This window comes from Manihot esculenta, chromosome 7 (assembly GCF_001659605.2).
Source record: "Manihot esculenta cultivar AM560-2 chromosome 7, M.esculenta_v8, whole genome shotgun sequence".
NCBI classification, from domain to species: domain Eukaryota; kingdom Viridiplantae; phylum Streptophyta; class Magnoliopsida; order Malpighiales; family Euphorbiaceae; genus Manihot; species Manihot esculenta.
In genome coordinates this window covers 5,706,945-5,779,033 of record NC_035167.2, presented here as the reverse complement: position 1 = coordinate 5,779,033, position 72,089 = coordinate 5,706,945, and the positions used below count along the sequence as shown (strand labels likewise).

General features: G+C 32.5%; 7 protein-coding genes and 3 non-coding genes across 12 annotated transcripts; 1 reads left to right on the top strand and 9 right to left on the bottom strand.

Annotated features, from left to right (window-relative positions):
* Positions 1–2,825: 2,825 nt before the first annotated feature.
* LOC110619605 (proline iminopeptidase) lies at positions 2,826–10,740 on the bottom strand. 2 transcript variants are annotated; one of them, XM_021763114.2, is made up of 11 exons: positions 10,586–10,740; positions 10,129–10,331; positions 9,212–9,310; positions 9,015–9,125; positions 8,869–8,931; positions 8,652–8,745; positions 8,066–8,163; positions 7,786–7,887; positions 4,783–4,896; positions 4,262–4,336; positions 2,826–3,229 (listed from the first exon to the last, which is right to left on the bottom strand). In XM_021763114.2, exons 2-11 carry the CDS (start codon positions 10,261–10,263, stop codon positions 3,128–3,130), a joined length of 993 nt encoding a protein of 330 aa, XP_021618806.1. In that variant the 5' UTR covers positions 10,264–10,331; positions 10,586–10,740; the 3' UTR covers positions 2,826–3,127. The 2 variants fall into 2 exon arrangements, with proteins under 2 accessions (XP_021618806.1, XP_021618805.1); XM_021763113.2 differs by having other exon boundaries at positions 10,423–10,595.
* An 11,894-nt stretch (positions 10,741–22,634) lies between these two features.
* On the bottom strand, positions 22,635–26,309 carry LOC110619797 (receptor-like protein kinase 7). Its single transcript, XM_021763352.2, has 2 exons — positions 23,575–26,309; positions 22,635–23,246 (listed from the first exon to the last, which is right to left on the bottom strand). Exons 1-2 carry the CDS (start codon positions 26,138–26,140, stop codon positions 22,840–22,842), a joined length of 2,973 nt encoding a protein of 990 aa, XP_021619044.1. The 5' UTR covers positions 26,141–26,309; the 3' UTR covers positions 22,635–22,839.
* A 9,229-nt stretch (positions 26,310–35,538) lies between these two features.
* On the top strand, positions 35,539–39,223 carry LOC110618870 (malate dehydrogenase, glyoxysomal). 2 transcript variants are annotated; one of them, XM_043958352.1, is made up of 10 exons: positions 35,539–35,607; positions 35,930–36,003; positions 36,396–36,611; positions 37,002–37,316; positions 37,478–37,567; positions 37,690–37,773; positions 38,482–38,517; positions 38,644–38,733; positions 38,819–38,913; positions 39,012–39,223. In XM_043958352.1, exons 2-10 carry the CDS (start codon positions 35,932–35,934, stop codon positions 39,082–39,084), a joined length of 1,071 nt encoding a protein of 356 aa, XP_043814287.1. In that variant the 5' UTR covers positions 35,539–35,607; positions 35,930–35,931; the 3' UTR covers positions 39,085–39,223. The 2 variants fall into 2 exon arrangements, with proteins under 2 accessions (XP_043814287.1, XP_021617834.1); XM_021762142.2 differs by having other exon boundaries at positions 35,562–36,003.
* A 219-nt stretch (positions 39,224–39,442) lies between these two features.
* On the bottom strand, positions 39,443–41,773 carry LOC110618869. The gene is made up of 3 exons (XM_021762141.2): positions 41,589–41,773; positions 41,156–41,512; positions 39,443–40,414 (listed from the first exon to the last, which is right to left on the bottom strand). The coding sequence occupies exons 1-3, from the start codon at positions 41,712–41,714 to the stop codon at positions 39,572–39,574; spliced, it is 1,326 nt and encodes a 441-aa protein (XP_021617833.1). The 5' UTR covers positions 41,715–41,773; the 3' UTR covers positions 39,443–39,571.
* Positions 41,774–42,063: 290 nt separating this feature from the next.
* Positions 42,064–42,137, bottom strand: TRNAV-AAC. The gene has a single exon. It is a non-coding gene; the product is annotated as a tRNA-Val (tRNA).
* A 1,810-nt stretch (positions 42,138–43,947) lies between these two features.
* Positions 43,948–45,267, bottom strand: LOC110618912 (putative F-box protein At2g33200). The gene is given in 3 exon segments (XM_021762184.2): positions 43,948–44,025; positions 44,027–44,286; positions 44,289–45,267. Coding segments are annotated over 3 exon segments (1,317 nt in total).
* A 1,453-nt stretch (positions 45,268–46,720) lies between these two features.
* Positions 46,721–46,794, bottom strand: TRNAV-AAC. Its single transcript has one exon. It is a non-coding gene; the product is annotated as a tRNA-Val (tRNA).
* Positions 46,795–48,308: 1,514 nt separating this feature from the next.
* Positions 48,309–49,628, bottom strand: LOC122723967 (putative F-box protein At4g17565). The gene has a single exon (XM_043958101.1). It carries the CDS (start codon positions 49,626–49,628, stop codon positions 48,309–48,311), a length of 1,320 nt encoding a protein of 439 aa, XP_043814036.1.
* A 2,892-nt stretch (positions 49,629–52,520) lies between these two features.
* TRNAV-AAC lies at positions 52,521–52,594 on the bottom strand. The gene has a single exon. It is a non-coding gene; the product is annotated as a tRNA-Val (tRNA).
* A 1,573-nt stretch (positions 52,595–54,167) lies between these two features.
* Positions 54,168–55,487, bottom strand: LOC110618910 (F-box protein SKIP23). Its single transcript, XM_021762183.2, has one exon. It carries the CDS (start codon positions 55,485–55,487, stop codon positions 54,168–54,170), a length of 1,320 nt encoding a protein of 439 aa, XP_021617875.2.
* Between the last annotated feature and the right edge of the window lie 16,602 nt (positions 55,488–72,089).

The window sequence follows — 72,089 nt, the reverse complement described above, 5'->3', positions numbered from 1 at the left end:
CTATAGAGTATTATCTATATATATGTTTAAAGTGAGTATTCGCTCGATTCGATTTTAAATAAATTAAAAATTAAAATTTTAGTATTTATAAAATTGAATTAAATTAGTTTTAAGTAAAATAGAATCGAATCAAACTGATTTGATTCAGTTAGATTTGATCGCTTAGATTTTTTATTTCTACACCTTATTTTTAATATTTTAAAGTTTAATTGAAATATTTTAATTTTAATTATATCTAATCTCTTTATATTATAAAAAATAATATATTATCATCGATTTGGTTTAATTTTTTTATTTTTTCTAATCTCAAACAGAATTAAAATAATTAAATTTTTTAAAATTAAAAATTAAATCGAATTGAAATCAATAAAAAATTGAACTAAAATTTTAAATTAATTCAGTTTAATTGATTTTTCGGTTTAAATCAAATATGATAAAGTGGTTTAGTTTGATTTTTTGATTTTTTAATATGAATTATATCGTTTTTATAAATAATATTAACAATTCCTTACATGCAATATATTAATTATAGTAAAATTTTAACTTATTTTATACGACAATTTTTTAGTGAAAATATTAATATAATTTATTAATTAATCAATATTAACTAACTTTTTTACATTAATTTTTAATAAATATAACTACAATTTAATTTCATAAAATAATAATATAGATTTATAGGAAACAAATTAAAAAATAAATAAATTCCTTGTTTCATATCTATATACGATATGAATGATTCATATCTGGTAAGAAAAAATATTCAAATGAATTTTTTAAAATTATTCATGATTTTAAAAAATTTTTAAAATTAAAATATTTTGAATTTTTTTATTTTAAATAAGAAGTTTGTAAGAAAAGAATTAAATTAAATTAAATTTTTATGAAATTTTTAATATAGAGGATTAATGAAAATTTTAAATTTATAAAAATTTTAAAATAATTTAACTAAATGTTTCTAATGATAAAATCCTATTCAATATTATGAATGAAATACATGTAGATTTTTTTTTTAAAAAAAATCTTTATAATTTCCCTGAGATGAAATTCTTAATGATATTGAAAATACTTTTTATGGAAAAAAAAATGTCAAGCTTTTAAATATAAATTGCAGTTCTTGGTTTAAAGAAAAGGGAGATTTTATCCTATTTTAAAATTGATACACTTTATATTAGATAAAATATATTTTAATCTTGAGATTTGTCTTAATCTTAATCGATGGATTAATTTTTATATTTTTAAAATTAAATATTTAAATTTTTTATAATTAAATGTAGGGAGAATATTTTCTTTAATTATCTAAAATATTCTGATAGATATTAAAATCACAGTTAATGTGTGAAATAGAAATATTCTCATAAATATTTAAATCATTGTCAATGAGTGAATCATTGTCAATGAGTGAAATATAAATATACTCACAAATATTTAAATAACTGTCGATGAGTAAAATATTTTATATTATATAAACTACACTTTAATTCTTAAGTTTTAATATAATTAATGGATTAATTTTTATATTTTTAAAATCGAAATCCTAAATCTCTTGATATGTAGTATTTTTAAAATTATAATTATTTTATCTATTATAAATATTAATTCAAAATTTATGGAAAAATACAATTTTCTTTCTAAATTATAACCTACTTAAAAGATACTTGCTATAACTTTTTTTTCTTTTTTAAAATGGATACTTGGTATAACTTAAAAGGCTATTATAAGTCTTTTTTAAAAATTTTAAAGTTATAGGTACTTAAAGTATTTTAATGTAGGAAACTGAATAACAGAAGTATATAATTTAAACAAAAATTAATAGAATTTAAGTGTTATTTCAAATAAAATATCAAAGTATTTAAATTTTTATCAATTACTGAAAATGGATGGAAATTTGATTTTTTAATATTTTTAATTTAAAAAGAATAATAAAATATTTTTATATTTTTAATAGTAAGAAATAACTAAAAAAATTGAAATTTAATAAAAAAAATTAAAATTTAAACGAACTAATTATAAAAAAATTTAACTGTTAAATTTAAAAAAAAAATTATTTAGTTAAATATTTTAAAAATTAAAATATAACTTATCCATTTAAAAAAATAATAAAAATATTTAAAGGTTTGTAATGACTAAAAATAAATGAAAAAACTGAAAGTTGAATGAATAATTATATATGGATTTAAATTTTTAATTTTAAAAATATAAAAATTGATTTGTTAATTTATTAAAACTTTAACACTTAGTATAACTTATTCATTTATAAAACTTTAATCATGATTGTGTTTGAAATCATAAATTTAGATTCTAAATTCAAATTTTTAAAAATTAGATTTAAAATTTAATATTCATAAATATCTCACTTTAGCTAATAGAAAGAATTTCAGATTCTAAATTAAACATAAAGTTGACTATTTAAAATGAAAATTGCTAAACTACTAACTGATAATTAATTTTAATTAATACATATTAGACGTTTGAATATAAATATTGTTTATCCTATTAGATAAATATTATGATTAATTTAATTATTTATTTATAATATTTTTTATATTTATTTAGTATGTTTTGTAATTTTAAATAACCTTTTGAATTAAAAGTTTAATTTAAAAGAAAATTTTTATAATTAATAAAATTTAAAAAAGGTAATATATTTTAAATAAAAAAAATTAAATTAAATCAGCTAGCATGAGAAGCGGTTCCAATTGTAGAGCTGAAAGGAAACGCAGCAAATAGACATACTATCAGTCTCATATAAACTAAATTTACCAAAAACTTAAAAAGTTTCATTTGTTTGATTGTGTATAGTTATCAGCTGAATCCAACACCCGTAAAATAAATGTGAATTTCAATTTCAAATCCTTTATTTAAGTGTTTATATTTATATTGAATTTGATTAAAATTCAAATTCACAAACTGATCCAAATGTAAAACCATAAATCCAAAACACAAAACTAAGGTTCGACATACTAGGAAAATCCATCCTTCCATTGAAGAAAACGGCTGCAGAGAGCACATGAATAACAGAGTTCCTCAATTCTTTTCAACATCTAATCTGTTTACCTTCTCTGTTGATAGCAATTCATGTTCCCAAGAATGTTGATCTTAGGGGTAGCTTGATGCACATCTTCTTTCAGGATCCCTTCTTTATAATGTTTTTGAGCTTCTCATTTGCAGCTACAAGTCCTGCAGCTATTCCTGGTTCATTAGCAGAATGTCCTGCATCTTGAACAACCTGTTCAATAGGGATCTCACTCAGTAATTTTATCCAATTATGAGCCCCCAAAAAATAATCAAAATAAAAATCCCATGTAGTCATATCTATTGTAAGCCAGAGAAATTGCTCCTGCAGAGAAAAGTGCAGCACTAAAACACATCATCTTAGAACCAAGATCATATGTTTTACTTGAGGAAAATTACTATTACTATTTAATTCCCGTAGTATAGAAAAACTCACTAATTAATCCATCCGTCAGTCTTTAAATGTCATAGAAAGGTCTAAAATATCTCAATACAAAAAGACTAATCAGTGAACATTTTTATAAAAATGAGTGACCAATTGATGAGTTTTTTCATAATATATAGATTAAATAGTAAAACATTTAACGGTTAAAACTAACAAAAAGAATAATTAATAGAATTTTTAATACCTTAGGAGGAACGCCTTAATATATTTTTCAAAATTAAGAGACCAACTAATGAGTTTCACTTTCACTTATTAATAAGGGATGATGTTGATTCCTTGATCAGACTTCAATCCAACACATCATAACCCTTTATGCTTCCCTATAGTTACATACACCAGAGTCCCAAGCTATGAATACCATCAACAGAAACAGCAAATGAATGACAAGCCTATGATTACAATTATCCGATGAATAGCATTGACAAGCCCATAACAAAAATTAGTATCGCAGTTAGATCAGCTACAAGAAATTATGAATATTTTGCAGGGGCAAATCCAGACTACAACATGGATAAAGAACTTAAACACGAAGACATCCTACAAGATAACAAAAAACTAATGAATTATCGAGTCTCTTACGCCCTTACATAGAACTGTCCAAAATAGTCGCATTATTGTTGAAATATGCAACAGAATAGGAGTATATGTAAGCATACACTTCCTTGGAAAACAAAAGTATATAAAGAACATAGGTGCTAACCAGACACCAGTTAAGCATCATCTCTAACTATCTCCCTCTCTCTCTCACACTTATATCATTTTGTTTGATTGAAGTATGACAGATTCCAGCAATTCTCATACCTTAAAATCTGCCTCTGGCCATGCCTTATGAAGATCCCATGCAGACATCATAGGACAACAAACATCATATCTTCCCTGCAAAAGAATTCAAGATATAGATTCATTTGGATGAGGCAAACTTCACCTGCCACATCCTCATGCTGCTAGAGAATACTGCCAACTGCAGTATCAACAGCTTTAACAGTACTATTACACATTGAAGGAGAAAAAAATAAATATATAAATAAAACAAAACTTTGACAAAATGGCCAAATTTCAAAAACTGATCATATTATAGGGTCAAAAAACTGGTGTTTATCAAGCAGCAATCTCCGTCAATTTCACAGTGCCCCCAAATAGCCAAAGAAAAAAGTCATGCTAACCGAATCAGATGAAATAGAAAGTATAAATACAAAAAGGCACACGGATCATTTTGAACCCTTCCTGAGGACCTAACTGTTTAATCACTAAATGCATCTGTCCAACAAGAGCACTTTTTTCCAAACTAAAAGAATTTAAATTGCAAGGAAGACAACCAGCACCTGTACAATTGTAGTCTTTATATGCCTTATTTTATCAACATTGTCTAGCAGGAAGGAATCTGAAGGAAAAAAGCCCTTGTTCACAAAGTAATGGTTTTCAATCCTTGCAAATGCCTGCAAGGGAAAACACAGAACATGTCAATTTAAGATTTGAATCATCCAATATTGTTTGTGGCAACATAAACATGTCAAGTTCAAAATTAACTAGTTCAATCTCCCGACCTTAAATTGTTTGTGGCAAAAAGATTATTGATGACAGATTTCCAACTCAAACTAGACATTTTCTACGCACTGTGTAGATTTTTTTTAGATCTTTAAATTATTATCGTACAAAATTCACTGTGAGATGTCATTTTTTATTTTTACAATGCATTTCTTAATGATTTACCCTTGTTGGTTCCAAGTTTAAAATTTTCATTTACAGTTGTAATTTATAAATACAGATGTGAATATATATATATATATATATATATATATTCCTCACTTAAACATTTGGCAATCATGTAATTCCATACAATTATAGTTATATTATGTAGTATTCATCACTAATAAATAAAAATGAGAATAAAATGTAAAGAAAGTTGGAAAAATATTTAAAAATATAGGAAAATATGTTAAATTTTAAAGTGTACCTTGAAAATATTTGTGGAAACTCTTGTTTCATCATATTTGAATATTTTATTTTTAGTATAACTTTCAAGATATGATGAGGATGATCTGTTTTTAGACTTATATGTGAGCTTTTCTCATTTCAGTTGTTGTAATTTCAACAAATTTATTTTTTAATAGTTATTTTGCTTGGAATTCAAGATACATACTTGTGAATGTGGATTCTATAAGCTACTTCCATGTCCATTAATTATTTTCCATTTTACTTTTAATTAGGCTGTAGGGTTATTTATCTTCCTATTTATCCATAACTGCACCATATGTTCATAGCTCAATTTTATGGTGTGACCTTGTTTCATAACTCAATTTCATAATATCTATATATAAATAAATATACATTTATATACTGCTACATGAAGCATTAGGAAACCGAATATTCACACTATTAGTGATTAAAGATAATGATGTGATCAACAAATTTTATTTAAAATGAACATATTAGTTGTTATCAATTAATGATAAAAATATAGAAATAATATGCATTAAAATTATGGACAATCATTTGTTATTTGCTTGTATTTTCAATTGTTCATACATCTTAATTTCAAAGTTAAGAATTTTTTGCAATTTTATATAGATGTATGATAGTAAAAGGAATTACTAAAAGATTAGTTTTATTTAAATTTTTATGTTAAGTAGCAGGAAACTTAAATTTTACATATTAATTAGGGGTGATAATAAGATTAATAGACTTTATAAAATATATCATACTAATTATTATTAACAAATTTTTATTGGCTCAAGAATTCTTATGGCCAAGGAAATAAATATGTGGCAACCCCTCATTACTTATTTTAGAGACCATGTATATGTATAGCATAACATCCGGACTTGGTAACAGGTATCCTATCTAGACATACCTAATATGCACTTATATAGATGTTAAGTACATTGCTCATAAAATTTATGAAAAATATATTGAAACTTATCTTCTTTCCAATTTTTTTTTTTTTAAAAAGTGTAGAAATATAATATTTTATTGTTGTATTTCATAATAAAGATTACAATCTATTTATATATAAAAGACGGTATCTAAACAGGAAGAAAAATCAAGTCTATGATTATACAATCCCTAAGATTAAGCAACTAACCCATCTATCAATATTTACTTTCTATATTAATATATTTACTTCCTATAATCTATAACACTCCCCCTCAAGTTGGAGCATAAATGTTAATCATGTCCAACTTGTTACATATATAATCAACTCGTCCCATACAACTTGGCAAACACCGAATTTGTAAACCCAACTTCTTCCAATAATTGACGTACCCACAAAACTTCACAAACGATTTTTGCCATGACTCGACATTCAGGTTCAGCACTAGAACGGGAGACCACATTTTCTTAGCTTGGTAAAACGCTTTACACACATCATAAATACGAGAAATATTCTATTTACCGGAATATAGAAATTACAAATACTTCATTAATTCTTTAACAAATTCAGAATGATTAATAAGACTAATCACCTTACTGTGAATAGAATTTCGAATCCGTGAACCGTAATTGTGACTCGTGAACAGTACCTGATGAACAGTACTCGTGAACAGTACCCGATGAAGGGCACCCCTAAGTCTCCAAATATTACCCTTTATGAATAACCAAATGAACAGAATCCTAAGTTTCCAAATGTTACCCTTTATGAGTAACCCAAATTAATAGAGCCCTAGGTCTCCAAATGTTACACTTTATGAGTAACCCAAATGAACAGAACCCTAAATATCCAAATGTTACCCTTTATGAGTAACCCAAATGAGAACAGAGCCCTAAGTCTCCAAATGTTACCTTGGGTAACCAAATGAACAGAGCCCTAAGTCTCCAAAAGTTACTCTTTAAGGGTAACCCAAATGAATAGTATCAAAAAAAAGCTTCCACCCAACACCCAAACGGCAAACGAATCGCAAATCTGACAAGGGAGCTGCAAGGCGACTTTGGCATCCTCTTTAGGTGAATGGTGAGAGACAAATATTATCCTAGATGGATAATACAAAAGAACAGGAGTCCTGAGTCTCCAAAAATTTAAGACTTGACGAGAGAGAAAAATAAATCTCTACGAATCTGGCTCTGATACCATGTAGAAATATAATATTTTATTGTTGTATTTATAATAAAGATTACAATCTATTTATATATAAAAAACGGTATCTAAACAGCAAGAAAAATCAAGTCTATGATTATATAATCCCTATGATTATACAATCCCTAAGATTAAGCAACTAATCCATCTATCAATATTTATTTCCTATATTAATATATTTACTTCCTATAATCTATATCAGAAAGAGAAAAAAGTGTAAACCTTAATACTTTTAGACCTTGAAGTTGCTTACCAAAGAAAAATCATCATCATCCCCTCTCTTGATGTTCTCTTCATTTGGAAGAAGATGAGCAGTCATCATTTCCCATTTGGTCCATGCTCTTGCAGCTGCATACTAAAATTATGAGGGTAATGTGTCCATTATTTTTACGGTAGGGACCTGGTTTAAATGTAATTTACAGACATGCATTGATTCACATCAAATTTCACACTCACATGTGCTGAGAATTAGTAATATGAATTTGCAAAAGAAGACAATTTTTGGAAGAAGATGACAAGCCCTACACTCTTACTTGTGTTTCCATGTCTTCAGAGTTCAATCTCTTGCTGTAAGCATCAACAAAGCATCCCCTTTCATTTTCCGGGATAAGATCTCTAAAAGGCTCCCAAGCTGGACAATGAGAACATAGACAAAAGCAACTTAAGAATACTCCACATTTAATCAGAATCAACAGAATAGAATAACATTTCCTCTCCAATGTTTTAAGGTTTGGTTATTTCACATTGGAAAGGAAGCTAGCTTCACTGATTATGATCTCCAAAACAAGGGCCACACAATAGTTTTACAGCCTTCAAATATCATATTTCAAATCACGTGTCATAACAACACTTTGGCATGGATAAGCAGCCACATTCTTATTTTGCACGTTCTATAAAATTATATCATCAGAAAGAAATTATAATAATTTTTTCAGATCTATAAAAAGTTAGTGAATGAGATTGAGCAGAATTTGCTAGTGATATATGTAATTCCAGTGCACAGAGAAGCAACCACCACTTAAGTTCATATCAGTTTCCACACAAACTACAATGCAAATTTTAGGAATTAAATTCTGGATGGCTAATATATCATCATTGTAACATCTAGATTTAGTATACCATCTGGGTAAATAGCAGCAGCACCACCCTCATAAAACCAATCAATCTCTTTCTTTCGCAGAAGAAATATCCCTCTGAGGACCATGCCAGTAACCTTGCAACAATATAAAAATACCAGGAGAAATTAATCAATTTTACATCACATGAATTCATCATTATACTTCAAGTCCTGGTTTTTATTATCTGGGAAATATATTATACTAGAGCAGTTATGCACCTTGTCAGGGTGAGCTTCACTGTATGCAAGGGCCAGTGTACTTCCCCATGACCCACCAAATACCTGTACGGTAGAAGAGGATTAACATCCACCACAAGAAGTTAATATCAAATTTCCTTTCCAATAATCAGAAAACAAAAATTCACCTGCCATTCTGGAATTTCCAAGTGTTCTCTTAGTTTTTCAATGTCAGCAATAAGGTCCCATGTGGTATTTTCTACTAGGCAAGCATGAGGTGTACTCTTTCCTGCACCTCTCTGTGAAAATAAGCATACACTTGCATGATTTAGAGATAAGATGCAGCATATACTTCAGCTTGATGGTGACTAGCAAGAATATTGACCTGGTCAAATAGAATGATTCGGTAAAAATCTGGATCAAAAAATCTACGATTACTTGGTGTGGTTCCTCCACCTGGGCCCCCATGAAGAAAGACAACTGGCTGCAACAAGGGTTTCATAACATGATAAACCGTATGAAAAATCATAGTCAAATATCTATTGGTCTTTAACAAGAAAGAATGTAGAAATTTCAAAGAGCAGAAAGAAAATGCATGGATCTGTAAAATAGACATTTCACTGGAAATACTAGCACACTGCCCAATGGTTTTTTGTCAATTAAGACCATTGTATCTAAAATTAATTTTTTAAGCTGGAATCCTTCTATGGGTGCTAAGAGCCAGGCACATACTCACACTCGAAGAAATATTCTAACAGGTTCCTAAACTTCTAAACATATTAAAAAGCATTAGCACTGTACAATGTCACAGTTCAATCAACCTTACAATCCATGGTTACTAAATCTTCAGCATCACCATCTGCAAAATTAACCAGCATATCAGCAGACATTTTCCAACAGAGAAAATTCTTATTACCCTCCAATGTGAATAACAGACTCCATCAATGTAAGATTTTATAAATGCCCTTTCCTCAATAACATCTAAAAGAAAAATAGATTCACTCTATTGCTTTCAAATAGCAAGCATTACTTTTAATAACATGTAAAAGAATAACTTGAACAACATATCATGCAACAAAGAATTCAGTATATAAATAGGAAATAGATGGAATAAACAAAGCCTAAGCAGTGAGCTATTCAAACTCATGGTCTGAACAAAAAATTATATCTAAGAAAAGTAACCATTACAATGATCTACTCTTAATTCGAAAAAGTTTATCATCCACGATCAAAACGCATATTAAACCAAATGCAAAAATAAAAAAGAACAAAAAATTGCAAAAATGGAGCATCATCACTCACATGGCCACTAGGATTTCCAGATTGCTCATAGTAGACAGTGTGAAGATCAGAAACCTTCAAAAAACCAGTATTATACGGCTCAATCGGTGCATGAAGGATCCGATTGAGCTCAAATGTCTCCTTGCCTGGTTCCATCAACTCACCAACTCGCAATTCACTCTTATAACCAAGATTTCTCACACTTAACACTGAGCTCCTCCTTCCTGCAACAAACAAACAAAAAACAACGTGAATTACACTCGATCAAATCAGATTTTCCAAAGGAATACATGCAGAGAGGAGGAAAAACTTAACTGGTGAAAGGATGAGCGGAGAACGGAAGACGAGAAGGAAGGAGAGGGAGAGTGGGAAGAGAGGAAATGAGGGAAGGAGTGAGAGATGATGGGGAAAAATTAAAACCTAATAAAGCCATTAGTGAGCAGAGGCATCTTAGTGAATAATTGAAGAGATAGCTTACCTATTATCTGATTCCCAATGAACAAATGCCTTCTGTCTTATTCCCTTGTTCTTTGCATTTGGCTTGCGCGATGGCTTTGATATGCGGAACAATAATCCAGATACAGTTTTTTTTCCAATTTGCAATTTTGCATAGGGTGATTTCCAAAAATTCTCAATAAATCTTAATTTAGAAAAATAAAATCATTAAAATATTCCAACATATATTATTATAGAAAAATTACTATTGGTCCATAGTAAAGAAAATTTATTTATTAAGAGCTTAAAGCAGTAGCATCATTACTCCTAGTAATTAAAGGGTTAGAAGAGATTGTCAAACACAACACTATTTCTGGCTTTCTAAATCTGCCAACAAATAAGACCAACAAGCTAGCCTTAACGGATTTCTGTCAACCTGGATCAATCTCCTCAGAATGTGTTCCCACCGATCTCCCAAAGATGGAAAGCCATATCTTTGAAAACTAAACCCAAAGCGGAATTGAGCAAAGTTGCTCTAGCATTTAAGCAGAAAAACAACATTTGTTCAATGGATTCATTCTCACAGACAAATAGCATATCAAGCACACTTCCTTTTAAAAAAGATTTTTCTTAGTAGCTCACGAAATACTAAATATTATTTTAAAAATTACTATTAAATAGATTTAAATAATTATTTAACTTCTAAATTTTACTACTATTTTCATCTATTTATTTTTAAAATATAATGAATTTTTCTTTTTGTTGTAGTATTAAAAAATAAATGAGATTAATAAATTTATATATAGATAATTTAAAGATGTTAGATGAGTTTTTGAAAATAATTTACTCTTTTAGAGATGAAATTATTTTTTAAAAAAATAGTTTAATTTTTTATTAAAAAATACTTTTCATTGACAAATTTTTTGAACTGGCTTGAATATTAAAATATATATAAAAAAATTAAAATAAGATTAGGAGCCTTAATTTAATGAAATTCTCAGAATAAATAAACTGTAGGTGAAAAGTGGATTCTAGGAATAATGTAAGATTATTCACTAATTATATGAGGGACATGGATAGAGAAAGATTAGTTACATTATAATTTTTTATATTTTAATTTTTTAAATAAAATTTAATAATAAAATATTTATTTTATAATTTAAGAAATTAAATATCTTATTTTTCCGGTTGGTGCTTGATCATGTAAAGAAGTGTGTAAACTCAAGATTAGTTAACTTATAAATTTTAGAAATTGGTAAATTTGATAACTTGACACTAAATAGATGCTTTCTGTAACGACCCGAAAATAGGACTGCTACCGGCGCTAGGATCTGGGTCAGCTTAAGGCCGCCAAGACCCGTAGCAAGCCTGATATACATCCTGAAAACCTGTTAAATCCCATACATGATCAACAACATACATAAAAATTTAAAACTTTTCTTTCACTCATAAGCCAAACTCAACCTTGCACTGAACATACTCATAATTATAATCATAATCCCTCTGTGGGATCTCAACAATGCCCCAATGGGCGATACATCATAAGATGAGTTGGCTTACATGAACATTATAAAACATCTAAGACCATGTATTGAAAGGGATACCTCATACATAAAGTCAAGCACAATCTCTAATCCTCAATATCTTTACATGACTGAAACTGTACTCTTACATAATATTAATACATTTATCATGTCCACACTATCTATTACATACTCAAGACTTCATTACTCTTGTAAACCTCCTGGTCTACCCTGTACCTGCAATCCTGGGGAAAAATGGGAGTGGGGTGAGCTACTAGAGCCCAGTGAGCAGAATAATAAAACATTTAAAACATATGATAACATGAAATGCATCACATCACAGCTAATCACATCAAGGATGAACTTGTCACCAATAGCTCTCTACATGGTCCAACTGTGCCAGAACGTAGAATGGGTCCTGGTCTTTCCCTTACATAGTGCCAGCGAACGTAGAATGGGTCCCACTGGTCTTACATTCCGTACCGTACGTATCACATCGTCATATCATAGATCAAGGGCTATGGATCATCCAACATTCATCCACATCAACATTTAAAATATACAATGCAACATATTCGTGAATTCTAATGCAAACAACCTAATTCATCACATGGCATTCATGATGCATGAACATGCTCAAAACTGTATAATCGATTTACTTAAAAACATAAAGGTTTATTCCACTCACCTCTGGATAGCTCTGACCAGACACTGGGGCAACAGACTCACTGCTGGGGTCCTCGGTTCCTCGGGTCCGAACCTACACAGGTGGACTCAAATGAGGGACCAAACATACATGAACACAACTCTAAACTACTCCCCAAAAACCCCCTAAAACATCATGGAATAATCATAGAAAAACATGCAAGAAAGGGCTAGACAGGGCACTTTCGGCGGCAGGTTCGGCGGCCGAAAGTCCCTCCAGAGCCGAAAGTCAGGCAGGTTCGGCGGCACCTTCGGCGGCCGAAACTCCCAGACAGAGGCGAAAGTCTCCTTTCGGGGGCAAGCTTTGGCAGCCGAAGGCTGCCTCCACAAGCACGTTCGGCGGCCGAAAGTTCCTTCGGCTGCCGAACCTGGTTTCTCCCAGAATGGCAGAAACTCAGCTCCCTTATGCATTTATGCCTCCAATCTCATCCAAACATGCATAAACCTATTCTACAACACTCATACACAAGCATACAAGTTCCTAGGGGCATTAACTAACTAAAACCCCATCTAAAACACATCAAACATACATTTGCAAGCCACATTGTTCAAAATCACATCAAAAACCCATAAGCTCAACATAAGCTACACATGCATTTTCTACCCCATGAACTTGCATAAAACTTGCTTAAAACATAAAGTAAGCTAGAGATCGACTCTTACCTCTTGAAGGTCGAGGGTGGAGGCGATCTAACTTGGAGTTGGAAGAGATTTGAGTTCTTGAACCTCAAAGCTCCAAAACTTGCTCAAAACTCGGAAATCTTCAAAACAAGATGAAAACTAATGAAAAACTTGAAAGATCTGAAGGAAAAGACTCAAGATCGGTGAGGGGCGGCGGAGAGCTCACCTTGGCTGGAAATGGGGAAAAAGCTCGCCCGTTTTCGGCTAAGGAACCCTTTTATAGTGGCTGGCCAGGCCACGTTCGGGGGCCGAACGTGCCTCCGCATGCAAGCCATGTTCGGCGGCCGAACTTGAGGTTCGGCGGCCGAACCTGGACTTTCCTCACTTATGCTTTCGGGGGCCTAAAGGCGCTCCCGAAGGCATGCATGTTCGGCGGCCGAACATGAGGTTCGGCGGCCGAACCTGAGTTTTCCTTCAAGGTTGTTTTTTATGCAAAAACTCATTTCCTCTTTACTTAAAACCATGAAATACCTTGAAACATTTTATGAAAACATGATTCTACCCTACTAGAGGCTTCCGACATCCGAGATTCCACCGGACGGTAGGAATTCCGATACCGGAGTCTAGCCGGATATTACATTCTCCCCCCCTTAAGAACATTCGTCCCCGAATGTTCCTCAACTAGCACATAGCATGGCATAAAACATAACATACATACATACATAGCACATAAACACATAGAGATCTAACCTTAAAAGAGATGAGGGTACTGTTGGAGCATAGACTCCCGTGTCTCCCAAGTGCATTCCTCCAAATTGTGGTGGTTCCACAGGACTTTCACCATCGAGATTTCCTTGTTCCTTAACTTTCTGATCTGGGTGTCTATGATCCGTACTGGCTGTTCAACATAGGTGAGATCCCCTTGGACCTCCACATCAGGCTCACTAAGAACCTTGCTCGGATCTGACACAAACTTCCTCAACATTGAAACATGGAAAACCGGATGGATCCTTTCCATTGAAGCAGGTAAATCCAGCTTGTACGACACATTCCCAATCTTTTGCAAGATTTCAAAGGGTCCGATGTATCGTGGGGCTAGTTTACCTTTCTTCCCGAAGCGAACCACTCCTTTCATAGGAGACACCTTGAGCAATACCAGATCCCCCTCCTGAAACTCGACCTGCCTTCTGCGGATGTCTGCATAATTCTTCTGTCTGCTTGCAGCAGTCTTGATCCTTTCTCTGATTATGGGTACTACCCTGCTGGTAATCTCTACTAGCTCAGGCCCTGCCAAGGCCTTTTCTCCAACTTCTTCCCAGCAAACAGGTGATCTGCACTTCCTCCCATACAAAACTTCATATGGAGCCATCCCGATGCTAGCATGATGGCTGTTATTGTAGGCAAACTCCACCAAAGGTAGATGCTGCCTCCAAGAACCACCAAAGTCCAGCACACACATCCTGAGCATATCCTCTATGTTCTGGATGGTCCTTTCTGACTGTCCGTCCGTCTGTGGATGGAAAGCAGTGCTAAAATCCAACCTAGTACCCATGGCACTCTGCAGACTCCGCCAAAATCTGGAGGTGAACTGGGGCCCTCTATCAGACACTATCGAAACAGGAACCCCATGCAGCCTGACGATCTCATCAACGTACACCTGCGCCAACTTGTCCACAGAATAGCCACTCCTGACAGGGATGAAGTGAGCAGATTTGGTGAGTCTGTCCATAATCACCCATATGGAGTCCAATCTGTTGGACGCCGCCGGTAGCCCCACTACGAAGTCCATAGCTATATTTTCCCATTTCCATTCTGGAATAGGTAGCGGGTTAAGCATTCCAGCCGGCTTCTGATGTTCCAGCTTCACCCTCTGACACACTTCGCAGGCTGACACAAACTGTGCCACTTCTTTCTTCATAGCCGGCCACCAATAAACCTTCTTTAGATCTTGATACATCTTGGTGGCCCCGGGGTGAATGCTGTATTTTGCATTATGAGCCTCTCTCATAATGTCTCCTTTTAGCCCTATGTCATCTGGTACACATAGTCTGCTCCCATAGCGGAGGATCCCCTTGCTGTCGAATCTGAACTCACTATCATTGCCTGACTGAACAGTCCTGGCAATCTTTACTAACTCCGGGTCCTCATGCTGTTTCTGAGCCACCTGCTCCAGAAACACGGGTGCCACTCTCATCTGGGCCACCAAGGCACCTGTACCAGACAACTCCATCTGTAGACCTTCCTCAATGAGCTTGTAAAACTCCTTCACCACTGGCCTCCTCTCTGCCGATATGTGGGATAAACTGCCGAGTGATTTCCGGCTTAAGGCGTCTGCCACAACATTCGCCTTACCCGGATGGTACTGAATCTTGCAATCATAGTCACTCAGCAGCTCCACCCACCTTCTCTGTCTCAAATTCAAATCTCTTTGACTCAGGATGTACTGTAGGCTCTTATGATCTGTAAAGATCTCACATTTAACCCCATAGAGGTAGTGCCTCCACATCTTGAGTGCAAAGATTACTGCTGCCATCTCCAGGTCATGTGTGGGGTAATTCAACTCATGCTTCTTCAGCTGCCTAGAAGCATAAGCAATCACCCTCTCATTCTGCATTAGTACGCAACCCAGTCCCACACGGGACGCATCACAAAAGACTGTAAAGTCTTCATCACTGGATGGCAGAGCTAACACTGGTGCTGAAGTCAACCTCTTCTTAAGCTCTTCAAAACTCTCTTCGCACTGGTCGGTCCACAGAAACTTTTGATTCTTCCTGGTTAGTCTGGTCAGAGGAGCTGCAATCTTTGAGAAGTCCTGAACGAACCTCCTGTAGTAACCTGCCAAACCCAAGAAATTCCTGATCTCCGTCACTGAAGTGGGTCTAGGCCAGTTAGCCACAATTTCTGTCTTCTTGGGGTCCACCTCTATCCCATTCTCTGACACTACATGCCCCAAGAACGAAATGCTCCTCAGCCAGAACTCACACTTAGAGAACTTGGCATACAAGCCATGTTCCCTCAAGGTCTGTAGAACCAACCTCAGATGATGGGCATGCTCCTCTGCATTCCTGGAATACACTAAGATATCATCTATGAAGACAATAACAAAGTGATCCAGGTACTGACTAAATACTCTGTTCATGAGGTCCATGAATGCTGCAGGGGCGTTAGTTAACCCGAACGGCATCACAAGGAACTCAAAATGCCCATATCTGGTCCTGAAAGCTGTCTTTGGCACGTCTTCATCCCTTATTCTTAGCTGATGGTACCCCGATCTTAGATCTATTTTGGAGAAACAACCCGCTCCTGCTAGCTGGTCGAATAGATCATCGATCCTTGGCAGAGGGTACCTATTTTTGGTAGTGACTTTGTTCAACTGCCTGTAGTCGATACAAAGTCTAAGAGATCCATCCTTCTTCCTTACAAACAAGACTGGAGCACCCCAAAGTGAGGTACTCTGTCGGATGAAGCCCTTTTCTACCAGCTCCTGCAACTGCTCTTTCAACTCCTTTAACTCGGCTGGGGCCATCCTGTAGGGAGGGATAGAGATCGGTCTAGTTCCAGGCACCAACTCTATCTCGAACTCTATCTCCCTAGCAGGTGGTAAACCTGGAAGCTCGTCTGGAAAGACATCCTGAAACTCTCTGACAACTGGCACCGAGGCTGGCTCCTTGACCTGACTGCTAAGCTCTCTCACATGAGCCAAATACTCCTGACATCCCTTCCTAAGCAACCTACGAGCCTGAAGAGCTGATATCAGACCTCTAGGTGTACCCCTCTTGTCTCCTCTGAAGACGACCACTGACCCGTTCTGATCTCTGAACCGTTCTGATCTCTGAACCTGACTACCTTGTCCCTGCAGTCCAAGGTAGCACCATGGGTAGATAGCCAATCCATCCCTAGAATGACGTCAAAGTCTGTCAAATCTAGAACCATAAGGTCGGCGGAGAGGCATCTTCCCTCTACAAAAACTGGACTGTACTGGCAGACTGACTCTGCCACTGACGGGTCACACTTGGGTCCACTGACCCATAGAGGACACTCTAACCCAGAGACTATCAGACCCAACCTCTCAACGGCTCTCGGAGCAATAAATGAATGAGATGCACCCGGGTCCATTAAAGCATACACATCAGAACACCCAATGACGAGATTACCTGACACCACGGTGTTGGACATGTTAGCCTCCTGCTGAGTCATGGTGAAGATCCTGGCTGGAGCTGATGGACCTTCACCTCGGGAACTAGAAGAAGAGGCTGCCCCTCTCCCTCTACCTCTGCCACTGCCCTGAGTTGTGGCTGGAGCTACTGGCTGTGCCACACTACCAAAAGCTGTCTGCTGGGGCTGGCCCATAAAAGGTGCTCTAGGAAACTCCCGAGCCATGTGTCCCTCCTGTCCACATCTGAAACATGTATTAGTCCCAGCTCGACACACTCCCCTGTGCGGTCTTCCACATCTCTGGCATTCTGTACCATCTGAGCCTGAGCTCGAGCCACCGCCAAATCCCAGACCGGATTTCAACTTATTCCAAAACTTATTCTTCTTCGGCTTCTTGGTGGTGTTATCCCACCTCTTCTTACTTGAGCTCTGAGAAGAGAGACCTGGCCCTCCTCTGCCTGGGGTCTTAACCCCTGAAGACTGGGTCACTGACTGCTTCACTGACCCCTCAACTATAGCACTCGCCTCCATCCTTCGAGCCATATCCACCACAGTGTGGAAACTTTCCCTCTCAACTGATTGAATCAACGAGGAGTACCTGGAATGCAGCTTCATAACATATCTCTTGGCTTTCTTCGAATCGGTATCTAGAGCCTGCCCTGAAAAAGGCAATAGCACCAAGAATTTATCCGTGAACTCCTCTACACTCATGTGCTCTGTTTGCCTCAATTGCTCAAACTCAATCATTTTCAGTTCTCTGGAACTGTCTGGAAAAGCCCATCCAGCGAACTCATTCGCAAATTCCTCCCATGTCATGCCGTCTAGTCTCGGGTCCACATAACACTTGAACCATTCCCGTGCCTTCTTGCACTTTAAGGTGAACCCTGCCATCTGAATGGCCCTGCTATCATCCACCCCTAGCTCATCAGTTATTGTCTTCACTACTCTCAGATACTCAAAGGGGTCATCCCCTGACTTGTATTTGGGAGCATCCAGCTTAAGGTAATCTGTCATCTTTACTTTGCTCCCACCGGCTGAGCTAGGTCTGGAAGGTTGAGTAACTGGGGCTGCTGGTTCTGTAGGTGGTGGAGGTGGGGGTGTAGCATTCCCCGAGGTGGGGTTTGCCGGGTTAGGATAGAAGGGTGAGGGTGGATAAGCTGGGTATTGTGTAAAAGGTGGATAGAAAGGTGGATAAGGCATGTAGGTAGGATAGGGGTTAAAGCTGGAATAATCCGATGTGCCTCCCATCGGATACCCTGAACCCTGGGGGAAGGGTGGATAATGGGGTGGAAAACCATACCCCGAGGCCTGAACGCCTCCCTGAGACTCCCCTGTCCCTTCTTCCTCCATGCTCACATCCAGGTTCCCATCCCTCCTCTGATCCTCTTCTGTAACCTCCCTCACATCTGAAGAACTTCCTCCTCTATCTGTCCCCCTTCTGCTAGCATCAAAAGACCTTCTAGGGTCCCTTGACACTCTTTCTTTGTTGGCTCTACAAGACATTGCCCTAGGCAATGTAGGAGGACGGGCGCTCGTACCCTCATCCTCAGGTGGTACTCCAGTCAATCTTGCCGATCGACGGGTTCCTCTCATCCTGTTTTTTGAAAAACAGTACACATCACACAAACATTAGCATCATATGGTTCATGGGGGCACACATGAACCCTCATCACATATATATCATTCATATCATAGCATCAATGCACATGTATATAATCATGGCATTACACATCATTATACAAGACAGGACTCCACATCCTATCCTAGTGGACATGATCTTTCCTATTGTGCTTGACCTTCTAGAACATCTATGAGCTCGACACTCTAGGTCCGATCCTATTAACCTAGGGCTCTGATACCATTCTGTAACGACCCGAAAATAGGACCGCTACCGGCGCTAGGATCCGGGTCGGCTTAAGGCCGCCAAGACCCGTAGCAAGCCTGACATACATCCTGAAAACCTGTTAAATCCCATACATGATCAACAACATACATAAAAATTTAAAACTTTTCTTTCACTCATAAGCCAAACTCAACCTGTGCATGCACTGAACATACTCATAATCATAATCATAATCCCTCTGTGGGATCTCAACAATGCCCCAATGGGCGATACATCATAAGATGAGTTGGCTTACATGAACATTATAAAACATCTAAGACCATGTATTGAAAGGGATACCTCATACATAAAGTCAAGCACAATCTCTAATCCTCAATATCTTTACATGACTGAAACTGTACTCTTACATAACATTAATACATTTATCATGTCCACACTATCTATTACATACTCAAAACTTCATTACTCTTGTAAACCTCTTGGTCTACCCTGTACCTGCAATCCTGGGGAAAAATGGGAGAGGGGTGAGCTACTAGAGCCCAGTGAGCAGAATAATAAAACATTTAAAACATATGATAACATGAAATGCATCACATCACAGCTAATCACATCAAGGATGAACTTGTCACCAATAGCCCTCTACATGGTCCAACTGTGCCAGAACGTAGAATGGGTCCTGGTCTTTCCCTTACATAGTGCCAGCGAACGTAGAATGGGTCCCACTGGTCTTACATTCCGTACCGTACGTATCACATCGTCATATCATAGATCGAGGGCTATGGATCATCCAACATTCATCCACATCAACATTTAAAATATGCAATGCAACATATTCGTGAATTCTAATGCAAACAACCTAATTCATCACATGGCATCCATGATGCATGAACATGCTCAAAACTGTATAATCGATTTACTTAAAAACATAAAGGTTTATTCCACTCACCTCTGGATAGCTCTGACCAGACACTGGGGCAACAGACTCACTGCTGGGGTCCTCGGTTCCTCGGGTCCGAACCTACACAGGTGGACTCAAATGAGGGACCAAACATACATGAACACAACTCTAAACTACTCCCCAAAAACCCCCTAAAACATCATGGAATAATCATAGAAAAACATGCAAGAAAGGGCTGGACAGGGCTGGACAGGGCACTTTCGGCGGCAGGTTCGGCGGCCGAAAGTCCCTCCAGAGCCGAAAGTCAGGCAGGTTCGGCGGCACCTTCGGCGGCCGAAACTCCCAGACAGAGGCGAAACTCATGCATGTTCGGCGGCACTTTCGGCGGCCGAAACTCCCAGACAGAGGCGAAAGTCTCCTTTCGGGGGCAAGCTTCGGCAGCCGAAGGCTGCCTCCACAAGCACGTTCGGCGGCCGAAAGTTCCTTCGGCTGCCGAACCTGGTTTCTCCCAGAATGGCAGAAACTCAGCTCCCTTATGCATTTATGCCTCCAATCTCATCCAAACATGCATAAACCTATTCTACAACACTCATACACAAGCATACAAGTTCCTAGGGGCATCAACTAACTAAAACCCCATCTAAAACACATCAAACATACATTTGCAAGCCACATTGTTCAAAATCACATCAAAAACCCATAAGCTCAACATAAGCTACACATGCATTTTCTACCCCATGAACTTGCATAAAACTTGCTTAAAACATAAAGTAAGCTAGAGATCGACTCTTACCTCTTGAAGATCGAGGGTGGAGGCGATCTAACTTGGAGTTAGAAGAGATTTGAGTTCTTGAACCTCAAAGCTCCAAAACTTGCTCAAAACTCGGAAATCTTAAAAACAAGATGAAAACTAATGAAAAACTTGAAAGATCTGAAGGAAAAGACTCAAGATCGGTGAGGGGCGGCGGAGAGCTCACCTTGGCCGGAAATGGGGAAAAAGCTCGCCCGTTTTCGGCTAAGGAACCCTTTTATAGTGGCTGGCCAGGCCACGTTCGGGGGCCGAACGTGCCTCCGCATGCAAGCTATGTTCGGCGGCCGAACTTGAGGTTCGGCGGCCGAACCTGGACTTTCCTCACTTATGCTTTCGGGGGCCTAAAGGCGCTCCCGAAGGCATGCATGTTCGGCGGCCGAACCTGAGTTTTCCTTCAAGGTTGTTTTTATGCAAAAACTCATTTCCTCTTTACTTAAAACCATGAAATACCTTGAAACATTTTATGAAAACATGATTCTACCCTACTAGAGGCTTCCGACATCCGAGATTCCACCGGACGGTAGGAATTCCGATACCGGAGTCTAGCCGGGTATTACACTTTCGTTAGCAGTTTTTTCGATTCGATTTAAAATTAAATGAAATTAAATAAATTAAAAATTAAAATTTTAATATTTATAAAAATTAAATTAATTTTAAATAAAAATTAATTTAAATCAAACTAATTTAATTCTATTTAATTTGATTCATTGGATATTCAACAAGTGGTTAATTAAACACTATTTTTCTTTTGAAACAAAAAATATTATAAAAATTTATTTTAATTAATTTTTTTAAAAATTTTTGTTTAGAATAAAAAATTATACAAAAAAATTTTAAAAAAACATTTATGTTAAACGGGAGCTACAAAAATTAATTTTTCATAACTTATCCTCTCAATCACTAAATATTAATGTTTTAACTGATTTAAACACTAAAGGCTATTTTTAAAATTATTGATGAACATAGCTTTAAAAATGAGTGTTTTCACCCGAATCAAATTAATTTAAAAATTCAGTTTGATTTTTTATATATTTTAGTTTGATTCGGTTTTTTAATTCTAAAATTTTTAATTATTTCGTTTCGGTTTAATTTTAATTAGAAAAAAATCAAAAAAATCAAATCGAATCGATTAATAATAATAATATATTATTTTCAATAATATAGAGATTAGATCCTATTAAGATAAAATATTCTAAATAAATTTTAAAATATTAAAAATAAAGAGAAAAAAATAAAAAAATTTATTAAAAATTCAAATCGATCAAATCGAATTGAATCAAACCGATTCGATTTGATTTGCTTTCTGACTAAAATTGATTTGATTTAATTTATATAAATACTAAAATCTCAATTTTCAATTTATTTGATTCGGTTCGATTTAAAATCGAACCGACCGAATACTCACTCCTACCCTTCCTACCTTAATAAGTTTATGGTACACGAACTTTAGCCGATTAAATTTTGTTATTGGTTAGTAGCGATTCTTATTGAATTTCAAGTTAAAATCAAAATATTTTTATATGAATTCTTATCAAATTATTAAACTCAACAAATTCACATATATTGGTAATTGCTAAGCTTGTTACCTTCTATTGAGAAAATATATTACATTTACAAAGCAAAAATTCATTTTCCATCACTTACAATACAAAAAGCTGAGATCTAAGATAATACATATCCTTGTTCTTTCTGATACTTAAGCTTCTCTTACCTAAATCCCTAATCTCAGAATCAGAAATTTTCAATTGCTCAGATCAAATAAGCTGCCTCCCTTCAATTTCTCATCTGGGCTACTTCCACTTTCTTTCTTAACAACAATTACATCTGTCAGCTTATGAGGATCAGCATCTTCCAGCATTTGAACCACCATTCTCATTGATGGTCTTAGAGCTGGGATTTTTGCTGTGCAGTGAACAGCAATTCTCAGAACTTTAATGGCGTCCTCCTTCAGGTTCTCTAAGATGTTTGAATCCACTAAATTTATTGCACTCTCTCTGTTTGTTATTTTGCTGCAAACCCAGTTCACTATGTCCTTATTCTCTCCATATTCTGATTCAACTGGCCTTTTTCCTGTCACCAACTCCATTAGGACTACTCCAAAGCTGTACACATCACTCTTCTCATTTACCTTGCATGTATATGCATACTCTGCATTCCATGGCAAAAAATCAAAATTTGCAGCAAGTTACAAAAAATTATCAATGGAAAAACTTGTCAATTTTGATGATCTCCAGTAAATTACACCACATTTTAAGTGTCTCCCTAGATAAAGTCAAGCATATCAGGATAAATAATGGTAACTATATTTATGTGCTCTTTTCCTTTCTCTGTCTCTTATATTGCAGTGGGAAGAATTTGTGCGCGCTTAGGATTGTGCGTTAGTTTTAACAATGTACTTTGCTTCAACTGCTTAAAGATTGTAAAGCAGAACAAGAGAAAAGTAAAGAAAGAAATGGCAGAAGAAGAATTTTTTTACCAGGAGCCATGTAGCCATGAGTGCCTGCAATGATATGACTCCACTCTCCTCCACCAGCAGCCTGAACAATCTTGGCTAGTCCAAAATCAGCAATTCTAGGTTTCCACTCCTCATCTAACAAAATATTGCTGGACTTCACATCTCTGTGAATCACAGGCCTATCAAATCCATGATGCAAGTACTCCAATCCCCTTGCAGCTCCTACTGCAATTGCATACCTCAACTCCCACCCCATCTTAATCTTGTTACAGGAATGAAGCTGATCCCACAAGCTTCCATTAGGTAGATACTCATAAACCAGGAGATTGCTGTCCTCACTTGTGATGCTACAGTACAGCTTCACAACATTCACATGCCTTACAGCACTCAATGTGGCTACTTCTGCGTCGAATTCTGCTGATCTGAAGTTCCTTTTAGTCAGCATGGCTGAGCTGCTCCGGAAACTTTTCTGATGAGTACTGGAATTGGAAGTCCAAATGTGTTTCACAGCAAGTTCATTTCCATTGCCAAGGACAACTTTGTACACATTTCCTGATCCTCCTTTGCCAATCAAATTCCCTGATTTGATTGAATCAATGATGTCTCTTTCACTAAAACTTAGTACTCTAAAAGACTTCATATCCCAGGAACTCGGCTTCAGTGGACGATCGAGATTGTTCGGCCTTAGCTTCACAAACAATAAACAACCAGCAAAAATGACCAAAACAAGCAGTCCAGCTGCAAAACAAGAAAGAAGGACTCGGAGGTGACCAGAAGTGTTCGAAGTGGCTGATGAACATGGCTGGATATTCCTCAGATTGTTGCTGCATAAACCCAGGTTTCCGTCAAAGCTTTCATGAAAGACCTCAAGGGATAAAGACTGAGGTATTGGACCAATCAGCTGGTTATTTGATAGATCGAGATTGCTTAGCCTCAGAGATGATAAACTAACTGGAATCTCGCCAGAAAGTTTGTTGTTGGATAAATTCAAGGAGTTCAAAGTAAAAAGATCTCCCAGACTCTCTGGAATTTCCCCAGAAAATGAATTGCCAGAAAGGTTTATAACAGTGAGAGAGACACATGAACCTACTGAATCTGGTATATTACCAGAAAACAGGTTTCCATTCAAATAAAGACCGTTTAGCTTCTTCAATTTACCAATAGATTCTGGGATTGCACCAACAAATTGATTTGAACTTAACTGAACTGACACCAAGGATGAAGCATCTGAAATTGCAGCAGGTAACTCACCAGAAAATTGATTGTTAGCTAGAATTAGTAATGACAGAGACTCTGCATTACCGATATCTGGTGTCACAGGACCTTCAAATTGATTAATGCTAAGATCCATGACGATAAGATTCGGCAAACCCCATATTCCTGCAGGGACAGGTCCTGAAAGTGAGTTGTTATTGACACGTAAACGAATCAGAGACTTGCAACTCGCATAGCTATCTGGGATTTTGCCTGTGAACTTGTTCTGTAAGATAAGAAGATCAGTCATTTTCCCATTCTTGCACATGTCTGGAGGAATAGGACCTGTCAAGAAATTCTCTGAAACATCAATGTAAAGGAAGTCTGCCCAAGAGCCTAGCTTTTGAGGAAGTGAACCAGTGAACTTGTTCCTGTAAAGAGAGAACTCTGTAAGGTACTTCAGCTCACCAAACTCTTCAGGAATCTCACCGGAGAATTGGTTTTCGAAAAGTTGCAGAGAAGAAAGCTGTTTCAAGAACTTCAACACTCCAATCTCACCTTCGAGCTTATTATGTGAAGCATCAAAATTTACTAAGCTTGTGAGATTGCTGAATCCTACAGGAAGTTTTCCGGTGAAGGAATTATTGTAAATCTCAAGCTGCCAAAGCTTGTTAAGCTTTCCAATTCCTGCTGGAATTTCTCCAAATAACTGATTATCAGAGAGTTCAAGATTTTGGAGCATAGCAAGATTTGATATACCCTCTGGAATCTGGCCTTTGATGCTGCAGTTAGTGAGATAAAGCCAATACAACTTGTTAAGCTTCAGAACTTCAACAGGGAAGGAGCTTGTCCCATCAAATGGATTGTCTCCAAGACTTAAAAACTCAAGATTGGTAAGATTTTCCAGTGAATTCCATGGAAATGACCCTGAAAATCCACTAGCATTTAAACTCAGGAACCTCAATTCTCGTAAACTAGACAACTCAGGAACATGTCCTGAAAACAAATTCCCACCCAAATCCAAGACCTGCAAGCTTCTGCAATTCTTCAACTCCTCAGAGATGCCCCCATGAAGAGAATTTGATCCCAAAGAAATCTTCTTCAGAGATTGCAAAGAGCATATTGAATCAAAAGGAAGAAAACCCTCGAGCTGTTGCTGGGGAAGATTGATTTCCTTAACGAGTCCATTATCATTGCAAATAATTCCAGTGAAGTTGCAGACAGAATTTTCTCGTGTCCATGAGCTGAACACATCAGTTTTTGAATTCTTCAGAGCAGACTTCAAGTTCATAAGCATTTGAAGCTCATCTGATTTGGTTGGAGTAAGTAGCATAATAAAACTAAGAAAGCAAAACACCTGAGAATCCCATCGGCAATATTTTCCGACCGACATTCCGACCGGGGGCTTTTGAGAGGTTCACGGAGGAATTTTTTAATTTTTGTTTTGCAAAGGTAAGACTTGGTAGTAAGAGAGAAGTGGAAAAGAAAGATTTGGTAGGCTATTACATATTAGGCACGAGGGTGGATTAGATTTTGTGGTCTGTTTGTTCAAACCATGACATATCGAATCATGTGAATACATCAATATAGAAGGAGGATTTGGCACGTAATGTCCTACTCAAAGAAAAATATGAAAATATTTTATTCATTTTCTAACGAAAATTATTAACAAAAATATTTTTTATTAAAAATAAAATATAATCATTTTAAAAAAATAACACTACTTTTACTTTAAGAACATTATTAATATTATTATATATTAATATAATAAAAAAAATTATATCATGATTTATTTATTAAAAAAGAAAATATAACGATGAATATAAGGATAAATAAAAATTATTTGAAATTTAAGTAATATAATAGAATAATATATTTTATTTTTTTATATTATAAAAAACATAGAGATAAATATTTACTGTGAGAATGAAAATGCGCAATGGAGTTATAGTTGCGGAGGTGGGAGAGTAGATGTCAGCTTGTGAAGAAATGGAGCACAGACAGGGAAGCTAATGGCCGCCCAGATTGACTATGCCACTCTCTAACTGCCACGTCCAAATAAAAATACTTCACAAGGATCATATTGGTATGCGATGACTCCTCCCTTCTGTCTGCATTTTATGAAATTCATTAAATAGAGCAGTCGGTTACGTGACTGAATTGTAAAAACTAACTAGGCCAACAGCATTACGGCCGTAGCTCTAAAGATAAATTTTTCAGAATTTTCATACTATTTAAAAAAATATAATATTTTTTTTAATTAATCTCTTTATATACGTGATTATATAATTTTATGCTTAAAATATTTATTATTTAATTGAGAAAATTATTTTTTAGTTTCTGAGATTTAACGTTATTAATATTTCTATCCCTCTATTTTGGCGACCCAACACTTAAGTCTCTCACTTTCTTTTTTATCCAAATTCGTAGTCTTTCCGTCCAAAATAGTCGTTTGAGATACGTGAATTGACAAAATTAACTCTTACTAAAAATTCCGCTATTTCAAAATCACAAAACCCAAACCTAAATGCCTCTTCTTCTTCTTCTTTCTACCATTTCTGTAACTTTTTCTTCTTCTTCTTTCTTCTTCTTCTTCCTACCATTTCTGCAACTTCTTCTTCTTTCTTCTTCTTCCTACCATTTCTGCAACTTCTTCTTCTTCTTCTTCTTCTTCTTCTTCTTCTTCCTACACTTTCTGCAACTTCTTATTCTTCTTCTTCTCCTTCACCATAACTCATAGGGATTTCACATTGAGAGAAGGGTATTTTTAGAAAAAATTATCACTTCACCTTTAACTTTTTACCAAACGGTTTAAATGGATGGAAAGACTACGAATTTAAACGGAAAGACTACGAATTTGAACGGAAGGACTATGAATTTGAACGGAAGAGAAAATGAGGGACTTAAATGTTGGGTCGTTAAAATAAAGAGACAGAAGTGTTAATTACATTAAAATTAAGAGATTAAAAAGTAATTTTTTCTATTTAATTTTTAAATATTATTATTATTATTAATTTTTTTTGGGATATTGTTAGAATTATTTTTTATAGTAGAAGAAATTGTCGTTTTCGCATATATTTCTTGGTCAAAGGTGTCACACCAGAGGCAGAGAGAAAGAGAGAAAGTAGGAGTCAGTTGCTGTCATTTGCTCTTCCAGGAAAGTGACGCACTTCAATTATTCTATGGAAAAAGGTAACTCATCATTTTTCCTTTTTCCTTTTTTTTTATTTTTTATAATTGTATTGCAAGTCGCTTATTCAATTAGACAATATCTTTGATTTTCTTAATTAGTATATTGGACTTTAGTTAAAATTCAATGACAACTTGATAATATTAATTTTATTGAAATAAAAATAAAATTTTAATAATTTTAACTTTCTTTTTTCCTACGTTCTTTTGGTAGTCAATGGCTGAAGGACTCATTACTGTGTGGGCTCCAACTAATGTCTTGAAATTTATCTTTCCATTTTCTTTTTTATATATTTAAAATTAATTTTTCACTAAAAGTATGTTCTGTACATCAATTTGATAAATTTAAAATAATTAAATATATTTACAATATTTTCAAATAAAATTTATTTTTAATTAATAAAAAATAATATCCATCTTTCTTAATTGGAACTAGCGGTGAGCAGTATTCTGTTCAAATCGAAAAAATTAATCGAACCGAATCGATTTAAAAATTTAGTTCGGTTTTTTATATATTTTGGTTCGGTTCGGTTTTTAATTTCAGAAATTTTGATTATTTCGGTTCGGTTCGGTTTTAATCAGAAAAAATCGAAAAAACCGAACAGAACCGATTAGTGATAATAATATATTTTTTTTAATAATATAGAGAAATTAAATCATATTAAAATTAAAATATTTTAATTAAATTTTAAAATATTAAAAATAAAGTGTAAAAAATAAAAAAATTATTAAAAATCGAAACCAATCAAATCGAACTGAATCAAACCGAATCAAACCGAATCAGACCGGTTCGGTTCGATTCGGTTTCTGACCAAAATCTATTCGGTTCGGTTTTTATAAACACTAAAATTTCAGTTTTTGATTTATTCGGTTCGATTTAATTTTAAATCGAATCGACCAAATGCTCACCCCTAATTGGAACCTTAAAAACAACCTCACAAAATTATTTACACAATACGAATATTTAAAAATTATTATATATGTGGCATAGATTTATCATCTTGAATTTTTTTACTTTTATAATTTTAAAAATTCAAGCACTTATAAATTTAGTGATAAATATATTTAAATAAATTTGAGAGATTTCAAGTTTTACTCTACTCTTTATGATTTATCATCTTGAATTTTTTTATTTTTATAATTTTAAAAATTCAAACACTTATAAATTTATTTTATAATAAATATATTTAAATAAATTTGAGAAATTTCAAATTTTATCCTACTCTTCAATCATAGTTAAAAACAATAAAAGAAAGAAGAAATGGGACAAATTTTCTCTTGAAAAATAAAAAGAAATCATTGCTAACTTTGAAATCCTTAGTTGTAATTTCATTTAAATTATTATATATATATAAATATCTGTTTGATGTTTTGTAATTATTTTTTTTATAAATAGATTTTATTATAATTTAATTTAATTAATTTTTTTATTTTTTATTCATAATAAAAAGTTTAATTATTTTTAAATACAAAATAATTTTTTTTAAAAATTAAAATTATATATAATTTAAAAAAAATTATTTAATTTTTTCTCATAAAATAAATGATCTCAAACGAAACAGCTACAAAAATTTAATATATTATTTTGCAAGAAGGGTGATAAAGCCAATATTGGTATCCTCATTAAGATTTCAAGTTCTTTGAGTGCGAAGAAAATAATTCGAATAAAATTTTTATATTTTTATTTAAATGTCAAATAAATTTAATTTATTTTTTTAATTAATTAAGTTTTTATAATTTTATTAAGGATTAAATATGCATGATTGATATAATTTTAAATAAAATTTATTTTTAAAATTATTTATTATTTTTTATCTATTTTTAATTATTATTTTAATTAAAATATTAATTTTTTATATTTTAAATTAAAAATAGTATATTGTTATTAATAAAGTAATATTATATTAAATTAAAACTTATTTATCCATTAATAAAAATATAAATATTTAATTAATTCGAAAAAATGAATTAAATTAATTTAATATTGAATAAAGTACAAAAGTTTAATTACACATATTTTTATAATAAAAAAGGAATAATCATTGAAAAATAATATGATTATGACAATGAAAAAGTAGAGATATTTCAAAGGATAGAAAATTGCTAAGAAATTGTGTTGAAGAAAAAGTATGCAAATAATTTAAATTATTAAGATATCTTAACTTTTTTGAAAGAAGCATCTACCAACTTGATTCTATGCTCTTTCATTATTCAATCATACAAAATTAACTACTTTGTCTGGGTAAACAGTATTTGATTTAAATTAAAAAAATTAATCAAATCGAATCGATTTAAAAATTTAATTCGAATTTTTATATATTTCAGTTTGATTTGATTTTTAATTTCAGAAATTTCGATTATTTCAGTTCGGTTCGATTTTGATAAAAAAACTGAAAAAACCGAATCGAACCAATTAGTGATAATAATATGTTTTTTTCAATAATATAAAGAAATTAAATCATATTAAGATTAAAATATTTTAATTAAATTTTAAAATATTAAAAATAAAGTGTAAAAAATAAAAAAATTATTAAAAATCGAAACCAATCAAACCGAATCGAACCGAATCAGACCGATTCAGTTCGATTCGATTTCTGACTAAAATCGATTCAGTTTGATTTTCATAAACACTATAAATTTCAATTTTCAATTTATTCAATTCAATTCGATTTTGAACCGAACTGACCGAATGCTCAGCCCAACTTATCATCTCCATTATAGAGCATCATGATATATAACACTAAAATTATTCTATTAAAAAAATATATTTATTCATTCAATAAATAAATATTTAATTTAATTAAATAAAATTCAGTAATTTAAATTTTACAGTTCTACATTTAATAAATCAAATCAAATTAAATATTAATAGTTAGACTTACAAAAAGATTAATATAATTATTGAATTTTTATGCTTTTATATAAAATTATAATAATTAAATCTAGAGATAATTTGTGTTCGCTTAATAATTAAAACTATATTATTCATCTTTCTTTTTTGAAATGAAAATTGAAAATTGAAAAGTGAAACTTAATATCTCTCAGATTTACTCAGACGCATTTATCACCAGATTAAATTTATAAGTGTATGTTATTCAATTTAAGTCGAGTTTTTGTGTATTAACTAATACAGAGATTCCGACGGCACATAAATGGGTCAGCCGTATGTGAAGAGTGTCGTGAGAGATTCGAGACAAGTTTTCATACTCTATAGGATTGTGTTATTGCGAGAAAAGTCTAGAAAAGCGTGGTTCCTAGAAATCAATGGGCTGTCTTCTTTGAGCATTATAAAACCATCCAAGACGCTCACATTGGACTTGCAAGACAGGAGTCTGGATGTGAACGGCCAGACATGAAATGTCTTACTCGGGATCATATGTTGGGTTGGAATCTCTGAAAAAGAAAACATAATGTAATCTTTGGAGACTTTATTGCAGGACTACAATATATAGTGTAACAGGCTAAAATTCAAGCATACGACTACGACAGGGTCTGGAAGAAGATCCATGGAGCACTGATGTACAATACATTTGGTCTTGTGTGGGTAGCATGGACACCACCAGTGAAACTGTTTTTCAAGTCAATATAGTGCATCCTGGAGAAAGGAATCTAATAGTGCAATAACAGGAGGTCTTATTTGAAACCATAAGGGAGAATGGTTGAAGGGATTCGCTGTTCATTTCAAAATTACTAGCATTTTGGGAGCTGAGCTGTGAGCAGTGTACGAGGGAATAAAGCTCGTGGAAGGGATGAATGTGCACAAGTTTATTTTGGAGAGTGATAATGCTTGATTGTCATATTAAACGGAAAATTCAACTCCCAAAAGGTTTTCTAAACGTATTTTGGCAATCAAAAGTCTCGTTAAACCTGAATAGTTGATTATCTTTAAACATATTTATAAAAAAGTTAATTTTTATACCGACAATTAAACAAGTTATATCGCTGAACTCGCTTTTTTAATTGAAATCTATTTTTTTTTATGACTCTATAAGTCTTGCAAATATCCGTATGGTCTTCTAAATCTTTTTAATTTTAGCTTTGTTAATTAAAAATATATATATATATATATATTTATTATTAATAAAAAATTGTAAAATTCTACATAAATTAATGGGGTTTGCAAATTGAAAAAGCAAAATTTGTTTATTTGTGAAGGTGGAAAAATCTTGATAAATCAAAAAGGGAGAAATTATTAGCAAGAAAATAATGGAAGATGAGAGGGTTAGGTATTTATGAATATGATAGAAATTATAATTATATTCTTTTTTGCATTGACTAATAAGAGGAAGCAAAGGAAAAAGTTGCAAAGCAGAAAGAGATTCAGTGAACCATTCCCTTTAGTCAATATTCATACCTCCTTGCCTAAGCTCATAATTAAAATAGGAGGGCCACTCAGCTTTAGTACATTGGAAGAATTTGTAGAATATAATTAAAGCCAAATATTTTTTTAAATTAATTTATTAAATATCATAATTAAAATTATAATTGTTTTGCATAAAATAATTTGTATAACAAAAAAAAATCCTAAAAATATTGTTTATGAATTAATTCATTTTTCATTTTATGGTTAAAATATTAAAAAATAAAAAAATGTTAATAAATTTATTTATAGAAAATTTAGTAGTATTGGTATTTTTTTAAATTCAAAAAATGAATTCTTTTTAGAAATTATTATCTTTAAAAATAACTTATTTTTTTATTAAAAAATATTTCTAATTAACTAAATTTCTTGAATACACCATCAAATATACAAAAATATTTATCTGTAAAACATTTTTCATAATTTTAATCCAAAAATCCATCACCTCTCTCCATATTGTAATATCTTCTTTTTTTTTCATTCCATCAAAATATAAAGTTTTTGGCAATATAATTTCAAACTAACAATTATTAATCTTATAATTTTAAAATTATAATTATTTAATCTCTTCAATTTTAAAATAATAACTATTTAATCCCTAAATTAATATAATAAATTAATTAAAATTGTCTCAAAAGTTATTATCAATCGTTTGAAGGGTATATTGATGGATGTTGTGGATGAGACTCGGTCTGCCTTTGTGCCGAGTTGTCTTATTACACACACTGCTTTTGAAAATTTCACTATATAAAGGCTCATGATTCGTCCTGATAATTTGAGATCCAGAAAATAAGGTTTTAAAAGGACTCTGTCAGTTTAGCAAAAACTTAATACTAGAAAATGGTACTCCTCCTTTTATCTGTTTCTTTTTGTCTGCTAGTGACTTATAACAAACTGTCTATCATTGGGCCACTTGTTTCTGCTATATTGATATGAACGTACGATAATATCATACCTTTACCCCATGAGCAACAACTTTTGATTCTCTCCGAGTACGCATGCGGATGGTCCCACAAAACGGACAGGTCGCTCTCCTTCCTGGTTTCGAGCTGGGCCGGAATATAAAATTAAAACTGAGCTCAGAGAGGATCTATTTGACGGGCCGTAAAAGCTGAGCCGGCCTGATTAAGAAATTTAGATGGAGTCTGGTCTCAAAGTAGAGCGGGCTGAACCTGGTTCACGTGAGAGATTTGAGAGCCTCCAAATAATGAGCCATTGTTATAGGTCTGGCGCCAGACCGAGATAAAAAAATCCAGCGGTCATCACTTCCTATCGACCTTTGTTGTCGTTGAAGTTGGATATTACAAAGACTTATGATCGGGTTGAGTAGGTGTTTTGGGAAGGTATTATGCTACAGCTGGGGTTTGCATCGGATTGAGTTTTCATGAAGTGTGAACAAACGGTCTCCTACTTAATTTTAGTTAATGGTAGGCCTGTGGGACCTTTCTCTCCATCTTGATGTTTACGTTAAGGGATCATTTATCCCCTTATTTATTTCTCTTACGCACATAAAGGACTCACAAGTCTTCTCGGTAGGGCCTCACTGAATGGGTATATTCAAGTTTTTGAATTTGCAGAGGCACCCCTAAGGTTTTTAATCTTTCTGTTTGTTGATGATAACTTATTATTTCTTAGAGTTTCAGCTACTGAAGTTGTTATTCTTTCTTCTATTCTATAGCAATATGAATGTTTATTCGTAAGTATATTTTATAAAATACTAAATTATTCTAGAAATATAAAAGACTTTAAAAATATAAATATATAGCATATTTTTGTGAATAACAGAATAAAATTATTATTATTAACTAATAATAATGTTTTATTTTTTGAATAATAAAAACTTTACAATTTTTTCTTATTAGAATTAAATAATTTATTAAATTGTTATTAATTTAATGAAATTCTTGATTATATCAATTTATAAAAAATTGTATTTATAAATTTTGAAATATAATGTTTTTGGTTTTTTTCTGATATAATATATTTTTTGTAAAATGTTTTCACAAAAATAACTATCTTTTATGTAAATTTATGACAGAAAATATAAAGTTTCTATAAAAAAATTATTTTTTTATAATTAAAGTAATTTTAATTTATTTTGAATCAACCATATGAATTATCTGAAATAATTATTGTGTTTTCGTTTTTCTATTTTTCTCAATTTATAATAAAGAAGAAAAGGGGAAGGATTCTTCTATATTATTTTCTGGCAGGTTTTATCAATTGATAAGTAATTTTTTAATTACAATGAGATCAATTATTTTCTAGAAAATTTTCAAATCCAACATATAAGTTTTCTTATAATTAAATTAAAAATAATAAATTTTAATAGTGTAGGAAAACTCACGGATGTAAAACATGATGTGCTGTTATTATGCTTACGCGGTAAAAATTTAATAAATCGAAAAGTTTTGACAAATAAAAAAATGTAATATTCTAATACTCGTGTGAGCATTCGGTGGATTTAATTTAAAATTGAAGCGAATCGAATAAATTGAAAATTAAAATTTTAGTATTTATGAAAATCAAACCGAATCGATTCTGATTAGAAATCAAATCAAACTGAACCAGTCTGATTCGATTCGATTTAATCAGTTTTAATTTTTAATAAATTTTTTATTTTTACATTTTATTTTTAGTATTTTAAAATTTAATTAAAATATTTTAATTTTAATATAATTTAATTTCTCTATATTATTGAAAATAATATATTATTATCACTAATTGGTTCGGTTTGATTTTTTTAATTTTTTTTATCAAAATCAAATCGAACTGAAATAATAAAAATTTCTAAAATTAAAAACCGAAACCATCTGAGATGAATAAAAAACCGAACCAAAGTTTCAAATTAATTCGATTCGATCGATTTTTTTGATTTGAATCGAATACTGCTCATCCCTACTCATTGCATTACCAAAACTTACTCTCTTCTCAGTTGACTGAGTTTTTATAAAAAATTATCGATATAATTTAACATATTCTTATTTTACTTATAATCACAAAATTTTTTATTTATTAATGGATATCATTTGAATTTTTAGTGGCTTTGATAACCATCTCTGCAAAAGCAAAATCCCAGGCCCAAACACTTCGTAGTTGAATACTTCAATTTTCAATGGCAGGCCATGACCATGAATTAATGGGAGCCTACATCTCATTGGGCTAGGAGTCTTGGGCCTGTGAAAAGATTTGCATCTAAACAGCATACCTTCAAGTCTCTTGTCTTGTGCAGAAATGACACCTTCTACCACCCAAATCAACAGCCATCTGAGATTATGGATTGATCAGGAAAGAGACACCCCAAAAGAAAAGTGAGAAATGGAAAGAAAATAGCAGAAAAATAACAGATTTCATTTTGCGAAGAAAATATGAGAGCCACAACAATTCAATAATTCAGATGGGGATAAGGGTTCAAGAACTTGTTTCCACAAAAAAGAAAATTAAAAAATTTTCCATTAAATTTTGATTGAGAATTAAAACAAAAATGTCAACTTCTTGCTTCCCACTCCCCATATTTTAATTTTCACATTTATCTCTTCATTTTCTTCTGCCTTTAAATACTTTATTTTCTATTTTCTTGCTTGTAGTTTGTGATACCACCATTAACTTCTCTCTCTCTGTCATAACACATAGCAATGGAGTCTTCTGCAGAGGCAACCCAAAGGATTGCAAGGATATCAGCTCATCTCCTCCCTCCCAATTTCCAGGTTTCTCTCCTTTTACTTGTTTGAGTATTGTACGCTGTGAGGATTGAGGAATGGTATCTTGCAGTTTTGTGTTTTTAATGATTTTCTTTCTGGGTATTGGACAAAAACCTAAAATTGTTAATTTTATCTTTAACTGGAATTGGTTTACATAACATAAGTTTCTGCACCAGCTTCCTCTGGGTCTGATAAAATTGTTCATGTTTGGTCCAGTTTTGTTTCTCCCATTGAAATTTAAAGTGAATATGTAAGGATTGATTGATGCTGAGCAAGAGTATTTTTGAAAACTGAATGACTAACTAATGAGATTTTTTAAAATATAAAGGACTAAATAGTAATTTTTTTTATTTTTTTATTTGTTGTAATTGTTGAGTGGACTGTGGCTTGTTGGATAGATGGAGGGAAGTTCTATTGTGAAGAGAGGTGATTGCCGGGCTAAAGGAGGGGCACCTGGATTCAAAGTGGCTATTTTGGGTGCTGCTGGAGGCATTGGCCAACCTCTTGCAATGCTGATGAAGATGAACCCTTTGGTTTCAGTTCTTCATCTTTATGATGTTGTGAATACTCCTGGTGTTACTGCTGACATTAGCCACATGGACACTGGTGCTGTGGTAATTATTATTTCCCATTAATTGATTTTTGGTACTTGAAATTGAATTATTCCTCTGAAAATTTAGATTCATTTGCTGGTAATTTAGGAAGTCAAGTGGAATTATTCGAACTATATTAAATTTTTGGTTGGTATTTTTGTTTTCAAAAATAAATGCTGAAGTTCATTTGTGATTTTTTTCTGAATAAAAAAAAAGAATTATTTAGCCATAAGAATTAAAAATCAATTACAGACCTGTTTTCGCCATAAACAGTGAAATAACAAAACAACTTTTTCCAAGCAGTTTTCTTTTTTTTTTGAATACTTTTATCTTTTTCCCTTCTTGAAATTCAATGTCTATGGGGCATAGACTGTACACCATTTTACAGTAATTGTTCTCTTCGGTTACCAGGTTCGTGGTTTCCTAGGACAGCCACAGCTTGAGAATGCTCTTACAGGCATGGATCTTGTAATTATACCTGCTGGTGTGCCAAGGAAGCCTGGAATGACTAGGGATGATCTTTTCAAAATCAATGCTGGGATTGTCAGAACTCTTTGTGAAGGAATTGCAAAGTGCTGCCCGAAAGCAGTTGTCAATTTGATCAGTAATCCTGTTAATTCTACAGTCCCAATTGCTGCTGAGGTTTTCAAGAAAGCTGGGATGTATGATCCAAAGCGACTTTTGGGAGTTACAATGCTTGATGTTGTGAGAGCGAACACGTTCGTGGTATGTATTGAAAACTGGGACTGCCTATCAATATTTGTATAGAAAAACTACTTACACAACTGAATAGTTGCTGGAAGAGCTCCAAGATGGATGTTATATTTTTTTTCTGCTTTCTGTCAATTGTGTTCAGAAGCTTTCTGAATTCTGTTTCATGATTTCAGGCAGAAGTTCTGGGACTTGATCCTAGGGAAGTTGATGTTCCTGTTGTTGGAGGTCATGCAGGAGTTACAATTTTACCCCTTTTGTCGCAGGTGCAGTAGATTATTTGCCAAATTTCACATCAATTAGATCTTTAAACTCTTACTGTCTGATTAGTTGCACAAATTCAGTGCATTGTTTACAGAAGCAATGAACTTTGATGAGCTTTTTGCAGGTTAAGCCTCCCTGCTCCTTCACACCAGAAGAAACTGAATACCTCACTAATCGTATTCAAGATGGTGGAACGGAGGTTGTTCAGGTAGGCTTGAAACATGGGATATTTCCTTACTTACCTTCTGTTGATTTTGCACAAAGGTATAGAGTTTTAAGTCGGCCAAAGAATTTCTCAAATCATATTCAGCCTATAATTAATTGCTCAATTTGTTTTAGACTCATGCCTCCGTCAATATTTTTCAATTATCAATAATATTACTAGCAGACTGCAGTAAGCATTAAAATAATAATAATATAAAACAAGACAGAAGGTTATGAAGGGACTTTTTTAAGAATAATGATGAGAAATTGTTGTTATATATTTAATATATTATTCCCAGACATTGAGAGTAATTAGTAACTTTGAAAGAAAGAATCCTGATTTCCTATGGGGGAATATTTTTATCTCACTTCATCTGGGGCAAGTTTGCTTGTGGCAGAGTTTTAAGCTTATCTAGAACTGTTAGAAATCTTGCTAGTAAATTCTCTATCTTACAATATTTTCTGAGATGATGCCACATGTGAAGGCTAAACATTGTTGAGATTGCTTTATTACAATCTTTCATTACGTTTTTGGTCTAGAATCTCCTATTTATGAGTTCTGTTTCCCAATACATCCTAGTTGTGCAACTCCTAATCCACGAGTGCGTATGTTACAGGAACTTCTTATAGTATTTGCCAACTTTTATTCCCTTCTAATATACTTGGTATTCAAATTATATTGGAGTTTTAAGTTTTTACATTTTATTTGCAGGCAAAAGCTGGGACTGGCTCTGCAACACTCTCAATGGTTCGTCCATTTTATTTCCTTTTCTTTCCCCAATTTGTAACCCTTCTTGAAATAATTGATTTGGGAAACTTTTACTTCGTGAACATGTTGAAGAAAATAAAGAAAAGCCTTACATGATAAATACAGGCATATGCAGCTGTTAAATTTGCAGACGCATGCCTTCGTGGCTTGAGAGGAGATGCTGGTGTCGTGGAATGCTCATTTGTAGCTTCTGAGGTGAGCTTTCAAGCCCCTTACTCATGAGCTTCATGAGGATCTATACATGGACATTTTAAAAAATATAGCATATTGTCTGTAACAGGTGACAGAACTCCCTTTCTTCGCAACTAAGGTACGACTTGGTCGTAATGGAGCTGAGGAAGTCTATCAACTTGGTCCCCTGAACGAGTATGAGAGGTACGAATTTAAACCATAACAAATCCAGAGTGATAAGTTTGTTGGTAAAGAAGCATTAGCAAATAACTACCTCTGTTCTACCTTGTAACTCCTAACAGAATTGGATTGGAAAAGGCGAAGAAAGAGTTGGAGGCAAGCATTCAGAAAGGAGTTTCCTTTATCAGGAAATAGTTTCATTTTCAAGGGAAATCTTATCATGTAAATTCGTCCAGTGCGTTGTAGGGAATTGTGCAGCTTTGTTTCAAAATGCGCAATCCTCTTTGTAACCAGACCTTTTTCAAAATGAACCATTCCAATAAGTTTTAGCCGATCTAGAGACCAACCAAAGTTTTCTGTCATTTTTATCCCCTTTTTTCAGCATAATAACGAGATGTGAGGCTGATGATTTGCTGTCTTACCATAGGCATAAAGGACCATAAAAGAGCCTGCAGAAGGCACAATCTTAATCCACACCAACCAAATTCAATTTTATGTCCTCCATCGGCACTAGTCACCGGAGTGTCCTCACTACATAATAGTTTGGCAATGGTGAAGTAAAAATATTCTTAACTTCTATAATTTCTTGCACAATTGCTTTACAATTTACATCCATTCTTTCTAGCTCGAATATTTACACTCTTTGATAAGTAGCGCAAAAGTTATCTTTCCTCAAAACCATTTACAAGGTCATGGGGTTCGAGGGTACATGAACAACAGGCATCTTAGACATGGTCACATTGCCCAAAAGAACATTCAACGCCACAGTATCTTCCACAACCACAGGATTAATCTGCACCACCCTCTCTGGAACAACCTTTTCACCATCAACCTTAGCCAGAACCTCAAAATGCATCCTGACCGACGCAGGTTTTGTCCTCCACTCAGGAAAACCCTGCAAATCGAACCCGTCCTCGTCTTTCAACTTCTTTTCAACCCCAAATCCTATCTTCACAAATGTCTGGGCTGACACATCTGCCTTTAACAACCTAAAGGAACCGTCCTTGTTTGCCTTGGGACCCAACACGGAAGCCAGCAATTTCTCAAAACCCAGCAAACTCGCATTTGAGCCATTTACAGAAGCAAGAGGCCACATTGTAGTGAAACGTTTAGGAGTTAGGACAGTTGCGTCTTCTTCCAAATCAAGAGGGGAGAGAGAATCAGTTGGCTGTGATTTTGCAAATGACGATAACTCCACCAGTCCTGGGGCAAGGCGTTTTAGCTTGAGTCTGCTATTGGAAGGAGATGATGATGAAAATGATGGAGATGGAGATGGAGATGGGGACGTGAGGGAGGTAGGGCCAACAATGCGAAGAGATAAGGGTGGAGCTCCTTGGGTGCGAGAAGCACTGCGAAGCTGTTCAGCAAGGGCCAGAAGACCAGAGGCAAAACCATTTTGACTTCGGTTGAGGGGCAATGGGAGATTAACTGGATGGCGTAGGCTAACTGATCTAGCACCCTTAACCGTGACCACAACACCATCTGCCAATATTACTTTCTTTAATACACCAGCATCCACGTCATGCTGCAGAATAACCACAATTCATTAGATACATACTGTAGTTAACAGAAGCGTTTTCACATGAACATGCAGATTTAAGTACGTGCAATAAAGAACCCAGGCAAAATTGATAAACTCATGCATAGTTCTAGGACTGGTAAATTAATGGGAATCCAAGTCCAAAACATCATACTGCATCAATTGCCTCACCAAATAAATAAATAACAGCTCTATAATGCAAATTTCAATGTCAATACAATCCAGTTGTGATCCCAAACTATCATTACAATGGAAATTTTGAGATCAATAAAGCTCATCTTAAATTGCTTTAACATGGAAAGTTAAATGGTTGAAGGATCACATCCTTAAACATTGTTTTTTCTTTAAGAAGCGTCTAATTTGAAGCCCTGAAATTGCAATAAATTGGTTGCAAATCCAAGCTTCTACCATTGCACTAAATACTAACATTTATATATAGATGTCAATGAAGTCTTAACATGAAACTTCAGTCAAGCATATATGTTCATACCCGTCTAATCCTGTCCTTATTCTCCCCATTATATCATCATCCCTAAGTTGATTGAAGGAAACAAGTGAACCAGCCTATCACATATCTCAGGCATATGTGAGGTCATACTTGTGAAAAACGGAAGGAAAAAAAAAAGCTACTAAGGAACCCAATCAAAGTATACAACCAATGCAAACATTTCCAAACTAAACAAAATAAAATTAAGAATAAAAATTTAGTTACAGACAAATAAATACCGGCAAGGAGATGCGCATATCCTTAGCATCCTGAATCCAGATCTCCATGGGCCCAGCAAGCTGAAACGGAGCCAGAACAGGCAATCCATTATCCTGCTTTCCACTGTGCTTCACTAACCCATTCTCATCACCAGACCTAACCGATCCACCTTCCTCAACTCTAAACATCGGCAAATCCACATACTCCCATTGATTAACATCCTCCAACAACTTAAACGGCATTACTTGATTATCTATTTCAACGTCGAATTCATACGCTACCGACCGGCCCACCAACGCATCTCTAATATCAAATCCTGAAATCTTAAAATCATCCGCCTGGAAACCTAGCCCCTTCACAATCGCCTCCTTCAAATCCTGCACCAAATCGCTATCAAATAACAACAAATACAGTAGAAAATCTCATCAAAATTCGCAAGTTACGAGTACTCACGAATATGGCTTTAGGATACGGAGGAGAACTGGCATCCGGTGAGGAGAGAAGAGCAGCGGTGTAGGGCGTTGTCGTAACTATGAGGATGATCAAGGTCATGGAACAAAGCCACACCTTAGGAGCCATCGCGTGGTGAAAGCAATGAACTGGATGAGATTTGGTTTAACGAATTAATATTTTAATTGAGATTTTGTTTCTGGCGTTTATATAAAGGCAAGAGTTCTGAATCTGGATGAAATGGTGGGGGATCTAGGTGGCTATGACGTGGCATCGTTGAACGAATGAGAGGAGAGAAAAACTGAGGAATTGATGTTGAGGATGAAGATTATTGGTTATGATTTGTTGGAGTTTTTAAGGGAGGTTCTTGGTGATGACATGGAAGCATTTTCTTTCTGCAGAGTATTAGCGCCTTAATCGGGCGAGGGTACGGTGTCGTTTTACGAAGAGAACTAATAATTAAAATGGTAAAGGAAATTGGCGTCGAGCGGACTCGAACCGGAGACCTTCAGTGTGTTAGACTGACGTGATAACCAACTACACCACGACACCGTTGTGTAAAGAGAAATACTTGATTTATTTTGACAGAAAATATATTTAATAGAAAATATTTTTAATAAAATAATTTATTTTTTATTACCTAATTTTAATTTAAAAAATAAAATTTATTAACAAAAAAATTCTATAATATCATAAAGGAATTTTAAAAATTATAGGTTTTAACTTATTGATATTAAAACTTCTCTTTTACCCAATAAAATTTTAATTTGATCTTAATTGGAATCAAATGTACAAAAAAGAGTTTGCTGCGATATGGTATCTGTATTTTTTTTTTTTTATCAAGTGTCTAATTGTGTCCATAATTTTTCATATATAAAATATTTTTCGCATTTATTAAAATTGATGAAATTTCAAACTACAATTAAGAAAACATGAAACTATTTAATATAAATTTATATTTCTAAATAAGTAAAATAATTATATCTATATATTTCTATGATTATGTGATTTAATATATTTCTATTATAGTCGAAACATTCTTCGTACTATATATATTTTGAATCTTCTGTTATAAATAAGAAACCCTTTGTATTAGTAAGATAATCTAGATGTAACTTTTCAGATTTTGTATTCATGGACGTAGACTCTTATAACCGAACCACTAAATTTTATTGTATTATTAGTTTCTCTCTCATTTATTATTCTAAATATAACATGATATCAAAACTTTTAATTTTTTGAGATTTTTTGTTTGGAGACTGTGCATGAGTATTATTCATCGATACCGATTATAGATATTGTTCACATCTACTTTTGTGTTTGATCTATAAATTATTTTGTATTGATATTTTCTCGCCAATATTACTTTTAGAGAAAAGTTTTGTATTGATATTTTTTTGTCAATATTATCTTTGAAGAGAAAATTACAATTTTAAAAATTATTTTATATTTTGGTATTTTGTGTAAGTGTTTTTGTGCGAGTAGTTTTAAATGTGCTTGTGAGTTGTTGGTTGGAAGCTGTTATGAGAAAGTTTTCTGACTTTACATAAAATTTTATTAAGGGAAGTGTTAAAATTGATGGGTTTCTAAATTACAATTCATGTAAATCTTCTTTATGTTTTTATTTTTATTTTATTATTTTAAATTTAACAGTATTTAATAATAAAATTGAATCCGATTGATGAAAAATTATGATTTAAATAAGTTAGAATGTGAATGCAGCTTACCTTTCAAAGTGTATGCAAAATTAATGAAAATGCATCATATAGATTAGGTTAAGGTCTAAAAAGGTCTCGCAAGACAATTATAATATATTAGTGCTTTACTTACTTCTCATGTTAAGGTCTAATAGCACTTTTGTTATTTTATAAAATTATTCATGTGTTAAATTTTTAGAAATTTTGCCAATATTTTATATAATAATTTTTCATGCACTATATATACCAAAAAAATTCAGTGTAATGATTGGAATGTATCATGTGGATGATTTGCACATGAAACATTGCAGTTCCCTAGCTATCCTTGTAGAATCATGCACAATACAGAAGAAAATCCCAGTTCAATTACCACAAACACTGAACTTAAAGGAAGACTTTAGCTCTATTCAGAAATAATTTTGAAATTAATATTTAATATTTAGCCGTTAGAGAATGTATTATAAAAAAAGATTATTTATAATATTTGATTAACTGTTATTTGAACAATTTTTTATTATTAAAATTAATATACTGATTATTAGTATACTATAATAATTAATATTGCCGAATAAAATCTGGATACCGGTGCAATTTTTTATCTATATATATCAGGAACTAAATAACAAGTTTGCTCAATGTGCTCTCCTACATCATATATATTTTTCTCACCATGGATTTGGAACTATCCAAAACGGTGGTGGATCAATCCTCCCTAAATCACAATCATAAAATGGCCTCAAGAGTCTTATCTTCCAGACTGAACTTGCCAAAATCATGGCCTCCATACAAGTAATCTCCATTCATCTGGTTCCAATTATCATCTGTAAAGTAAATAGAGTTACTTTCAAATCCTGAAAATTCTTGAGCTGACAGCGACATTGAGTGGTTACCTCCAAGAAACAGCGCCTCATTCTTCAAATTGTCTACTTCCACCCATTTCTGTTCACTGTAATCCAGCTTGTAAACATGAAACATCAATGTCTGATATGGGCAGACTAATGGCTAGTGTCTTCATCGCTAAGAAGATATGTCTCATCAACAGGCTCACCTTCTTGATTAACAAAATTCCCCACATACCTCATTACCAGCAAAAGATCGCCGGATGATTCCACCAAGTAACTCTGGCTAGAATGTGAACCTCTGAACGATTCTGTGGCTTCCACCATATGTTTTGGGATTAAAGGGTGGATTTCCCTTCTCTTTCTTGGCAAACAAGCATGAAAATCCCAAACTTCAATGGAATTATCCAAGGTTAATGCATAGACAATATCATTACTGCATATGATATCGCTGTACCCCTGAGATGCACCATTAAGAACTGTCCAACATGAACCTTTTTTTGCACAGAAAGCAAGCCTTGAACGATAACCAAAAATTACTACAACACCATAGTTTTTGTCACGGGATGGATCCGACAACAAGACAGCTTTGGTAATAAAAAACTTCCGCAGCTCCTGGATAAAATAAGATCTGTTAACTTCAAACATGAAACTCGCCAACGTAGGCAGTTGAATTCGAACTTGAGAAAAGGGATTAAAGAGGAAAGGATTTGCTTCATCATCCAAAATCAAAAGCCACCCATGAGACGACCCAACACACCAAACATCACAACCAAACTGGTTCCCCATATTCTTGATCTGATACACCTTCTTGTCCTCGAGACTAAAGAAGCAAAGACTATCAGTATCATCTTCTTGGTTCGGAGGGACCAACAGCCATGGCGTTTGAGGGAACGGAGCATAACACGAAGAAGAGACGTAGGATTCTGCAATGGAACGCCAAGTAGAACAAACGGCCTTGAAGCGGATGATTTGGACTAAAGATAACTTTGAAAGTATGAGTTCCAGAAGTTCAGAGTGAAGCTGAGACCAATCTGGCTTAGAAGTGAAAGAATCCTCGAGAAAAGAAGATCTTCTTTTGGAGCCATTACTTGGAAACTCGAACATGGTAGCAGAAGCAGAAGAGGGACTTCTTTTGTTCGCCATTGTTGAAGAACTACTTGAAAGCTTGGATTCCTTAATCATATCAAAATATCTATATATAGAGATTGAACTGAGACTTTATTTCCTATTCTGTTAAGGATTTGTATAATCCTTTCCTTAACAGGAGTGAGTGTTCGGGAAGTACGAGGAATGGACCTCTATAATACGATGACGTTTAACTAACTAATAATTCCTATTGAACTGAGACTTGATTTCCTATTCTGTTAAGGATTTGTATAATCCTTTCCTTAACAGAAGTGAGTGTTCGGGAAGTACGAGGAATGGACCTCTATAATACGATGACGTTTAACTAACTAATAATTCCTACTGGACCGAATCATTTCTCCCTATAATTCTACCCGTTCTCAAAATCCACTAATTGATCAAGTAGAAATGACGTCGTTTAAGTTGACAGGGAATTGGAGATATGCCCTTGAATTAATTTCATTTACATGGGCTTTGCTTCCTCAATAGTTTCCGGACAATCCGCAAAACAAGCATAAATAATTTTATAGATTTTTTCCTCTTTAATAAGAAAGCATATTTTTATTTCAAAAAATAAGAAAGCATATTCATTCAAAATCATGAGCATTGTGCCAAACCAACGAATAATTTTTTTTTTTTAATTCAGAAATATAAAATGAAAATTCTGAGATGAATTGCATGTCTTTAATTATTGAAATAAGTCAAATTAAGTAAATGCAACAAAACTCAATGTTTATAAGAATAAAATTAAAAAAATAGAAACAAAATAAAAAATAATAAATTAATAAATATTAAAATGAATAATTCTAATATTTTTTTTTAAGTGAATTGAATTTACTAGAAGTATTTTACCTTTAATTAATAGGGTAATCCGTTAAATTTATAAATATTTTGATTTTATATTAAAATTTATCATTTAAAAAATTATTATCAGAATACATTTTTTAATAAGATTTCTTATAGTCCAACATGAGCGTAAATTACGTATAAGGTAAAAAAAAAAAATTATTGCTTACTTTTATCCTAATTCAAACATAAATTAACAGTTAGTCATTAGAATTTTTTTATAAAAAATATTTTTTAAAAAAAAATTAAATCATTTTAAAAAAATAATTTTCTCTTTTTTTAAAAATTATTTTATTAAAAAATAATTTTTACGGAAATATTTCCTAAATAAATAATTAATGAATTAAGTTTTCTTTTTTTTTTTCAATTTTTCTTGAGCAATTCAACTGAATGTGTATCCTTAATTAGAATTTAGAATAAACTAGTTAGCTAAGAGAGTAGAGAAAAACTGAGGAAGTGATGTTGAGGATGAAGATTATTGGTTATGATTTGTTGGAGTTTTCAAGGGAGGTTCTTGGTAATGACAAGGAAGCATTTTCTTTCTGCAGAGTTTTAGCGCCTTAATCGGGCGAGGGTACGGTGTCGTTTTACGAAGAGAACTAATAATTAAAATGGTAAAGAAAATTGGCGTCGCCCGGACTCGAACCGGAGACCTTCAGTGTGTTAGACTGACGTGATAACCAACTACACCACGACACCGTTGTGTAAAGGAAAATACTTGATTCAGTTCGACGGAAAATCTATTTTAAAAATATTTTTAATAGAAAATGAAGCCAGTGGAAAGTAGCAGTTGAATGCGGATGGCTTTAATCCCAATAATCAAGCCAGTGGAAAAATATAAAATCTAAAATCTTTGTAGACAGAGCCGGTTAATAAAAGAATGTAAAAATATCAGGATTGATCTGAATGTCTTATATTCAATTCGACTCTCACCAAAATAAATATAAGGTAAATAAATTTCTTTTTTTATAAATAATTTATTACAAATCAAGTGTTGGTATGAGTGATAAGATACTATTTTTTCTTTTAAGTGATATTAAGATCTTGCTTGAAGGAACAATATGATATCTATGTTTGATATCATATTTTTTTTTTTCTTTTGATCAAGTACCTAATCATGTCCATAATTTCCTATATATAAAATATTTTTCGTATTTATTTAAATTGATGAGATTCCAAATTACAATTAAAAGAATGTTATGAAATTTTTTTTTTTTGAAATTGAAATTGGGAATTAGGGAAATAGAACGAATAACTCTCAGATTTACTCAGATGCATTTATTATCAAGTTAAACTTATGAGTACTGAAAAATTAAATCTATTTAATATATGATTTATATTTCTAAATAAATAGAACAATTATATCTATATATTCATGTAATAATGAGATTTGATATACTTCTATTATAGTTGGAATATTCTTCATTTATAGTATCATATAATATATATTTTGAATCTTTCATCATAAATAAAGAGTTTTTTGTATCAGTGAGATAATCCAAATGTAGCTTTTGAGATTTTGTGTTCGTGGATGTAGACTCTCATAATCGAAGCATGTAAATTTTCCTGTGTTATCATTTTATCTCTTTTATTATTCGTGTGGCTACATTATTTAGATTAGGTTAAGGTCTAAAAAGGTCTCACAAGACAATTATATTATATTAGTGCTGCAGTCATTTTTTACTTACTTTTCAGGTTAAGGTCTAATAGCACCTTTATTATTTTATAAAATTATTTCGTGTGTTAAATTTTTAGAGGTTTTGCCAATATTTTACATAACAATTTCATGCACTATATATACAAAAAATTCAATGTAATAATTGGAATGTATCATGTGGATGATTTGCACATGGAACATTGCAGTTCCTGGCTATGTCTTGTAGAATCATGCACAATACAGAAGAAAATTCCAATTCAATTATCACAAATACCAAACTTAAATGTGACTTTGATTCTGTTCAGAAATAATTATAAAATTAAAATTTAATATTTTAATTTAATATTTAACCGTTGAGAAAATATATTATAAAAAAATTATTTATAATATTTGATTTACTCTGAACAGTTTTTTATCACTAAAGTAATTACTAGCATATTATAATAGTTAATATTGTTGAATAGAACTTTATACTGGTACAATTTTTCGTCTATGTATATAAGGAATCAAATAAAAAGTTTGCTCTATGTGCTCTCCTACATTATATATTTTTTTCTCACCATGGATTTGGAATTATCCAAAACGGTGGTGGATCAATCCTCCCTAAATCACAATCATAAAATGGCTTCACAGTCTTATCTTCCAGGCTGAACTTGCCAAAATCATGGCCTCCATACAAGTAATCTCCATTCATCAGGTTCCAATTATCATCTGTAAAGTAAATACAGTTCCTTTCAAATCCTGAAAATTCTTGAGCTGACAGCGACATTGAGTGGTTACCTCCAAGAAACAGCGCCTCATTCTTCAAATTGTCTACTTCCACCCATTTCTGTTCACTGTAATCCAGTTTGTAAACATGAAACATCAATGTCTGATATGGACATACTAATGGCTGAATGTCTTCGTCGCTAAGAAGATATGTCTCATCAACAGGCTCGCCTTCTTGATTAACAAAATTCCCCACATACCTCATTACCAGAAAAAGATCGCCGGATGATTCCACCAAGTAACTCTGGCTAGAATGTGAACCTCTGAAAGATTCTGTGGCTTCCACCATATGTTTTGGGATTAAAGGGTGGATTTCCCTTCTCTTTCTTGGCAAACAAGCATGAAAATCCCAAACTTCAATGGAATTATCCAAGGTTAATGCATAGACAATATCATTACTGCATATGATATCGCTGTAGCCCTGAGATGCACCATTAAGAACTGTCCAACATGAACCTGTTTTTGCACAGAAAGCAAGCCTTGAAAGATAACCAAAAATTACTACAACACCATAGTTTTTGTCACGGGATGGATCCGACAACAAGACAGCTTTGGTAATAAAAAACTTCCGCAGCTCCTGGATAAAATAAGATCTGTTAACTTCAAACATGAAACTCGGCAACGTAGGCAGTTGAATTCGAACTTGAGAAAAGGGATTAAAGAGGAAAGGATTTGCTTCATCATCCAAAATCAACAGCCACCCATGAGACGACCCAACACACCAAACATCACAACCAAACTGGTTCCCCATATTCTTGATCTGATACACCTTCTTGTCCTCGAGACTAAAGAAGCAAAGACTATCAGTATCATCTTCTTGGTTGGGAGGGACCAACAGCCATGGCATTTGAGGGAACGGAGCATAACACGAAGAAGAGACGTAGGATTCTGCAATGGAACGCCAAGAAGAACAAACGGCCTTGAAGCGGATGATTTGGACTAAAGATAACTTTGAAAGTATGAGTTCCAGAAGTTCAGAGTGAAGCTGAGACCAATCTGGCTTAGAAGTGAAAGAATCCTCGAGAAAAGAAGATCTTCTTTTGGAGCCATTACTTGGAAACTCGAACATGGTAGCAGAAGCAGAAGAGGGACTTCTTTTGATCGCCATTGTTGAAGAACTACTTGAAAGCTTGGATTCCTTAATCATATCAAAATATCTATATATAGAGATTGAACTGAGACTTTATTTCCTTTTCTGTTAAGGATTTGTATAATCCTTTCCTTAACAGGAGTGAGTGTTCGGGAAGTACGAGGAATGGACCTCTATAATACGATGACGTTTAACTAACTAATAATTCCTACTGGACCGAATCATTTCTCCCTATAATTCTACCCGTTCTCAAAATCCACTAATTGATCAAGTAGAAATGACGTCGTTTAAGTTGACAGGGAATTGGAGATATGCCCTTGAATTAATTTCATTTACATGGGCTTTGCTTCCTCAATAGTTTCCGGACAATCCGCAAAACAAGCATAAATAATTTAATTCTATAGATTTTTTCCTCTTTAATAAGAAAGCATATTTTTATTTCAAAAAATAAGAAAGCATATTTTTATTTCAAAAAATAAGAAAGCATATTCATTAAAAATCATGAGCATTGTGCCAGACCAACGAATAATTTTTTTTTTATTCAGAAATATAAAATGAAAATTCTGAGATGAATTGCATGTCTTTAATTATTGAAATAAGTCTGTTGAACCTAAATGATCTAATTCTTATTTTGATAATTAATAAACAATTGGTATGCTACTAATTATCTTCAAAAGAGTTTATGTTGAACTTGTAGGTCCATTGCTAACAAAAAAGAAATTGCTTCAATCTCAAAAGGAAAAAATGCATATTTTGGAAGCATACCACAAGAAAGGGATCATAAAGTATTTTCTTGTTTATGTTTTGTGAAGTTATTTATTGTGAATTTCAATTAATTAGGTGTGATGGCTCAAGGTTTCTTTCTTTTCTAAAAGTTTTTTAGATATGGCCAAATCTTTAAATACTTGACTTTCGGGGACTAAAATGATATTTTCCAAAAAAAGTGATTTTGAAATTATTCTTTATCAAAATCAAAGATCTAAAAATATGGGTTACAAAAATTCAAACGGATTGAAAAATGGATTTTTATAGGCTAAGTTATGATTTTTCAAAAAATTTAATGAAATATTTTTTGCCCCCTAAAGCCAACTTTCGGCTTCCGAAAGTCAGGGACAGAGACGAAAGTCCCACATGTTCGGCCGCCGAACAATGACTTTCGGCCGCCGAAAGTGTGTTTTCAGCCTGCCCCCTAAAGTGCATCCTTCGGCTTCCGAAAGTGAGGAACAGAGACGAAAGTCCTGTATGTTCGGCCGCCGAACATTGGCTTTCGGCCGCCGAAGGTGGTTTGCTCCCTAAGCAAAATGTTTGGCTTCCGAAAGTGAAGGACAGAGGCAAAAGTCACCTATGTTCGGCCGCCGAACATTACCTTCGGCCGCCGAAAGTGTGCTTTTAAGTCAGCCTCCGAAACTTAAAGTTCGGCTTCCGAAAGAGAGGGACAGAGACGAAAGTCCCACATGTTCGGCCGCCGAACTTGAACTTTAGGCCGCCGAAAGTTCTTTTTTAAAGAGTGATATTCTTCACCTGAATTGGTTCGGCTGCCGAACTTTAGCTTAGGCCGCCGAACTTGAATTTTTCTGAGAAAAATATAACGGTTATTTCTGAACATAAACGGCTCTATTTGCATTTAATGCACCCCAACGGCCATATTTATGACTGAACTATAAATACAATGAGTTTTTGATATGAAAAGGTTACAACAACCATCTAAGCAAATATTTATTGAGATTACAGCATTTTTCATTCTCTCTCTCTCAAAACCTTGAGCCAAAGCATTAATTTCTTGAAAGTTTGTTTTGAGTTGTAATTGGTTGGCTTTTCAGAGTGAGTAAAGGTTGTTGAGAGATTCTGTTGTTGTGAGTGTGGCATTGAGCAAATAATTGCTCTTGAGTGAAAAAGAGACTTGTAAAGAGCAAAGACTTGCTCTAAGATTTTAAGGGTTTTAATCTTCACCCAAAGAAAATTTGATAGTGGAGTTGAACTCTCAAGGTGGACCTTGAGGAGAGGACGTAGGCTTGAGATAGCTGAACCTCTATAAATTCTTGTGTTGATTATCTTCTTCCTCATTGCCTCCTATTTTGTGCTTTTCCCTTTAAATTTTTTATAAATCCAATTCACCCCTCTTGGGTTGCTTCAAGGGACAACAAAGTCAAATTAAGTAAATGCAACAAAACTCAATGTTTATAAGAATAAAATTAAAAAAATAGAAACAAAATAAAAAATTAATAAATTAATAAATATTAAAATGAATAATTCTAATAATTTTTTTAAGTGAATTGAATTTACTAGAAGTATTGTACCTTTAATTAATAGGGTAATCCGTTAAATTTATAAATATTTTGATTTTATATTAAAATTTATCATTTAAAAAATTATACATTTTTTAATAAGATTTCTTATAGTCCAACATGAGCGTAAATTACGTATAAGGTAAAAAAAAAAAAAAAATATTGCTTACTTTTATTCTAATTCAAACATAAATTAACAGTTAGTCATTAGAATTTTTTTATAAAAAATATTTTTTAAAAAAAATTAAATCATTTTAAAAAAAATAATTTTCTCTTTTTTTAAAAATTATTTTATTAAAAAATAATTTTTACGGAAATATTTACTAAATAAATAATTAATGAATTAAGTTTTCTTTTTTTTTTTCAATTTTTCTTGAGCAATTCAACTCAATGTGTATCCTTAATTAGAATTTAGAATAAACTAGTTAGCTAAGAGAGTAGAGAAAAACTGAGGAAGTGATGTTGAGGATGAAGATTATTGGTTATGATTTGTTGGAGTTTTTAAGGGAGGTTCTTGGTAATGACATGGAAGCATTTTCTTTCTGCAGAGTTTTAGCGCCTTAATCGTGCGAGGGTACGGTGTCGTTTTACGAAGAGAACTAATAATTAAAATGGTAAAGGAAATTGGCGTCGCCCGGACTCGAACCGGAGACCTTCAGTGTGTTAGACTGACGTGATAACCAACTACACCACGACACCGTTGTGTAAAGAAAAATACTTGATTTAATTTGAGAAAAATCTATTTTTAAAAACTATTTTTAATAGAAAATGAAGCCAGTGGAAAGTAGCAGTTGAATGCGGATGGCTTTAATCCCAATAATCAAGCCAGTGGAAAAATATAAAATCTAAAATCTTTGTAGACAGAGCCGGTTAATAAAAGAATGTAAAAATATCAGGATTGATCTGAATGTCTTATATTCAATTCGACTCTCACCAAAATAAATATAAGGTAAATAAATTTCTTTTTTTATAAATAATTTATTACAAATCAAGTGTTGGTATGAGTGATAAGATACTATTTTTTCTTTTAAGTGATATTAAGATCTTGCTTGAAGGAACAATATGATATCTATGTTTTTTTTTTTCTTTTGATCAAGTACCTAATCATGTCCATAATTTCCTATATATAAAATATTTTTCGTATTTATTTAAATTGATGAGATTCCAAACTACAATTAAGAGAATGTTACGAAATTATTTTTTTTTTTGAAATTGAAATTGAAATTGAAATTGGAAATTAGGGAAATAGAACGAAGAACTTTCAGATTTACGCAGATGCATTTATTATCAGATTAAGTCCGTGAGCGCTGAAAAGTTGAATCTATTTAATATATGATTTGTATTCCTAAATAAATAGAACAATTATATCTATATATTCCTTTGAGATTATATCTATATATTCATTTATAGCATCATACCATATATATTTTAGATTTTCCATCATAAATAAGGGGTCCTTTATATCAGAACAATTATATCTATATACTCAGAACAATTATATCTATATATTCATTTATAGTATCATACCATATATATTTTGGATTTTCCATCATAAATCAGTGAGATAATCCAGATGTAGCCTTTGAAATTTTGTATTCGTGGATGTATACTCTCATAATCGAACCATGTAAATCTTCCTGTGTTATCATCTTATCTCTTTTATTATTCGTGTGGCTGCATTATTTAGATTAGGTTAAGGTTTAAAAAGGTCTCACAAGACAATTATATTATATTAGTGCTGCAGCCATTTTTTGCTTACTTTTCAGGTTAAGGTCTAATAGCACCTTTGTTATTTTATAAAATTATTCGTGTGTTAAATTTTTAGAGGTTTTGCCAATATTTTACATAATAATTTCATGCACTATATATACAAAAAATTCAATGAAATAATTGGAATGTATCATGTGGATGATTTGCACATGGAACATTGCAGTTCCCTGGCTATGTCTTGTAGAATCATGCACAATACAGAAGAAAATTCCAATTCAATTATCACAAATACCAAACTTAAATGTGACTTTGATTCTGTTCAGAAATAATTTTCAAATTAAAATTTAATATTTAACCGTTGAGAAAATATATTATAAAAAAATTATTTATAATATTTGATTTACTCTGAACAGTTTTTTATCACTAAAGCAATTACTAGCATATTATAATAGTTAATATTGTTGAATAGATCCTTTATACTGGTACAATTTTTCGTCTATGTATATAAGGAATTAAATAAAAAGTTTGCTCTATGTGCTCTCCTACATTATATGTATTTTTCTCACCATGGATTTGGAATTATCCAAAACGGTGGTGGATCAATCCTCCCTAAATCACAAGCATAAAATGGCTTCACAGTCTTATCTTCCAGGCTGAACTTGCCAAAATCATGGCCTCCATACAAGTAATCTCCATTCATCAGGTTCCAATTATCATCTGTAAAGTAAATACAGTTCCTTTCAAATCCTGAAAATTCTTGAGCTGACAGCGACATTGAATGGTTACCTCCAAGAAACAGCGCCTCATTCTTCAAATTGTCTACTTCCACCCATTTCTGTTCATTGTAATCCAGCTTGTAAACATGAAACATCAATGTCTGATATGGGCATACTAATGGCTGAGTGTCTTCATCGCTAAGAAGATATGTCTCATCAACAGGCTCACCTTCTTGATTAACAAAATTCCCCACATACCTCATTACCAGCAAAAGATCGCCGGATGATTCCACCAAGTAACTCTGGCTAGAATGTGAACCTCTGAAAGATTCTGTGGCTTCCACCATATTTTTTGGGATTAAAGGGTGGATTTCCCTTCTCTTTCTTGGCAAACAAGCATGAAAATCCCAAACTTCAATGGAATTATCCAAGGTTAATGCATAGACAATATCATTACTGCATATGATATCGCTGTAGCCCTGAGATGCACCATTAAGAACTGTCCAACATGAACCTGTTTTTGCACAGAAAGCAAGCCTTGAACGATAACCAAAAATTACTAAAACACCATAGTTTTTGTCACGGGATGGATCCGACAACAAGACAGCTTTGGTAATAAAAAACTTCCGCAGCTCCTGGATAAAATAAGATCTGTTAACTTCAAACATGAAAATCTCCAACGTAGGCAGTCGAATTCGAACTTGAGAAAAGGGATTAAAGAGGAAAGGATTTGCTTCATCATCCAAAACCAACAGCCACCCATGAGACGACCCAACACGCCAAACATCACAACCAAACTGGTTCCCCATATTCTTGATTTGATACACCTTCTTGTCCTCGAGACTAAAGAAGCAACGACTATCAGTATCATCTTCTTGGTTGGGAGGGAGCAACAGCCATGGCGTTTGAGGGAACGGAGCATAACACGAAGAAGAGACGTAGGATTCTGCAATGGAACGCCAAGAAGAACAAACGGCCTTGAAGCGGATGATTTGGACTAAAGATAACTTTGAAAGTATGAGTTCCAGAAGTTCAGAGTGAAGCTGAGACCAATCTGGCTTAGAAGTGAAAGAATCCTCGAGAAAAGAAGATCCCCTTTTGGAGCCATTACTTGGAAACTCGAATATGGTAGCAGAAGCGGAAGAGGGACTTCTTTTGATCGCCATTGTTGAAGAACTACTTGAAAGCTTGGATTCCTTAATCATATCAAAATATCTATATATAGAGATTGAACTGAGACTTGATTTCCTATTCTGTTAAGGATTTGTATAATCCTTTCCCTAACAGGAGTGACTCTTCGGGAAGTACGAGGAATGGACCACTATAATACGATGACGTTTAACTAACTAATAATTCTTACTGGACCGAATTATTTCTCCCTTTAGTTCTACCCGTTCTCAAATTCCACTAATTGATCGAGCAGAAATGACGTCGTTTAAGTTGATAGAGAATCGGAGTTATGTCCTTGATTTGAATTAATTTAATTTACATGACTTTGCTTCCTCAATAATTTCCGGATAATCCGCAAAACAAGCATAAATAATTTAATTCTATAGATTTTTTTCCTCTTCAATAAGAAAGCATATTTTTATTTCAGAAAATAAGAAAGCATATTCATTAAAAACCATGAGCATTGTGCCAAATCAACCAATAAATTTTTTTTTATTCAGAAATATAAAATGAAAATTTTGAGATGAATTACATGTCTTTAATTATTGAAATAAGTCAAATTAAGTAAATACAATAAAACTCAACGTTTATAAGAATAAAATTAAAAAAATAATAAATTGATGAATATTAAAATGAATGATTCAATAATTTTTTTTAAGTGAATTGGATATACTAGAAGTATTTTACCTCTAATTAATAGGGTAATCCGGTAAATTTATAAATATTTTGATTTTATATTAAAATTTATCATTTAAAAAATTATTATCAGAATATATTTTTTAATAAGACTTATTATAGTCCAACATGAGCAGGTAAAAGAGATATTTTATTGCTTACTTTTATCCTAATTCAAACATAGATTGACAGTTTGTCATTAGAATTTTTTTTTTAAATATTTTTTTAAAAAAATATTAAATCATATTTTAAATATGACTTTCTCTTTTTAAAAAAAATTATATTTTATTAAAAAATAATTTTTATAAAAATATTTACTAAATAAATAATTAATGAATTTTTTTTTTTCATTTTTCTTGACCAATTCAACTGAATGTATATCCTTAACTAGGATTTAGAAGAAACTAGTTAGCAAGAGAGTACACTCAGCAGTGTGTGGTTTTGGTTTTAAAACGGTTTCTTGTAAAATTGAAATCGGAACCAAAGTTATTTTCTTGAATTTTTTGAATTCAGAATCAAACTAAATTTTAGTATGATTTTATGTATTTCTTATTTCGTTTTGATTTTAATATTAATTTTTATTTCAGTTTTTATTTCAATTTGGTATTCAATTATTATAATAAAATTTAAATTTAAATAAAATAATTAAATACTTTTATATAGTAATAATATTATTTATATTAAATTAATAAGTTTCGCATTCTAATTTAAAAATAATATCAAATATCTATAATATCATATAATATTTTCATTTAATATAATTTTCATTTAAAATATATTAAGATTTAAAATAACCAACCATAATATAAAATTTTTATTACAATTTTCAAATTCTCAAAAATTTTTTATTTTAATTTTATTGTAATATTTTTACAATAAATAAATTCCAATTAAACGAAATTTTATTATTTCTTCAATATGTAACAAATTCATTTAGTTTCTTTTTGATTTTTTTATAATAAAACTATGTAATCTTAAATAAAACTATATAATATTTAAATTTATGTAGTTTAGCTGAATAGTGTTTTCTTTTTAAATAGTCATAATTATTTAAATTTAATTTATTTTTAATTTTATCAAATTATATTTTATTAATATATAATCTAATTCATAATTATATATATATATATGAGATAATAATAAAGTATATATATATATATATATACATGATTTTAATAATTTATATTCTTTTAGTATAAATTCTATTAACAGAAAATAGTATATAACATAATCTATTTAAATAGAATAAATTATAATTAATAAATTAAATTAATTGAATTATACTCTTAATGAATCTTTAATAATTAATTAATGATTAAAATATATAATAATTTTATATATATACACGTAACTATTAATAATAATTATAAGTGCACGTATACTCACATATCGATTTATATATATTTTAATAATGTATAATCTATTAATATAATTCAATTAATATTAAAGTTGTATATATATATAATCTATTTAAATAGAATAAATTTTGATTAACTAATTAAATTAGTTAAAATATATTATCATAAATATTTAATAATTGACCAATAATTAAAAAGTATAATAATTTTATATTATTATTATATATATAGAATTATAAATATATATATACATAATTATTATTATACTAATTTATATTTTAATGGTATAATTCTATATTATATATATGTAATATATTTAAATAAAACAAACTATAATTAATTAATTAAATTGGTTAAATAAAATAATAAAAAATAATTAATAATTAAATAATATTGTAATTATGTGTGTAATTTTATTGAAATTATATAATATATAAATATATTATTATATAAATTTATAATATTAATATAAATTATTTAAAAATATATATATATAAATTAATTTTTTAATATGATTCTGATTCGGTATAATAATTTTTAACAAAAAATTAGAATTAGAACTAAATAACTAAATAAATTTAATTTCTAAACCATCGATTCTTATTTATAAACTATAAAAAATTAACTCTTATTCTCGACCAGATATACATATTTAATTTTTATCGAGATGAATTTAATTGAATCAAGTCCAAATTTAAAACATTTAAATTTAATTCATGAAATTTTACCTAGGCTCTAGTTTAATTTATTAAATTTGAACTTGAGCTCAATTATTTTAACTTGAAAATGAGTTCATTAATACAACCGAATTTAAGCTCAATTTTGATTAAATTTTATTAAATTCAAATTTAAAATCTAACTCATAAAAAACTCGTTTAAGTTTAAATATAAGTTCGTTAATAAGTTCGAACTCGAGCTCAATAAGATAAAATTCAAATTTGAAGTTTATAAAAATAAAACTCCAAACTCGATTTGAAAATTAAATTAAAAACTCATATTCATAAATTATTGGTTATTAATAATATAAATAACATGGAGAATAGAAAAATTTTACATTAAAAGAAAGATAAAAAAATATCAATTACAACGTTATGAAGTAAATAAAAATAAATGATCCCAACAAATAATACAAAAGCAATTAAATTTAAAGATAAACTCAATTATTAATATATTAACATTTACTTTTAATTCAAATATATTATATATTAAATTATTAAAAAATTACTATATATAATATAAATTAAACAGAATAATAGATTAATACACTATAAGAAAATATACCTTTAGTAACGGAATCCCATTATCCAAAATAAAAATTCGTTAGTAAACTCATTAATGAATTTGTAACGAGATAAATTCATTATAGAAATAGTCATCGGTAATTTTAGTATCGATTACTGTTTAAAAATTCATTAGAAATTATAATGAAAAACAATGGAATTATCCGTTAGTGGATGAGGATATTGTTCACAACGAATTTGGTTGTTTACTAATGGACTGATTCGTTATTCTTTTATTAACGGGTTGATTCATTATTAATACTAATTGATCGTTTATTAAAAATTAATTTATTTTTTATAAAAACTCAATTTTTCTGCTAACAATATTAACGAAAAGACCATTGATAATACATTAGTAATTATATTTTCAAATCAATCCCTATATGTTATTTATATATATCTATAATCTCTGTTCATTATTCATATATATCCATCCTCATTATCCATGTAGATTATTTATATATATTCATCATCTCTATATATATCAAGACCCAAATCAATTAATACATAAACTAAAAGATCTTATAATTTAAAATATATTATAATTATAAAACATGTCAAATTTATACAAAATTATATAAATTAAAGTAAAATTATCAAATGTTCCAAGTATATATATATATAAAGCTAAATTGATAAGCTCATCATTCTGTATTCTCATTACTGTCTACATGATGATCACCAATGACCAAGGCATCATCACGTTGCTGCTGTGGGGCTGGAGGTGTAAGAGCGAATGTTTGAGTGGATGTCCCGACATCATATTGTGCCATCATTTTATGCATAAACTCCTTTCACTCCTCGACTACCGAACTAAGTCGACCATTGTCTGTCTCCAATCGATCAATTTTATAATTCATCTTGTTCATTTTTTCAGTGCAAGGAGGATCCACTGGAGTGCAAACAAGTATGAGGCAAAATAATATGACAATGCATAGAAATATGCAGAAGCCTGTGACCCTAATCCATAAACTCAACTCTTCTTTTGCCCGGCGACGGTTCCATAATAAAGTTAAGCCTCATTTATGACCGCGGCCTTACTGCTTTCCTCTTGATTTTGTATTACTAACTCCTTTAATTGTACGAATTTCTCCTGTATTATGAAATTTTATTAACTTAATATTAATCTGATAAGATTTTAGTAAAATAACGTGCTAAAAAAAAGGTGATCTCTCTTCTCATTATTCAAAAACCATGCTAATAATAATGAGCTTATTAAGTTTCAAATGTACGTATTGAAATATTAAATTTTAGATTTTATATAGAATTAAGCAGAAAGCTATACATTTGAAAGGTACTCTATTCTAAGTTTAATTTACTCAAGTATACACATCATGTACTTAAAAGAAAAATATATTAAAAATACAAAAAAGTATCCTTTTATGCTTGATGAAATATGTTCTTTATTTAAATAAAGCATCACTATAATTATTATTACGTGGATAATACAATCGATTCCTCTCACTAAGTTCCTTAGAGAGAGAATTCCTTTTTATTTTAGAGCTTTTTCAGATAGTTTACCTAGTTTAACCTAAGTAGGACTGAGCAGTATTCAGTTCAAACTGAAAAAACCGACCGAATCGAATCGATTTGAAAATTTAGTTCGGTTTTTTATACATTTCGGTTCGGTTCGGTTTTTAATTTTAAAAATTTCAGTTATTTCGGTTCGGTTCGGTTTTGATAAGAAAAAACCCGAAAAAACCCGAAAAAACCGAACCGAACCGATTAGTGATAATAATATGTTTTTTCAATAATATAGAGAAATTAAATCATATTAAAATTAAAATATTTTAATTAAATTTTAAAATATTAAAAATATAGTGTAAAAGAAATAAAAAATTATTAAAAATCGAAACCGATCAAACCAAACTGAATCGAACCGAATCAGACCGGTTCAGTTCGATTCGGTTTCTGACCAAAATCGGTTCGGTTCGGTTTTTATAAATACTAAAATTTCAGTTTTCGATTTATTCAGTTCGGTTCGGTTTTGAACCGAACCGACCTTATGCTCACCCCTAAACCTAAGATTTCAGGTTTGGACTTTGATCCTTCTCTTGTATTAGTCCGATTTATATTTTTCTAAACCGAATTTCTTTGTAATGGTTGATCTTATGCAATTCCACCCTTTCATGGCTTTAATTATCTTTTGAGTAAAAAAAAAAAAAGGAAGGTTCACTGAATTAATAATTCATCCATTTGCTGTCACATTAGGCAGGTGACACTGTTATTGAAAAAAATTATCTTATACAAAGCACAAGGATACTCATTTGAGTATTCATTACTTTCGTTTTCTATCTTATGATCTCTATATCACCATGTAGTGAACAGTCTCTTTAACTTGAGCATTGCAGTCTCTAAAACACAATTACTACATGCATATTTATATCTAAGAACAAATTTAAACTCCACATAATTGTGTCAATCACCTGTGATGGCGATGATAGAAGAGAAACTGTGATGCAGTAATAGGAGGAGAACAACGGAAACTGTGTCGAACACCTAACGACGGTAATGGCGGTGGACAGTGATGGCAGTCGATGGATGATATAGTCATTGGATGCAAGAAGGGAGAACTGTTGAGAGTTGCTAATTCAAAAGGTTGAGAGGAGAGAATTAGGGATTTGAGTGACAGAATTTGAGAATTTTCAATATGTTAATGGTACTATTCAGAAGCAATAATAGTATATCAAAGAAAATGTGTCGTTTTGATTTTACAATTCACTAATGAATAATTGTGTTTGTTATTGAAAATAACATAAGATATAAAGATAATAAATTCACCAATGGCTTTTTAACACATCAAATACCCATTAGTATATTACTAACAGATGTTTATCGGATACCGTTAATGATTTTCATTAGTAATCCGATAGTTTATTACAATGATATAAGTATAATTAACTAAATTAATCAATTATATATTTTTTAACAGCCGACTAAAATTAGTTTAAATTACTTTTAAATCTAATTTTTACTTGATTCAAAATATCAAATCAAGTTATTTAAAGTTATTAAGCTAATTATATAAATCCTCTCCGTTTTAATTTTCCTTCACATTGGATGCTACAATCCTGGAGATGGAGTTAAATGGACCTCCATGACGAATTTCAAAGTTATTTGGATTATAAGTTCAATTTAAAATAATTTAGCCTTTAAAAAAAATATTTAAGAGCTTATTTGATTTTATTTTCTTAAAAATTATAAATTGTATGTGATTTTAGTAAGTTATATCATCTCCATTAATATAAATACGCTTCACATAATTTAAAAAATGTAATTAATATAGTTAAATTAATAAATATATTTACTCTTTATATTAGTATATTAAAAACTAGATAATATATAAGTTTTGCTAAATTAATGAATTTAATTTTTAATTTATATTAAATAATAATATATTAATAAGTTAATAAAATAAATTATTATCTTAAAAATTTATAATTTGAGATAAATGAAAATGGAAAATAAGTTTATTTTTATAAGATTTAAGAAATATATTTTTTAATTGTTAGATATAAGTATTTGCAATATAGAATTAACGGATTTTCAAAAGAGTGAGAGTTAAAAGTGGCAAAACTTATATTAATAAATTCAAAAAAAACCTAAAAATTCAGAAATATCTGCTTTTTTTTTTTTTTTTTTTTTTTTTTTTTTCTGAAGATTATCAGATTCATTAGAATATAAAAGCCCAATGGCCCATTACAGCAAAGGACCAAGGTCACATGTCCAAAACTCTATTGATCTCAACCAGAGAGCGCAGAAGCATGGGGCCACCAACGCCGCTACGCTTATGAGGAAAAAAAAGAACCCATGTCGACGAGCGTTTCGGTCTTGCATGCAACATACGAGGAAAAGAGAAACACCAAAAGCATAGGGCTTGATATTGGAAGGGCTTGAAACAAGTTTTCGAGCTACATAAAAAAAAAAAAACCATGGGAGAAACTAGCGGCGATCAATATTCGGTTTAAATCGAAAAAATCAATCGAATTGAATTAATTTTAAACTTCAATTCAGTTTTTTATTCAATTCGGTTCGTTTCAGTTTTTAATTTTAAAAATTTTGGTTATTTCGGTTTGATTCGGTTTTAATAAAAAAAATCAAAAAAATCAAACCAAACCGATTAGTAATAATAATATGTTATTTTCAATAATATAGAAAAATTAAATTATACTAAAATTAAAATATTTTAATTAAATTTTAAAATATTAAAAATAAAGTGTAAAAAATAAAAAATTTATTAAAAATCGAAACCGATCAAATCGAATCAAATAGAACCGAATCAGATTGGTTTGGTTCGATTCGGTTTCTGACCAATATCAATTCAATTCGATTTTCATAAATACTAAAATTTTGATTTTTTCAATTTAATTTGATTTTAAACTGAATCGACCGAATACCACTGCTAAGAGAAACCAATAAATCTTTTCGGTGTCAGCTAAAGAAGCATGTGACAAGGTTTTCAACATCTCACTCAACTCTTTTTCATAAATACTAAACCAACGCTGCGCCAATTTTCATTTTGGCGTTGAAGATGGCCCTCCAACGCTGCGCCAAAATCCAACGGGATTTTGGCGCTCGCTACAGTGTCACGCCAAATATGGCGTGACACTGTAGCAGCGCTATTTTCTGTTTTTTTTTTTTAATTTATAATATAATTTAAATTTTATTTCTTTTTCTATTTTTTTAAATTATAATATAATTCAAAATTTATATATATTTTCAATTAAGTTTAATTTTTTTCACTTTTATAATTTTTTATATTTTTAATTCATTTTATATTTTTATAATTATTAAAAATTAATTTAAATTAATATATTCATAATTATAAATAATATTTATAATAAATTAATTTATTTATAACATATTATATAGAATAATATAAATAAATTAGTAAAGTGACACATATATTATAATTGAATAATATATATTAATTCAAAATACAATTATTCACGGTACATTAAATATTTAATATTCCGGAAGGTCAGACCCGGATCCAGCAATATCATTGAGATATTGACCATACACATTAGATGTGGATGACGGTGGTGGTTGTTGACGCTGAGCTCTTTTCTCTGATATTCGAACTTTTTCTTGGCGAAATGTTTCACGAGCAATTGGATCAGAAATAGAATTTAAATCAAGCAATAAAATTTTATTTTCTTCTTTAAATTCCTTTAAGTCCAAAGCTCTACTTTTCATTAGTCTTCCCTTCTCCCTTTCTGCAGTTGCATTCGCCAACGATTCCACAAGCTTTTCATTATCAGCATGTAAGCATTTCAGAGCGGATGAAAAAGATTCGTCAAGTTTTTTCTTTAATTTTGCTTTTTTGACACCAAGAGGTCGATCCGATGATGTATAATCTCCTGCAATATCCTCATTTAAATGGATTGAAAAAGATGATAAGTTTGAAGATGGTACCATAGGCGAGTCAGGAGTAGGATTGTCCGACTCTGAGGACACATAAGAGGAGCTTTGATTTTGAACTATTTTTTTTTTAGAGCTACAATCTTTAAACTTCTCAGCATCCTTCATGATGCTCCAAACATGGTCAAATTTGAATCCTTTTTTGTAGCTTGGATCTTGCATTAGTAAAGTTTTCGCTTGATTGAGCTGCATAATTAGAAAAATGTTAAGAAAAATTCTAATATTTATGTACAAAGTAATTACCAAAAAAATACTCACCAGATCTTGCTCTGAAGCACCACTAGGATGTAAGTTTTCAACTTGTCGATAACAACCATTCAATTTTCTTATAGCCTTCTCAATAACTTGCAATCGACATTGCAAAGATCGTGGGTTGCGGGACTCCCAACACTCATTCTTTGCAATTTCATATGCTTCTGCCACCCGACTCCAAAATCGTTGACTAGATTGTTGTTTACCTATAATGGGATCTTGTGAAATATCTAGATAAACTTTGCAAGGGAGGACAAAAACTCACCTGAGCTCGAGAATGGGGAGAAAACTCGCCCATTTCCGATCTGAGGGCTCTTTATAGGTGGCATGGTCAAAGACCTTCGGCAGCCTAACGTGCCCCCTAAACTCATGCATGTTCGGCGGCCGAACTTGACTTTCGGCGGCCGAACTTGACTTTCGGCGGCCGAACCTTGGCTCGTTCAAACAAGACTTTCGGAGGCCAAAGGCGCTCCCGAAGCCTTTCCATGTTCGGCGGCCGAACTTCACTTTCGGCGGCCGAACCTGGCAAACGCCTCCTTGGTCTTTTCTTTTGAAAACTCAATTCATTTTCATTTAAAACCATGAAATCAGCAAAAACATTTTAGAAAACACATTTTACCCCTCTAGAAGCCTCTGGCATCTTCAGAATTCCAGATTCCAACGGAGATTCCACCGGAAGGTAGGGATTCCGCCGGAAGGTAGGGATTCCATCTCACTTATATATATTGGAATGCCAACATCTACAACTTACCATAAGTTAGCCATATCCTTCAATATTTAATCACTTTGTAAACGATGACTTCAAGATCTGCAGGATATTCTACTAATGAAGATGTATGAGTTTAGGGGGCACGTTAGGCTGCCGAAGGTCTTTGACCAGGCCACCTATAAAGGGCCCTCGGATCGGAAATGGGTGAGTTTTCTCCCCATTCTTGAGCTCAGGTGAGTTTATGCCTTCCTTTGGTCGTTTTCGTGTTTTCTCTACCCATCTCTCAAGTTTTCGGGATTTCTACCCTGGTGTTTGAAGATTTAAAGCTTAAAAGGAGTTTTGGGAGCTTGGAGCTTTTGGAGCTTGGATTCTCCACACCTCCGAGTTAGGGGTCACACCACCCTCGATCTTCAAGAGGTAAGTGTAGATCCTTGTTTCCCTAGTGTTTTCATGAAGTTTTATGAAGTTTTGATGGTTGAGTATGGGTAGATATGCATGTTTAGGTTTATGTGGGTTTTATACCCAATGTATGTTATGTGATGTTTGTGTTGAGGAGTTTATGTTAGTTTATGCTCCTTTATGCTTGTGGGAGTGAGTATGCATGATTGGGAGAGAGTATGTGAGGATTTGGGTATATTTGAGTTTGGTTTTTGGCTTGGCAGAATCGGACCTGTCGTCCAGAGGGGACCAGGTTCGGCCGCCGAAAGGAGTTTCGGCCGCCGAACCTGCATGGGAGGCAGTCTTTAGGCTGCCGAATGTGCCCCCGAAGGAGGGACTTTCGTTTCTGTCCTAGGGTTTCGGCCGCCGAACCTACCGCCGAACCTACCCGAGTTTCGTCTCTGGAAGGGACTTTCGGCCGCCGAAAGTGCCCTGTCCAGCCGTTTCTTGGGCGTTTTCCATGCATGTTTCTATGATGTTTTAGGGGGTTTTTGGGCAGTTGTTTATGAGTTGTTAGAATGTGTTTGGCACCTCATTCGAGTCCACCTGTATAGGATCGGATCCGAGAGACCGAGGAGGCCATCAGTATTAGCAGTAGCAGAGTCAGTCAGCGTCTGCTAGGAGGTGAGTAGAACTAAACTTAATCTTTTATGCACAAAATCTAATGCCTAAAGCATGTTCATGCATCATGATTATATGTAGTAGGTTGATTGCACTAGTTTCATGAATATGACGCATTGCATTATTTGATGTTGTTGGAGGAAGGGTGGACCGAGGCGACTTCAATAGCCCATATCTGTCACGAGTCTTGTCTTAGTCCTTTGAGAGCCGGACAAGTACATGTAGGAAAGTCCATGTGAGCTCTCTGTGGACCAGACACCATGTCATGTATGTTACAGGCCTTTGTGAGCTCCTATGGGGGAGCCGGGCACCGACAGAAGGATTTTTGATGTCATGTCCATCCTCTGAGAGGAAAGATGCATGCAAAAAGACAGACTCTCAGAAACCAGGGTCCGTGGGGAATAAATATTGCATAAGCCCCGAGGCGGACAAGATTATGTGATTTCTCTGTGTTATGATGCATTTCATGAAAGCATGTAATTAATGAACTATTTTCTATGTTTCTACTCACTGGGCTTTTTAGCTCACCCCTCTCCCCTAACCCCAGTGTTGCAGGTTTAAGTCAGAGCTCAGAAGGCAGCAGGATAAAGATAAAGTGACGTGTGTTTGTAATTGTATTAGATTAGTACTTTTAGTGTGGACATGTATTGAAATTGATATATGGATTTGTAAGAGAAATGTAATGTAAAGTATAGTAGAGTTATGTTTATTGGATTAGTACTGTGCTTAGCCCTATAGAATGGTTAATCCCTGTTGATGCATGGTTATATAATGTTTTTATGTTGAGATGAGAACCAGGCTTGATTTATGTAATGTTGACCCAGCCAGAGCATTTGATGAGGGCTCTAGCATGGGAAAGTTTATGTTCACAGTTATGTTGTAGCGTGCGGATCAAGCTTGGTGTATGTTCAGATTACAGGTTTTATGTTTAAATTTTTATGTTAAAGTTTTGATCATGTATGGGATTTGACCAGGTGATAGGAGGTATGTTGGCTTGCTACGGGTCTAGGCGGCCTTAAGCCGATCTGGATCCTAGCGCCGGTGGCGGTTCGGGCCGTTACAGAGGGGTATCAGTTTTCCGGGTCGTTACATACCAAAACTACCAAGCCCAAGCAATACCTCAAAGTTTCAATACTAATCTTTATGAGGCATTGGAGACTTTGCAACATGTCCAGCAGGAAGTGGATCAAATAACCCACTCATGTACATCAATCTTATTGAGAAGTAAAAAAGAACTTCAAGAGGTCAAGGCTGATGATGGAGGTTCAAAATTGCAAAACCAAACAGCTGAGAAAAAATTGCCAGAAATTGAGACAGACTACTGTTTGCCCAAACAGACTGGGCAAACAAACAGACAGAAGGCAGAACAGGCAGACTGCTGTCTGCCCAAACAACCAGCAAAGGCAGATCAGGCAAGCCTCTGTCTGCCCAAATAGGTTCAGCAGTCAACTGAGACAGAATGCAGACCACCCAAGTCAATTCAGCAAGAAAACCTCAGTTTGCCCACATCAGTTGCCCAAACGGCTGTGGCAGAACACTGTTCACCTGCAAAATCAGCAGAAAAGCAACCATCAAGTTACTGTTTACCCAAACCAGCTGTACAGAAAGAACAAAAAGATTGCAGTTTGCCCAAACAGCAACAACAGGCAGACTCTTGTTTGCCCGAACAACAGCCAGCAAAGGAACATGAGGAAAGTTGTTGTTTGCCCAAACGGCATGAAAAAGGAGAATCCAGCACAACCAGGTTTCTGGCACAAGCAAGTTGCTGTTTGCCCGAACCACCAGCAGAGGAAAAGGAGGCAGAAGCTTGTTTGCCCAAACAAGCTATGCAGATTGTACAAGAAAATTGCTGTTTGCCCAAACAGCAAGTCAAGGCAGAATCCTGTTTGCCCAAACAGCAAGTCAAGACAGATTGCTGTTCGCCCAAACAGCAACATAAGGTAGAATTTATTTTGCCCGAATTCGATACTAAATTGCAGCTACCTATGGAAAAAAATGTATTGGAGTTCCAAGTGCTGCCCAATCATCTCAAAAATGCAAACACAAGGGCCAGAAGTACACCTCACCTCAAAGAGGAGGAGCTAATCATGTTACTTCATGAGTACATGAAAGAAATAGGAGGGGTGATGACCAAATCCAAAGGCACGCTACACTTCTTACTCAATGCAGTTGGGACCCTTTTCCCTCCCCCAATTACTTGAGCCTTGATCAAATGGAGAAGGTCCAGCCCGTGACCTTAAACAAGGGCGCACCACACAAACCACACCAAGGGAGTACTCAATTTTCTTTGAACTTTATTTTTCCAATACATGAGCTAGGTGTGGGGGTGCACATTTTTGAATTTTATTTTTAGTCATTTTTAGTGTTAGTTCGAATAGCCACATTTTTGCTTTCAGCTAATAAAAAAAAAAAAAAAAAAAAAAAAAGATATGTCATCGTTTGCCCAAACCGCATGAGCAAACAACCAGGAGTGCAGAAATCAGTACCATAACCCACTTCCAGGTTTTTAGTTATTTTGCAGGTTAAAGTTGGATGACCAACCTGTTTGCCCACACAAGCTGGGCAAACAGCATAGATAACTCAGAAAAAGTTGGGGAAATGGAAAAATTGCCCTACTGCATGGGCTGACCAATATACAAGTCGTAGTGGATCGCCAACAATTATTTTAGAAGCTGTAGCTGATTATGACCTTTGGATATGGCATGCATATTTTGCAATGCCTGGCTCTAATAACGATATTAATGTTTTGGAGTCATCGCATTTATTTTCCGACCTTGCTAAAGGTATTGCTCCTCCCGCTCATTATATTATTCAAGGAAACGTATATAATACGGGTTATTATTTAGCTGATGGTATATATCCGAAATGGTCAACTATTGTGCAAACTATTCGTGAACCACAAACAAGGAAGAAGAAGTATTTTGCAATGAAACAAGAATCATGTCGAAAAGATGTTGAACGTGCTTTCGGAGTGTTACAGTCACGTTTTGCAATCGTTGCAGGGCCATCACGTTTTTGAAAAAAAAAGTGTTGCATGATATTTTAACTACATGTATTATCATGCATAATATGATAATCGAGGATGAACGTGATCTTAGTGCACCTATTGAAGACGGTAGAGAATTTTCAGCTCCAACTGTTGAAATGGCTGTCGATGAAACTACTCGATTTCAACAATTTTTAGCTCGACACAAAAAAATTAAGGATAAAGATGCTCATTTTGCACTTCGTAATGCATTAATAGAGTATTTGTGGGAGCAATATACAAATTCAAATGATCATATAAATTAGCTTGTAATTTTTTATTGATAATTTAATATGTATGAGTTTATTTTATTTTTAGTTTGCTAATTAATGTTTAATTAATGTATGTTTATAATTAATGTTTAAGTAATGTTTTTTTATAATTATTATTTAATTAATATAATTTTATAATTAATATATTTTTATTTGTTTATTTATAAAATAATTAAATATTTGAATATTGGATGAAAATATAAAATATATAAATATTTAGAGTGAATATATAAAATTATATGAATTTTTTGAGTGAAATATATAAATAAAATTAAAGTAAAATAAATAATATAATATTAAAGAGAGAGAATAATATAAATAGAATATTCTTTTTGGTGTTAAAAATGGTGCAGAAGGTTGGAGATAATATTGCACCATCTTGGTGCAAAGCACCAAAATGGTGCAAAAAATGATGCATAGGGTTGGAGATGACCTTAGTACACTGAAAAATTAATAGAAAATACACACACAATTAGATTTTTTAAAGAAAAAAATGTTACAAAACATATATAGAAAGTGGTTGATAGGAAGAAAACCATCTCGTTGAAGTCTATTTAGGAGTAAGCATTACTCGATTCAAATTGAAATGATCGATCGAATTGAATTAATTTAAAATTTTAGTTTGATTTTATAATTTTTCGGTTTAATTCAATTTTAAATTTTAAAAAAAATTTAATTATTTCGATTCGGTTTAATTTTAATAAAAAATTAATAAAATTGAAATAAACCGATTAGTTACAATGCTATATTAAAACTAAATTTTGATATAGTTCCAATATAGTTTTAAGCAATTTTGATACGGTTTCATTTTGATTAATTTTTTTTAACTTTAATTTTAATTTTAATTAAATCTTAATTTTTCAAATAAAATTATGATATTATTACATTTATTTTAAAATAATAAATAATTAATATCAAAATAATAATAAAAATAATAATACTAATATTTAAACAATGATAAAATCAATATTAATATATATTTTATATAATTTTTAATAAAAATATTATATTATTTTATATATAATTATTAATTAATATGCAATTCACTTATATAATATAATTAAAAATTATAAAGTGATTAATATATTTATAGTTGAAATAATACATATATAATCTATTTAGATGGACTAAACTATAATTAACTAATTAAATGATTTAAATCATATTGTTAAAAAATTTTAATAATTGATTAGATTATATGATTATTTTATAATATTTTTAGTAATGATTTAATAGTCAATAGAGAGAGTCATATTTAAATTATATAGATAATTTAATTTTAAAAAAATAATTAGATAATATTAAATATAAAAATAATTAAAGAGAGTATACACATATAAGAAATTAATTTTTTATTAAATTTAGAATAACTTTCAAATAATTATTTTGCTTATACGTTTACTTATAATTTTTTATTATATATTATTTAATAATTTATAAAATTAAGATTTGAATTGATTAAATAGAATTTTATAATTTTAACAATATAAATTATAAGATCATATTGAAAATATATAAAATCTAAAATATAAAATATATTACTAAAATTATATAATATAACTATAATATTACTAAAATTATTTAAAAATATATATATATAATATCAATTTTTTGGTACGCTTCCAGTTTGGTTTTGATACGATTTTTGATAAAAAATCAGAATTAGAATCAAATAACTAAATAAATTTGATTTGATACGATTTGCTTCTTGTAATATCGATTCTTTTCGGTTGCAGTGCGATTTAATACGATTCGGTTCGGACCTCTAAAGAACATTGACTTTAAATAAATATATTTATTATGAAATTTAAAATAAAGGACTGTATATTCTATTAAAGATATAAATTTAAAACTATATTGTAATTTACTCTTTTTAAATTCAATTTAATTCTCTTAGTTATAATTGTTGATACTACATGACAATCGCTCAAAATAAGGCCATGAGCTGTCACCATAAAATATGATCACGTGACAAGAATTTGATAAATCAATACACGGTCTTTCCCGAGGAAAGGAAGACTCGGACACCTAAACACCATGTTCATCATCAAAGACTCGCCTTTCCTTCGACAGGGTGAGTCTCGACATGAAGTTACATTTATCAAGCATTATCCAGCGTATCACCATTACGTCTGTAATAATAGAATTACTAAACCAATATTTGACGATGCCCCACATCAAGCAATCAGTCACATCATCGCCAAATTATTGAAAAATACTATATTCATTTTACTCATTTACAGTATAAAAGGAGAAGGATTTCAGAGGTAAATGTACGTTATTCTCTTACACAAAAAACTCTAAGCACTCTAAGCAATTCATTGCATCTCTCTACTTTTCAATATACTGAATTGGGTATCGGAGTGGCTGCTGTGGGTACCCACCACCACTTCACATTCTTTCCCTTGCAAGTCCTAACTAATCACAGCGTAGCTCCATTCTGGCCACGTCATCCATCTAACCTCAACAACATCATTTGGTTCCACTGTTGGGAGATCCTTTGAATCACCACTATTCATTTGGATTATGTTCGGTCTCTTACTC

Excerpts from the sequence above, each read along its gene's own strand:
- LOC110619605 (XM_021763113.2), bottom strand. The coding sequence starts at position 10,540 with ATGGCTTTATTAGGTTTTAATTTTTCCCCATCATCTCTCACTCCTTCC. Across the intron at positions 8,932-9,014 it reads TGGAAATTCCAGAATGGCAG|GTATTTGGTGGGTCATGGGG; the intron begins GTGAATTTTTGT and ends TCTACCGTACAG. Across the intron at positions 4,337-4,782 it reads TAAAGACTACAATTGTACAG|GGAAGATATGATGTTTGTTG; the intron begins GTGCTGGTTGTC and ends ATTCTTTTGCAG.
- LOC110619797 (XM_021763352.2), bottom strand. The coding sequence starts at position 26,140 with ATGTCGGTCGGAAAATATTGCCGATGGGATTCTCAGGTGTTTTGCTTT. Across the intron at positions 23,247-23,574 it reads TCATGGCTACATGGCTCCTG|AGTATGCATATACATGCAAG; the intron begins GTAAAAAAATTC and ends CATGGAATGCAG.
- LOC110618870 (XM_043958352.1), top strand. The coding sequence starts at position 35,932 with ATGGAGTCTTCTGCAGAGGCAACCCAAAGGATTGCAAGGATATCAGCT. Across the intron at positions 36,004-36,395 it reads TCCTCCCTCCCAATTTCCAG|ATGGAGGGAAGTTCTATTGT; the intron begins GTTTCTCTCCTT and ends CTTGTTGGATAG. Across the intron at positions 38,734-38,818 it reads GCTCATTTGTAGCTTCTGAG|GTGACAGAACTCCCTTTCTT; the intron begins GTGAGCTTTCAA and ends TGTCTGTAACAG.
- LOC110618869 (XM_021762141.2), bottom strand. The coding sequence starts at position 41,714 with ATGGCTCCTAAGGTGTGGCTTTGTTCCATGACCTTGATCATCCTCATA. Across the intron at positions 41,513-41,588 it reads CGTATCCTAAAGCCATATTC|GATTTGAAGGAGGCGATTGT; the intron begins GTGAGTACTCGT and ends GATTTGGTGCAG. Across the intron at positions 40,415-41,155 it reads ATATGCGCATCTCCTTGCCG|CATGACGTGGATGCTGGTGT; the intron begins GTATTTATTTGT and ends GTTATTCTGCAG.
- LOC122723967 (XM_043958101.1), bottom strand. The coding sequence starts at position 49,628 with ATGGCGATCAAAAGAAGTCCCTCTTCTGCTTCTGCTACCATGTTCGAG.
- LOC110618910 (XM_021762183.2), bottom strand. The coding sequence starts at position 55,487 with ATGGCGATCAAAAGAAGTCCCTCTTCCGCTTCTGCTACCATATTCGAG.